The sequence below is a fragment of the Lactuca sativa genome, chromosome 2 (assembly GCF_002870075.4).
Source record: "Lactuca sativa cultivar Salinas chromosome 2, Lsat_Salinas_v11, whole genome shotgun sequence".
NCBI classification, from domain to species: domain Eukaryota; kingdom Viridiplantae; phylum Streptophyta; class Magnoliopsida; order Asterales; family Asteraceae; genus Lactuca; species Lactuca sativa.
Window position 1 is genome coordinate 188,377,049 of NC_056624.2, and position 72,089 is coordinate 188,449,137.

A 72,089-nucleotide genomic window follows, 5' to 3' on the forward strand; every position below is an offset into this window, starting at 1 on the left:
CATTTTTCTTGACACTTTAGTTTCAAAACTTGTAGAAAATGTATTTTTCAGCTCAAAGTTATTTGAAAAACAGTTTTAGTCCCTCAAATGAAATTTTTCTCGGCTGAAACCCTTATTTTCGCAATTTTTACACTTTTGGCCCAAAGTAGAAATTTTTTGCATCTTTGGTCCCTTTTAAATATGAAAAGCATTTTTTAACCCTTGGAATGGACTTGGAGCACTAGTAGTCCCCTGTTTTACAGAAAAATACAGTTTCAGCCCCTCTAATTTGAAAATCTCACAAATTGGGCTTTATTGGGCCGAAAAATTCATTTTTGGCCCATTATGCTTAAAATTTTCACATTTAATCCTTCAAAGAGAATATTTCAGAAAAATACATTGTTGAAACTGTTTTGACTCATTTCATCCATCAGAATTTGGATTTTGTCATTTTGGGCCCTTTAACCTTATATTTTTAACATTTTGAGTCCAAAAATAGGATTTTTAGCCCAAGGAGTTCATATTAACCAAATTGGTTATTTTTCTAGAAATGATTTGTGTGTAATAATATGTTTAATACTTGTTTCATACATCCTAATGCAAATCTCGATTTTAAGGACTTTTTGACTAGTTTCAACACCATAATCACATAAGAACATGTAAATAAACATAGAAATCATACAAAGCATACATATACTCATAGATCTACACATTTTCTTGTATCCCCCCCCCCACAAAACTTATAAAAACCAAAAAATAGGGGGTATGAAGCTCACCTTTGGGTGTGGTTTCGGTTGTGGAGAAGAGATGGAAGAAAATGAGATGATTTTCGGCCTAAGCAACCTTTCCTTGGAAGATCTCAAGTTTAAGGAGTTATAAGATACAAGATTATGATTTTATATGAGTTAAGAAGAGATTTTTGGATATAAGATACAAGTTGAGGGCACATGTCAGTTAGGTGCCCCACTTGAGTGCAAATACCACAAGGGCGGGGTGTGGGCTGCACACCCTTGTCATTAGCAAGCATCATCACTACTTTAGTCAACTCAGACAGTTGGCTCTCAATTCTTGGAGTAGAAATTTCCTTCACTCCTATTGGTGCATCACTGTACCATTCTTCTTCTTGAGTTGTATGCTTGGACTCTTCTGCTATGTTTTTGATAAGAGCTCTTATTTCTGTTGGAGTTTTATCAGCTATGGATCCACCACTTGATGCATTGAGTAATCTCCTATCCCAAGATGACATTCCCTCACAAAAATATTGCAACAAATGATACTCTAAAATCCCATGTTTTGGACATATTGAACACAACTTCTTGAACCGTTCCCAATAAGAATGCAAAACTTCTCTCTTTTGTTGCTTGATACCAATGATTTCCCTGCGTAAGGCCGAAGCTCTCATCTCTAGAAAATATTTGTCCAAAAACATCCTTGCAAGTTCATTCCATGTTGTGACTGACCCCGGTGGTAAGTCATGCAACCATTCCTTAGCTGAATCTTGTAATGCAAAGGGGAATGCCCTTAATTTGATTTGATCTTCTGTGACTTCATGTGGCTTCATACCCACACAGACAACATGAAATTCCTTAAGGAACTTATGTGGGTCTTCATTCTCAAGACCACGGAATGAGGGTAACAAATGGATGAGTCCAGACTTGAGTTCAAAGTTGATTGTTGCAGGGTAATTTATACACAAAGGTTGTTGGGTGACATCTTGAGTAGCCCAATGTCTAAAGGTTTGTTCAGGTGGTGGGTTTGGAGGATTTTGGTTTCCTCCATGGTTGTCTGCCATGGTAGGAGTAGGTGAAGATGGTGAGGTGATACTTTTAGATGTTGGAGAAGATGTGGTTGATGGATTTGATGAAGAAGCTCCGGATTGTTGTTTCTTTAAAAGTTTGGCTTGCTTCCTTCTTTGTTTTGCAGATTTATCTATCTCTAAATCAACTGGTAAAGGTGTACCTGTGCGAAAAGATCTTGGCATAAACAATTAGTACTACCGTATCCTCGGCAACGGCGCCAATTTGTTTGGCTGTCAAACCAACAAATAATGGAATAAAATAATAACAATAAAACTCAAATCACTGCTACTTCTTACACTAAAGATAGTATAGAATAAGCAGGATCGATCCACAGGGATACGGGACTTCTTATTTAGCCATATTCTCACACATCATAGAAATAATATTAAAGTGGGGGTGGGTTATGTTTGAACTAGAATTAAACTTCATAAGTAAATAAGATTAATACTAAAAATCAATAAAAGAAATACATTTCCGATTCGGATTCCTATACATGCATTATGTTGTAGGATGTAATATGACGGTGATTCATGTTCAATCTAGGTTGGTAATTTAGGTATTAACAAGCTCTAATACCCAAGTTGACAAAAGTGTTTTATTCAAAACATGTTCTTTAAATAAAGCTTCATCTAATTGATTCAATTAAAATATGCTCTTGCATCAAATAATAAATGACATTAAGATCTTGCAACAATATCCAACATTCCTCATAAGTTCGGGAATATGAACATCTAATCTTTGATTACACTAATTTTTGATCTAATTACAACCAATTAAGTGCATGTTACTAACATCAAATCATAAAACATATACAAATTTCGTAATTTGATTAACTAGACTGATAAGAACCCTAATTCATTGATCAAGTGAAAAGAGAACCAATTAAACATATAATTAAGATCAAATCAAAGATTACTAGATGATAAACATAAAATCAAGTGCAAATTACAACTTAACAACAAACACTTAGGAATCCAGAATCATAAATGATTGAGAAATTAGCCACACATGTCTAAGTTAACTACAAATCTAACAAGTATGATCTTCAAATCAACTTACAAAAAGCAAATTAAAGTGTTTACAAAGTGTTAGATGATGATATAAACTCCCCAAAATCTCCCCTTGAAGTTTCAAGTCGACGTTATGTTTGAATATGCCAAAAGAACATGATAAATCGGAAGTTAAGAATTCAAATTTTGATCAGATCACGTTACACAACCCGTGTAACGTATGCCATGCCATTACACGACCGTGTAATGACTCTGATGTGCTGAAATACTTCCAAAGCGCGGCCGCGTAACGTATGCCTTGCCAAAGCGCGGACCGTGTAATGAACTGTAAGATAGCCAATCTCCAATTTTCTTCATTTCTTCAATTTAGCTCCGAAAGTTCTGAAATTTCACCGAGAGCTTCCCTTGACCATCCTAAGCATGCTTCAAACTTCAAATCACCCTGAAACATCCACAAAAAATGGTGAAATATCGATAGATCCTTGATAATGTCCTTAAATGCAAAATGAATGAATATTACACTAAAAATGCAATGCAATGCTATAAATAAACATGAAATTAGCTTATGAAAAGGTGCAATTTATGCACCTAACAACATCGTATGCCCAACATATAAAGGTGTTTCCCCCATGTATAAATCAGGTGAGTACGTAACACATACCCACATTATGCCCATCGTACAAAGCCTTTTTCGTCTAAAAGAAATCAACACTTAACCAAAATTGCCAAGAAAATGATACCTCACAAAATGGATGTTACATATTCAATAAAGTTTACAACTTTATTGATCCTTGAGGTCCCAAAACGGTTAGGTGCTTTAGATCTGGATTATTATGAGGTTTTGAATTCATGCATGGGGTTATGACCCCATTTCTCCCATTTTAACCTATACAAGTGAATGGAATGCATTGGACGTGCATGTCCATAGAGTAATGATTTTTATGGTCCCTTATGAAGCAAGGATGCTTTCTAAGAGGTTTAATTAAAGAACTTTACATGTTTAGAGCTTAATCAATTAAGTTGTCTTCAGATAGAAACCAAGATATGGTGAAGGAAGGATTCGTGACTGTCTTGTTGGTTTGTTTATTATATATATATATATATATATATATATATATATATATATATATATATATATATTGTAACATCCGGATTCCCAGGTACATTATTTATTCATTTATTTTGGAGATTTTGGAGGGACTCGGTGAGTTGACGCTTAGACTCGCCGAGTAGGATCGTGAATTCTATCTGGGTTAATGACCGGACTCGGCGAGTCCGCGCTGTTTAATGAAACCCTAATTCTCGGGGTTTGGGACCTATTTAAAGGGGCTTATAGCCACCATTTGAGGCTACCAGACCCCTGAGCGAAACCCTAAGAGATCTAGAGCGTTTGTGAGGAAGAAGAGGCCATTTTTGATCCTTGTGTGGGTGTTTTTGCAAGAAGAAGGTGACCGAGGCAAAAGGGAACTGAAGAGGGTGCTATTTTGCGGATTTCAGAGCCTAGAGACTTCATATTGAGGTACATATTCAATCCTTCTTCAGTTTCTGTGTTAATCTTTGAGAGTTAGGGTTTCTAGCCCCTTTGGAGTACTGATTGTGAAACAATTGGTCCCTTCTTGTGTTGAGACTTTGGATCTGGATCCAAAGAGGTCCAGAGACCTTAACTCTTTGATCTTTATGGGTGTCATTGGGAGATATGAGCTTAAGGTGGCATATTGAGGCCATTTCTTGAAATAGAGCCATTAGGTCTTTGATTGGGCATCAAGATCCAAACTTTACGTGTTTATCTTCCTTAAGGAGGCCAGATCTATGGGTTAGAGGAACGGATCTGACCTCAGGAGGTCATTTGAGTTTGAGCATGGCATGAACTCGCCGAGTCCAAGAACAGACTCAGCGGGTGGGATAGTTTTCCCCCATGAATCACACAGTTGTTGACTCGCTGAATTGGGGAAGTGACTCGGTGAGTCATTGGGGATTTTGAGGACTTGAGTTCATGACTGAACTCGCCGAGTCACAATTGTGCACTCGGCGAGTCTGGTCAAAGAGTTGACCGTTGACTTTTGTTGACTTTTAGGGTATGGTCAACAATTGGACTTGTGAACTGTTTGAAGGGTAAAATGGTCTTTTAGCCTTCTTAGAGGACGTGTGACGATTTAGTCTAGCCTGGAGAGCCGTTATTAATTGGGATTATCGTTTATGTGTTTAGGAAGAGGCTAGATCAGTGTTACGCGAGCGAGATATTATCGAGACATCCGAGGTGAGTCTTCTCACTATACTTTACCTTGTGTAGCACCTAGTTCCTGGTATGAAAAATTTATCTAAGTATTTTGCATTTTTAGCCTTGGACTCGGCGAGTTGTAGGCCCGACTCGCCGAGTAGAGCCGGGATATGGAACACGTTTAAATTGGCGACTCGGCGAGGCCAGACATCTTGGTGTTATTTCAGAAATTCCGTGAGGTATAACTCAGTTTCCTTCTGTTTTCATGCTAAGAGTCCCTTAGAGCTCCATTAAAGTCCTTCTTGAGCCATTTCCAAGCTTGATTATGAATTAGGGTTTGTGATAAGTTGATTAACCTTTAGATCTAGGCATGATTGAGCTCCAGGAAGTCGGATCTTCTGCCTTTATGGAGACATATTGCATGAAAGCCCTAGATCTACTCTTTTAGTGCATTTTGAGCCCTAAAACCTTCATTGGTGCTTATTTACACGTAAAGTTAGAAACTTTACGAGCTAATCAAGCCCTAAGAACTCAGATCTATGTATGGCATGAGTTGGATGCAAGCAAAATCGAGTATATAATTATTGCATGTGAGAGACTCGGTGAGTTGTTCATTGGACTCGGTGAGTCGAGTCGCGAGTCCCAGAGTTTTCCCCCTTTTCGTGTTTGCTGAGAGGGTCGTGAGTCATGGGGGGGTGACTCAGTGAGTCGGAAGCCAGACTCACTCATGGAGGAACTCGGCGAGTCAATGCCCTGACCCGGCGAGTCCAAGGCAATCTTCTTGCCTCAAGAACAGACTCGGCGAGTTGTTCATACAACTCGGTGAGTCTCAGCATAGAATGTTCTTCGGATGAAGACGAACTCGACGAGTTGTTCATACAACTCGGCGAGTAGGATGAAGGACTATTGGACATTAGTTTAGAAGGAAAACTCATCGAGTCAACGCTTAACTCGACGAGTAGAGACAGGATTATGGTCAATCGAATGGATAGGGACTCGACGAGTTGGCGAGCCAACTCGGCGAGTCGGGTCAACTGGAAGTTGACTTTGACTTTGATTTTGGCTTGGTTAGGGGTAGATGGTCATTTTACCCTGAGGTCGGTTAGCAGTATTTGACTAAGTGTTTTGTGGGAATTATAGCTGGAGGATTTCCGGGGCAGCAGCAACAGCAAAAGGCAGTCAGTTCCCACGCAGATCAACATCTATTTTGAGGTGAGTTACCTTCCAGTAGCGGTGGGTCTACGGCCACAATGCCGACCCACCAGTAGGGGTGGTATGATAGATGATTGTCTCTATGATGTTCATCTATGGTTGTTACTACCTGTGATGTGTTTATGTGCTAGTATGATATGATGCTATGTGCTAGTGACAGTAGGGGGAGATAGTCCCCAGATTATCGGTCGATAGGGCCGAAGGGGCGGTCATGCCCAGCCATGCTAGATATATTATGTGATATGTGTTATGTGGTAGTAGTAGGGGGTGAAATAGTCCCCAAAATCCGGTCGAGAGGACCGAAGGGGAGACCAGCACCCAGATATGCTAGTCAACATCCGGTCGAGAGGACCGAAGGGGAGGCCAACACCCAAATATGCTAGTCAGTATCCGGTCGAGAGGACCGAAGGGGTAGGTCGGGCACCCAGTTATACCTGACAATATATGTATGTTATGTGGTTATATGGTATGTGGTACAGTGGGGGAACTCACTAAGCTTCGTGCTTACGGTTTACAGTTTTGGTTTCAGGTACCTCTTCTTCGAAGGGGAAGGAGCTGGCGCGGTAGCGGCACATCACATACATGCTTTGTATTCCGCACTATGAGATCTTCCTAGGGATTTGTACTCTGACATTATTATGTTTTATAAAATGGTTTCCAGACACGCGACATCTTTTATGAAATGATATGATCGGTGAATGTTTTATTTCTAATGTTTTGCAAAGTATATGTTTTAAAAATGAAATTTTTGGCTCGTATTTTTGGGATGTTATAAGTTGGTATTAGAGCCCTGGTTTGAGGGATTCGGACACACCTTCAGGGGGTGTTTGAACTCAAATCGAGGGATTAAAAGATTTTGAAAAAGAAAATGTTCTCTAAAAGGCTAAGTAAAAAGTTTTAAGAAAGAACAAAGTGTGTGATGTGCACGACCGACCTAGCTCAAGTAAGTATTCCCCAAAGTACCCATACAAGCTTATGTTATGTTTATCAATTTCATTAGCTCAGCATGCTAGAATAGGACTAAGGATCTAGGAGTGATGCCTTATGTGCTTTAGTGTATGAAAAACTACATGCTAGAATTGAGTAGACAAGAGTAGGATAGCCTATCTAGGTTATGCCTGATAGTATGAGTTTAGCATTGTATGCTAGTTCAGTTTCTCCCTATGAGGACGGATTTGCTTGACATTGTTTCCTTTTGTCTGAAAGTTGTTTGCATTGTGCTTCGAGGGACCCTGAGTGATGGGAGTTAGACATTAGGTGAATACGTCACGTCACATGTGATCAGGGTTGAATAATCTTAGAGTGCTGGATTTGGCCCTATGGCGCAGCTCTTGTCCGAGTCTAACCGTCGTAGAGCCGAGTCTGTTACTCGAAGGGTTATCTGAGCCTCACCGCATGTGATGGTATTCAGGTAATGGCTAATTGGCATTACAAGGAGGCCTTCAGCAGTTGAGGACCAGGTAGGGTGGAGTTAGAGATTTCCCTAGGGCAAGCCTAGGATGAGTATAGCAGTGATCAGCAGTTGTGAAAAGGATCTGGTGGAGTCAAGGCAGTCCTTGAAGAAGGTACGGATAGATGTGGAAGATAGTATGGGCCCGTACTACTGAAAGCAGAGGATATGTACCCGAACCGAGGAAGGCGAAGATAAGACCAGGAAACTTGTAGTAGGTGTGATCCCTCCATAGGTGTCAGTATCGCTAATGATTATTATTTACGTATTTCAGAATGGTGGTACTACGCTCGAGGCCAGCAGTTGGTAGTTTAGAAGAGGATCAGGTTCGGGATCAGGTTCCGAGCCAGTGGATGAGGGGCTACGCGAGTTCATCGCGTCAGAGATCACCAGAGGCATCCTTGAGTCGACCCCCATTATCTTCGGGTCGATCAAGGAAGGGATAGTTGAGTTGATGGAGGATCGCCTCCGGCCATTCAGGAGCGACATGGCATCTGGCCAGTCGGGATCTCGCACAATGTCATTTAAGGACTTCAGGGGCGGTGGTGCGCTGGATTTTCACGGGGCGAAGGAACCCATAGCTGCCAGGCGATGGATTACAAACATTGAATCTGCACAGTTGACTAGCTTCTGCCCTGAGGGGTCGAAGGTGAGATTTGCAGCGGGATGTTTGAGAGATCGAGCTAGGGATTGGTGGGAGTCCGTTGGTGAATCGTTGGGAGCCTCGGCTGTCGAGGCTATGACCTGGTCGGACTTCGTGACCAGGTTCAGGGCAGAGTTTGCACCGGCTGTCGAGCTTCAGCAGCTGGACAGTGAGTTCCTAGATATGAGACAGACGATGGAGACTGTGGCGGAGATCACCGTCAAGTTCCAGGAGAGGGCGTTGCTGGTGCCCCAGTACGTGGGTGACGAGGATATGAGGAGGACCCGCTATCATGACATGCTACGAGCTGATATTCGGGAGCATGTCAGTTTTTCAGCTTGCCCTACCTTGGACTCTATGATTGCCAGGGAAAGGGATAGGGAGATAAATCTGGAGCACATCCGGAAGAGGAAGGCAGAAGAGGGGCATGTTACTGGGGCTTTGGGGAAGAAGCCCAAGGGACCAGATGCGGGGCCGAAAGGCCAACAGGGGCGGGGCCGCTGCAGGAAATACGGCAAGACGCACGAGGGAGCGTGCAAGTTGGGATCGTCAGGCTGCTACAAGTGCGACAAGTTAGGGCACTTCATCAGGGATTATACCGCCCTTGCACCTGTGATACAGACGTCTGAGTTGTTGTGTTTCCACTGCAACCAGAGGGGCCACAAGAAGGCCAATTGCCCCCAGTTGTCAGCATCAGCGCCAGTAAAGGCGCCAACTCCAGCTACCATGCAGATTATTGATGGCTGGCAGGTCAAGGCAGAGGCTCCAGTGGTGAGGAGCCGGGAATTTCAGCTGACTACTGAGGAGGCACGCGCCGCACCTGATGTGGTGACAGGTATGATTCTTTCCCTCTATTTTATTTTTATGATGTTATGATATTGATATGTGCTCTGTGTATATGCGTTAGGATCGTTCCATGTGAACGGTATCCCTGTTCAGGTGTTGTTTGACTCGGGTGCCACCCGATCGTTTGTTTCTCTTGCGCTTAGCAAGAAGTTTACCGAGTCCTCAGGCATGTTGGATTGCCCTTTAGAAGTCGAGATTGCCGATGATCGATCGGTGTGGGCCTCATCGGTGCTCAGAGATTGTGTCCTGAGGTTATTTGAGGAGCGCTACTTGGTGGGTTTGGTTCCCATTCCGTTGCATGGGAACAAAGTGATTTTAGGCATGGATTGGTTGAGCCCTAAAGGGGCAGTGATAGATTGCGCACAACAACTAGTGCAGATCAGGACCCCGAGTGGGGGAGAGTTGGTGATCCACGACGAGAGCCCACAGCGTGGACCCACAGTATGTTCAGCAGCAAGGGCTAGGCGCTACCTTCAGCAGGGTTGCTCGAGATATGTCGCGTACGTTATGGACACTCGGGAGACGGGTAAGGCGACGATGAGCGAGGTTCCAGTGGTGTAAGACTACGCTGATGTGTTCCCGGAGGAGCTTCCTGGGATACCTCCGGAGCGTCAGGTAGAGTTCAGGATCGACCTAGTTCCTGGTGCGGCTCCGATAGCCAAGGCACCCTATAGGTTGGCTCATCCCGAGATGCAGGAGTTGTCTACGCAACTGCAGGAGCTGCTGGACAAGAGATTTATTCGACCGAGCAGTTCACCCTGGGGAGCCCTGATCTTGTTTGTAAAGAAGAAGTACGGGTCGCATCGGATGTGTATAGATTACCGGGAGCTGAATAAGGTAACGGTGAAGAACCGTTACCCACTCCCGAGGATTGATGACCTCTTTGATCAGTTGCAGAGAGCATCTTGGTTCTCCAAGATCGACTTGCGTTCAGGTTATCATCAGATGAGGGTCAGAGAGGTGGATGTGTAGAAGACCGCGTTTCGGACGCGTTATGGCCATTATGAGTTCATGGTGATGCCGTTTGGGCTCACCAATGCTCCTGCCGAGTTCATGGACCTCATGAACCGCGTGCGAAGACCGATGATGGATCGTTCTGTGATAGTTTTCATTGATGACATCTTGGTTTATTCCAAGACGCAGGAGGAGCACGAGGAGCATCTGAGAGAGGTTTTGGAGACCTTAAGCAGGGAGAGCTTGTACACCAAGTTCTCCAAATGTGAGTTTTGGTTGTGCGAGGTGCAGTTTCTTGGCCACCTCGTCAACCAGAACGGGATTTCAGTAGACCCGTCCAAGGTGGAGGCCGTGATGAGATGGGAGGTTCCGAAGTCTCCATCCGAGATTCGGAGTTTCCTAGGATTAGCAGGCTACTATCGGAGATTCATTCAGGATTTCTCCAAGATAGTCGTACCCCTGACCCGGTTGACTAGGAAAGTCGTGGTCTTTCGATGGGGGCCTGAGCAGCAGGCAACGTTCGAAATTCTGAGGCGGAGATTTTGCGAGGCGCCAATCTTAGCCCTGCTCGAGGGCGTAAAGGATTTTGTGGTATACTGTGATGCGTCTATCTCAGGCTTAGGCGCAATATTGATGCAGAGGGGGCATGTCATTGCTTATGCCTCGAGGTAGCTGAAGCCTCACGAGGCGAACTACCCGACACATGATTTAGAGTTGGGGGAGGTGGTCTTCGCCCTCAAGATTTGGCAGCATTACCTCTACGGGGTTCGATATACCATTTACACAGACCACAAGAGTTTGAGGTACCTCATGGATCAGCCGAATCTGAACATGAGGCAGTGTCGGTGGTTGGACGTGGTGAAGGATTATCATTGTGAGATCTTTTATCACCCGAGGAAGGCCAATGTGGTGGCCGATGCGCTTAGCCGTAAGGCGGCACCGATTAGGGATGTGTGTATGAGGATGACGGTGGTGACTCCACTGTTAGAGCAGATTCGGGAAGCTCAGCAGGAGGCTATGAAGGAGAAACATCGGAAGAGCGAGCGAATAGTGGGTCAAGTCACCTCCTTCGATTATGATAGCCGATGATTATTGACACTACACCGTAGGGTGTGGGTGCCGTATCACGGAGGCGTGCGCCAGATCTTGATAGAGGAGGCGCACAAATCCCGATTCTCTATTCATCCAGGGGCGACGAAGATATATACGGATCTTCGTCTAGACTATTGGTGGCCCTGCATTAAGCGGGATATGGCTTGGTACATCGAGCGATGTTTGACCTGCAGGAAGGTCAAGGCCGAGCATCAGAGACCGCACAGCAACATGCGACCATTGGATATCCCGTTGTGGAAATGGGAAGATATTACGATGGATTTTATCACAAAGCTTCCCAGGACTGCGCGTGGAGTAGATTCGATTTGGGTCGTCGTGGATCGATTGACCAAGAGCGCCCATTTTATTCCGATCCAGGAGAGTATCTCGGCCGAAAAGTTGGCCGATATCTATATCAGGGAGATAGTAGCGCGGCACGGGGTGCCGGTGTCAGTGATTTCAGATAGGATGTGCATTTCACTTCCAGGTTTTGGAGGAAGTTTCATGACGAGTTCGGCACTCGTTTGCATTTTAGCACCGCCTTTCACCCGCAGACGGATGGTCAGAGCGAGCGGACCATCCAGACTTTGGAGGATATGCTGCGGGCGTGTGTGCTAGACTTCGGTGGTAGCTGGGATAACTATCTTCCCTTGGTTGAGTTGTCGTACAAAAACAACTACCACGCAAGTATTGACTGTCCTCCATTCGAGATGTTGTACGGACGGAGGTGCAGGACCCCGATATGTTGGGGTGAAGTTGGCCAGAGGGTCATGGGGAGCACAGAGGTGGTGCTCAAGACGACCGAGAGAATCCAACAGGTTCGAAGCAGGCTTCAGACTACGCAGAGTCGGCAGAAAAGTTACGTCGACAAGCGTCGATCAAACCTGGAGTTCCAGGTCGGGGATATGGTTCTCCTGAAAGTGTCGCCTTGGAAGGGCGTTATTCGATTCAGAAAGCGGGGCAAGTTGGGTCCGAGATACATTGGTCCGTTCAGGGTTGTAGCCCGGGTGGGCAAGGTGGCATATAGGCTGGATCTGCCAGCCGAACTCAGTCAGATCCACAGCACCTTCCATGTCTCCCAGCTGCGGAAGTGCACGCCTAGTGGATGATTCAGTGGTGGTGCCGTAGAGGATATCCAGGTTGATGAAAGTCTGAATTACATTGAGCGCCCAGTCACAATCCTCGACCGGAAGTTGAAGGATCCGAGGAACAAGAGGGTGGAATTAGTGAAGGTGCAATGGCAGCACCGGAAGGGTTCGGAGTGGACTTGGGAGCCGGTGGAAGAAATGATGGAGCATTACCCCGAGCTGTTTCAGGATCGAGCAGCAGACTTCGAGGACGAAGTTTAAAATAAGTGGGGGAGATTTGTAGCACCTGGTTCCTGGTATGAAAATTTTATCTAAGTATTTTGCATTTTTAGCCTTGGACTCGGCGAGTTGTAGGCCCGACTCGCCGAGTAGAGCCGGGATATGGAACACGTTAAAGTTGGCGACTCGGCGAGTCCCCGATGTCTGATGAAACCCTAATTCCAAGGGTTTGCACCCTATTTAAACCATCATATGCGCCCCCAAGCTCGCCCCTTCACCCTCAGAGCTCCCTATATCGTCCTAACCTCGTTATTTGTGAGATTGAAGTACTTTGGTGTGATTTCTTGAAGATTTTGAGAGAAAAAGGAGAGTAGATCAAGACAAGAAGAAGGAGGCCAGACATCTTGGTGTTATTTTAGAGATTCTGTGAGGTATAACTCAGTTTCCTTCGGTTTTCATGCTAAGAGTCCCTTAGAGCTCCATTAAAGTCCTTCTTGAGCCATTTCCAAGCTTGATTATGAATTAGGGTTTGTGATAAGTTGATTAACCTTTAGATCTAGGCATGATTGAGCTCCAGGAGGTCGGATCTTCTGCCTTTATGGAGCCATATTGCATGAAAGCCCTAGATCTACTCTTTTAGTGCATTTTGAGCCCTAAAACCTTCATTGGTGTTTATTAACACGTAAAGTTGGAAACTTTACGTGTTAATCAAGCCCTAAGAACTCAGATCTATGTATGGCATGAGCTGGATGCAAGCAAAATCGAGTATATAATTATTGCATGTGAGAGACTCGGCGAGTCGAGTCACGAGTCCCCGAGTTTTCCCCCTTTTCGTGTTTGCTGAGTGGGTCGTGAGTCATGGGGAGGGTGACTCAGTGAGTCGGAAGCCAGACTCACTCATGGAGGAACTCGGCGAGTCAATGCCCTGACTCGGCAAGTCCAAGGCAATCTTCTTGTCTCAAGAACAGACTCGGTGAGTTGTTCATACAACTCGGCGAGTCTCAGCATAGAATGTTCTTCGGATGAAGATGAACTCGACGAGTTGTTCATACAACTCAGCGAGTAGGATGAATGACTATTGGACATCAGTTTAGAAGGAAAACTCGTCGATTCAACGCTTAACTCGACGAGTAGAGACATGATTATGGTCAATCGAATGGATAGGGACTCAACGAGTTGGCGAGCCAACTCGGCGAGTCGGGTCAACTGGAAGTTGACTTTGACTTTGACTCTTGGCTTGGTTAAGGGTAGATGGTCATTTTACCCTGAGGTCGGTTAGCAATATTTGACTAAGTGTTTTGTAGGAATTATAGTCGGAGGATTTTCGGGGCAGCAGCAGTAGAAGGCAGTCAGTTCCCACGCAAATCAGCAACTATTTTGAGGTGAGTTACCTTCCAGTAGCAGTGAGTCTACGGCCACAATGCCGGCCCACCAGTAGGGGTGGTATGATAGATGATTGTCTCTGTGATATTCATCTATGGTTGTTACTACTTGTGATGTGTTTATGTGCTAGTATGATATGATGCTATGTGCTAGTGACAGTAGGGGAGATAGTCCCCAGATTACCGGTCGATAGGGCCGAAGGGGCGGTCATGCCCAACCATGCTAGATAGATTATGTGATATGTGTTATGTGGTAGTAGTAGGGGTGAAATAGTCCCCAACATCCGGTCGAGAGGACCGAAGGGGAGACCAGCACCCAGATATGCTAGTCAGCATCCGGTCGAGAGGATCGAAGGGGAGGCCAACACCCAGATATGCTAGTCAGTATCCGGTCGAGAGGACTGAAGGGGTAGGCCGGGCACCCAGTTATGCCTGACAATATATGTATGTTATGTGGTTATATGGTATGTGGTACAGTGGGGGAACTCACTAAGCTTCGTGCTTACGGTTTACAGTTTTGGTTTCAGGTACCTCTTCTTCGAAGGGGAAGGAGCTGGCGCGATAGCGGCACATCGCATACATGCTTTGTATTCCGCACTATGAGATCTTCCTGTGGATTTGCACTCTGACATTATTATGTTTTATAAAATGGTTTCCAGACACGCGACATCTTTTATGAAATGATATGATCGGTGAATGTTTTGTTTCTAATGTTTTGCAAAGTATATGCTTTAAAAATGAAATTTTTGGCTCGTATTGTTGGGATGTTACACCTTGAGTGGTAATTAGAGTTATGTGACAAAGTTATTGTATGTTATTTATGTGATGTGTTGCACTGCATTATTTCTATGTGATTTATGACGTGTGTATATCAGAGTTAGAACCGGAAGGTTCACAGAGCTAGGAACAGAGGGTCCACAGAGTTAGGGCCCGCAGAGTTATAGCCTCGAGTGGCTAGTATGTGTTATGTGTGGTATTTTGGGGAACTCACTAAACTTCGTGCTTACAGTGTTTTGTGTTATGTGTTCCAGGTATTAGTGAGGATCGCGGGAAGGCGCCAACATGATCAGTACACACACGCGCGGAGTTTCATTGGTATGTTATGGTCTTGGGATTTGTAATAAGATAATGTTGATACATTGTTTTCTTGAAAGTGATTATGAATGAATTTACATGGTTTTTAAAAAGTGAAAAAAAATTGTTTGAATTTTTACGGCGTTACATGTGTATATATATATATATATATATATATATATATATATATATATATATATAAGCCAAAACTTCATAAATGACCCATGTGGTAGTGAAATGACGAAAATGTCCTTCACTTAACGGTAGAAAAGTTGACGGAGTGAGACATACTGATCAAACATCAAAAAAATTTAAACCACATGGACTATATGTGATGTTTTTTAAACTTAGGGACTAAACTTCAGATTTCGAAATACCACAAAGACCATTTATGAAGTTTTGTCTATAATTAAAAAAAAATAAAAAACAAGTTAATAAAAAGAAATATCGATTTTTTTTTTCAAATACGATAATTAAAATTTAAAAAGCTTGACGGTTGTTGTAACTAAATTTTCAAAAAAAAACATATAAAAAATAATTTAAATTAAAGTAAAAATGTCATTTATAATAAATATTAAAGTTAAAAAAATTAAAATAGATATTAATCCTCCATAATCATACATACTTATAAAGCTAGCATTTTTTCTTGAATCTCATGCATTTGAAACCCCCATTCTTTTTTCCTTTCACCATATTCATTTGAAACTCCCATGACTTTTCAATTTCTTTATAATAATAATTATAATTTGGTAATTAGGTTAAATAAATATCAAATCTAAAGTGTATTCATATATAAACTAAATTTCAATATTAAAATAATATCTTTAATTCTACTTATAAAATTATGTTTTTTAACTTTTAACATATTATACTTAATTTATTAGTTTTAATATATTGTTGGATGTAAACCATTATCATTTTAAAGGTATAATTTTTGAACAATTTGTATAAAATACTTAATATATTAATTAAAATATAACATTATAGGCTCAACTTAAATATAAATTTTATTTAACTTAAACAACCCAAAGATTATTTTATAAATAGTTAAAAGTGATAAATTGTAGTGCCTTTCTAATAATGATTATAAGTTGGTTAATAAGGTTAAATAAATATCAAACCTAAAGTGTAATCATAAATAGACTAAATTTCAATTTTAAAATAATATATTTACTTCTATTTATAAAGTTATGTCTTTAAATTTTAACATATTATACTTAATTTATTAGATTTAAAATGTTGTTGCATGTAAACCATTATCAGTTTAAAGTTATAATTTTTGAACAATTTGGACAAAATACTTAAATTGTTAATTTAAATATAACATTACAGTGTCAACTTAAATATAAATTTCAGTTCCACTAAAAAACCAAATAGTATTTTGTAAATAGTTAAAAGTGATAAATTATAGTGATAAATGCAAAAACTAAATTGTAATATTAGTTTAACTAAAATATTTCCTAAATATATTTACATAATCGTTAAAAAATTTCAAATAAGTGGCTTAAATAAAACTTATAATAACAATAGTTAAAAATAACTTTATATAAATGATTATATTGTTACATTTAAAATCAAAAAATAATGTTTGATATTTTAAATAATTATAATGATAGAAATTAAAACATTAAGCAAATAAATTTTAAAATATTAGTTAAAAATCACAACTATAAATAATATTAAACCATATATAATATTTAATTTTATTGATGTGTAACTCACGAGTAGAAGTCATTCAAACGACTGAGATTATGACGTTATAATAGATTTATATATTATTATATAATTCAAAGTAATCAATATATTATATCAAATTAATATACTAATTATTATATCAAATTTAACAACAAAGTTAGTGTTATATTTGAATATATATATATATATATATATATATATATATATATATATATATATATATATATATATATATATATATATATATATATATATATATATATATTTGTAAAGACTTCGACTATATAGGTGTTATTGCGCATTACAATGTCAACTCAAATATAAATTTCAGTTCCATTTAAAAAAACTAAAGAATATTTTGTAAATAGTTAAAAGTGATAATTGTAGTGATAAAAGCAAAAACTAAATTGTAATCTCAATTTAACTAAAATATTTCTTAAATATATTTTTATAATCGTTAAAAGTTTCCAAATAAGTAGCTTAAAATAACTTACAATAATAATAGTTAAAAACAACTCTATATAAATGATTATATTGTTAGCTTTAAAATAAAAAAACAATGTTTGATGTTTTAAATAATTATAATGATAGAAATTAAAACATTAAGCAGATAAATTTTAAAAAATTAATTAACAATAAAAATAACTATAAATAACATCAAATCATATATTATATTTAATATTATTCATGTCTAACTCACGTGTAGAAGTCATTCAAACCATTGAGATTATGAAGATATAATAAATGTATTTATTATCATATAATTCCAAATAATCAATATATTATATCAATTTAGTATATACAAATTATTATATCAAATTTAACAACAACATTATTGTTATATTTAAAAAATCATATATTTGTATAAACTTCAACTATATATGTGTTTTTGCGTAACGCGCGAGCATTCGCCTAGTAAATGAAAATAAGTTTGTCATATGTCACTTTCTCATTAACTTTGACACATGTCATTTTTTGGTATTTTTGAATAAATATTTTAATATTTGTCATTTTTTTTTTATCTTTTCTTATTAACACATCATATTTACAGTTCAATTAATAATCGTCTTAATTGAAAATAACCAATAAATTAAAATATTACAACTCATATAGTATTTAATATGTTTCTTTTTAAATTTAAATAAATTTTTATTTAAATCTTCACATCTAATTTTTTTTGTTGTATCCAACTCGTATAAAATACATATCTCACAACTAGTATTAAAATATATAAAATTTTATTAAAAACCTAATTGATTTGATAGATTTAAGCTTTTACACAAAACTAGACAATCAAATCAGTATTTGGTAGCACCACCATTTTTTTATTTGGTTTGCATTCAATAAAAAATATTAAAGACAAAGGAACAAATATGAAGGTTTAAATAACTCCACCTCCTATTCTAGTCTAGATTTAGGTATACGTACAAAAGGCTCGTTCCATCACAATAATATGGGTCACTGTGATAGTTAAGAGTTTACATGGTACATTAGTTTTGATAAAACTGATTGTTTAGCTGCCAAAATCGCTTGAGTATGACCTAGATTGGTATTCAATCGATGCCAGTAAAAAAAAAAAAAAACACCACCAAGTTATGGGGAAGAAAACCTTGAAAAAAAAAATGCAATCTGATTATCGATGTTGGCTCCAAACAGATTTAATTTGATGAAAGAAAAAAAAAATTACAAGTCAATTGTACATAGTTATTATGCCAATTGATGAAAGAAGCAAAAAAGTTTTCAGAATTTGGTTTCAAAACCGTACAGTGTCTACCTTCTAACTTGAATGTTGAGAGATGATTGTTTCAATCACCTGAATTTCATCGATGATTGTTGCTTAATCGAGTCGCCCCTTTGTAATTACCTGCGTAGTAGCCAAAATCCTAGGAATATTGAAGCAAATCCGATGAAAAGTAAGAGGAAGGATTTGAATGCCTGATGTTTAAGAGAGGTTGTGGCCTTGTATTCTCTGCTTTTCTTTTCCTTAATTCTCGAGGCTTAGATAATATCAATTTCTCACATTTTCTCCTTAAAAATAAGAGAATTAAAAGGATGGAATATGAATTCGTTTTTTTTTCTCATTCTTTTGGCATTTGACATAATGGTAAGGAATGACTTCTCAAATGAAAGGTTATGGGTTCAATTTTTTTACCAGACATAGACATAGATGATATTTAAAAATAGGTTAATTACTTTGTCGTTTCAAAAAAAAAAAAAAAAATTGGGAAAATTTTGCACCTAACTCTCTATATCAAAAAGTAATATGCTATGGACGAGTTCGGCAAAATTAGTTGATAACGGATAGGTTGTAGTCTTTTATTAAACGTTATATGAAAAAACATTTTTGTCAAACGTGAGAAATTAGAAGTTAGAAGTTTCCAAACACTCGTCATATAAATCTATAATATCCAACTGATTTATTTCACGAATATCCGTTGGCATATTGTGGCCCATTCAAAGCTTGAGCCCATTAAAGCTTGTTTTCAACCTTAGCTAATTAGTGTCCCAAATGATAAAAGTTAATAAAACCAGTAAAAAATCATTAATACATGTATTATTGAGAAAATAGTAATGCATACAAATTTAACATGGAGACTATAATAATATATTATAATTTTCATAGATTTGCGATTATTTAATCGTAAAGAATAATGGTAATATTTTGAAAAATATTATCATACTTAATAATTAAATATGAAATGTATTAATTATTAAAAATATTTTCTATAATTAATAAACTTTATATTTTTCGATTAGAAGTATTCATTATAATTAATACATTTTATATTTAATTAGGGAAAACTATAATAAAGTCCCTACATATTGACTTCATAATCGATTTAGCCATTTTTTATTTTTTTTATTCAATTAAGTCCCAAATATCGGTAATCGTATTCAATTTAACCTTTTGACCCGGTCAATAGGTCATCCAACTTTCAAAAATTACATTTTCGGCCCAGATTTCAAAATTTATTACAAATTTGGTCCAAAATTTACACTTTTAGCCCAGATTTTAATTTTTTTTTTACAAATTTGGTCAAAAATTTACCCTTTTTCCCCAAATTTTAGAATTTTATTATAAATTCATTCTAACTTTAGTTTTTTTACAATTTTTTTTTTCTCAAAAGTTTGTTTCTAATATGTTTTTTTCTTTAAAACTCATATTTATACAAACAAAATAACATATTTTCACATAAAAATCTTATTTTGTTCTATATAAAAACTTTTTGTATATGAAATATCTAATTATGAAAATAGGTTGTGATTATTTGTGTGGTTTCTCTTAAAAAATCGATTAAAAAACTAAAACTAACCATTATAGTTTGTCAAAAACTAGTTACACTCATTTTAATATTATTTATTTGTTCTTTAATCACATTTATAGGAAAAGTTTAAATAATAGAAGATGCTACATATTGAAAACTTCATATTTTTTATTTCTCGCTGAATACATGTTATACGTATAGTTCATCATCACTTTGGATTTCTTTATTTAAACTTATTTGTAAAATCGGATTCATGTGTCAATTTTGTTTGTTGTAATAACAAAAAATAACAATGTAGAATGGAGCAATTGTCATTTGTCGATAAGGAGGTTTTTGGTAGAAAATGACATTTAACAAATGTAAAAATTATTACAAACGTTGATAATTATAACTCATACTGAAATCCATAGGGATTGTCATATATGATATTAGAACAACTTTACATACTTTTTGTCATAACGAAGATGCAACAGGTTGAAAAATACATATAAACAACTATATTAAAATCTCATAGAAAAAAGAATACACACTAAATAGAGCACACATTAAAATTTCTATATTAATAGTATAATTTAGGGTTACTTTTAATTTAGGGTAACTAGTGTAACTAGTTTTTTACAAACTATAATTTAATAGTATAATTTAGAGTTACTTTTAATTTCTTAGTTGATTTTTTAAAAGAAATCACACAAATAATCCAAACCTATTTTTATAATTAGATATTTCATATACAAAAAAAAAATATTTTTTTTATATAGGAAAAATAAGATTTTTATGTGAAAATATGTTTTTTTTGTTTAAATATGAGTTTTAAAGAAAAAAACATATTAGAAACAAACTTTTGAGAAAAGAAGTTGTAAAAAAACTAAAGTTAGGATGAATTCATAATAAAATTCTAAAATTTGGGCAAAAAGGGTAAATTTTGGACCAAATTTGTAAAAAAATAAAATAAAATTTGGGCCAAAAGTGTAAATTTTGGACCAAATATGTAATAAATTTTGAAATCTGGGCCGAAAATATAATTTTTGAAAGTTGGATGACCTGTTGACCGGGTCAAAGGGTTAAATTAAATACAATTACCGGTATTTGAGATTTAATTGAATAAAAAAAATATATAAGGGCTAAATCGATTATGAGACCAATATGTAGAGACTTTTTTGCAGTTTTCCCTATTTAATTATGATAATATTATTTAGAATTAATATGTGTGCCTTTAACACAAATGTTAGAAATTTGGTTTGGATAAACAATACATTTAATTTTAAGTTCACAATAAATTTATATGAATTTGAGCTTATTAGGTTTGGGGGAGTGGTGCGGTAAGGGAGTGAAGTCTTGCCACCTTGGCAGCGGAACTACGAAACACCGCCCCTAAGTGCGGTCTACGCCGCAGTGCGGTAGAAATTCGATGTTCTCTCTCTCTCTCTCTCAACCAATTCCCTTTTTTTGCTCTCTCTCTCTCTCTCTCTCTCTCTCTCTCTCTCTCTCTCTTTACCTTGTTCCCACTTCCATCATACGGTTTGATAGTGTTAAAATGAGAAAAATTATGATTTGACGTCTACGTGGCATAGAAAAAAATGTAGTTTCTGCGACACTACTTTCTCCAGCCTTATAGCCTTATATCAAAAGAATGATTAATTTACCAACGAGAGTGGAATGATATGATCTGGTTACCAACTTGCCATAAATTCTTTTTCAAATTTAGGTGATTTTTGGACTCATATAGTCTCAATAAATTATGCTTATATTAAAAAGTTAGTGTATAAGCTTAAAAAAAAGTAATTTATATATATGCACGGTGCACCAAAGACAACCTTTTTAGAGTAAATTACATAAATGGTCCTTATGGTTTGGTTGAATTTTTAGTTTTGGTCCCTAAGTTTAAGATTTGATAGGTTACATCCCTATGGTTTTTTGAAAGTTGCACTGTAGGTCCTTGGTCCATATAAAAAGACCAAATTACCCTCCCTAATATATATATATATATATATATATATATATATATATATATATATATATATATATATATATTCCCTAATAAATAAAGATCTTTTTGTCACATGTCACATTTTATTTATTTTGCCACATTGAATTTTGTGGTTATTTTAAATTAATTTTTATTCCATAAGTCATTTTATGTTTTTTTTTTCATTTTATTAAATTCTAGAAAAAACATTGGGATCATTAAAATTGATCATTTAATGATCCATGATTCAATTTTAATGATCAAAAATTTTTTTCTAATTTTTTTTCTCTCCAATATAGTACTATGCTCGATTTTATGGTTTGTATTTTTTTTAGTTTTTTTTTTTCAATTTTTTAAGGTATCTTCATGAGTCCTCACATGATCCTGTTTCTCTCTCTCTCTCTCTCTCTATATATATATATATATATATATATATATATATATATATATATATATATATATATATATAACCCTAATAAATAAATATCTTTTTGCCACATGTCACATTCTCATTTATTTTGCCACATGTAATTTTGTGGTTATTTTAAATTAACTTTTATTTCACATGTCATTTTATGGTTATTTTCATTTTATTACATTCTTGATCGTATTTAAATGCAATAATATATGCTTATCAATTTCATTAATAAACTTTCCTTTTAATTTCAAATTTACTAAATTAAAGATTCATTAATTTTTTTTATTTATTTATCTAAATCATTTGTTTAAATTTACTAGAGAAAAGAACAATTTAATTTTTATAATTCAATAGTTTCTCACTTTTCTTATAAATTCATACTTCTCAAATATTTAGAATTTTATATTTAGTTTTTCTTTTAAATAAACTCAAGTAATACATATGTTTCACACCTAGTGTGTGTGTGTGTATATATATATATATATATATATATATATATATATATATATATATATATATCATTAAAATAAAGAGAAAAAAATATTAATTAATTTTATTGGAAGACTGATATTTATTCAGGTTATTGTTTTAATTTGTTTATTAGAAAAAAAGTAAAAAAATCATTATATAATTTAAACATACAAAACGTCAAAAAAAAAAAAAAAAACAACATTAAAAAATATATTTAAATAAAACGTCAAAAATATTAAAAGATTTTTAAACCACAAAAACAAAGATAAATAAATAAAACAAATAATAATAATAATAATAATAATAATAATAATAATAATAATTTATATAATTTTGATAATTGATTTAAAAAAATAAAAATAATTTTATAAATAATCTATATTAATTCTATTAAAAAAGATAAAAAACAATTATATATATATATATATATATATATATATATATATATATATATATATATATATATAATAAATTGTTAAAAGAAAAACAAAAAAGACAAAAATGGTTATTTGGTCATTTTATATGGATCATAGACCTCCAACTTGTAGTGCAATTTTCACAAATCATAAAGACATAACGTATCACATTTTAAACTTAAGGACTAAAAATAAGAATTCGATCAAACCACAAGGAGCATTTCTGTAATTTACTCATTTTTTTTATCCCAAAAAAATAATATAAGTGTGACATAATCTCCATGGAACTAAAATTCTGTGAATATTTTAGATTTGGGTGATTTAATGGATATTATAAAAGTATTATAAAAAATAAAATAATTAAAAAAATGTTGGATCAAATCCGATTTGAGAAAGAATTTAGGATTTCTTTTTTGTTGGAGGGATATGAATCTATGATAGTGTAGCGTTGGATTGAGATTGAATTTGAAAGAAAAGAGGATTGGACCAGGCCATCCTGCCTGAAACTGAAAGTACAGGGATCAAATCCTTGGATTGGGGGCGGCTATAATGGAGATAATTCAAGCACCTGCCGGTTGCTTCGACCTTCTTCACCAAAAGCCATTCCATTCTCCCTCGATTTCGATTCGCAACGGAATTTCATCACTCTCTCTCGCCTCCATTAAAACTTCACCTCTTTCTCTCAACAACTCTCGCAAACTCCTCACAGCCTCCTGCTCCCTTCTCGACGATGCTGTCTCAGGTGAACCGACACTCCTTTATCACCTGTCAGTTAGGTGGATTTACGTTCTTTTATAATTATCTTTCTATCTATATTGGATGCTAGTACTAACGGATGCCTTGCACGCCAACTGTTTGATTGAATTCCTTCATACAAATTATAGTTGTTCCTTTCAGCTCCACCATCCGAATTTGGTAAAGTTGACTCACTGGTTTCCGAAAGCTTATGCTAACCGGGGCTCTTGTTTAAACAAGAATAATTTTTATACTTGCAAAGGGGTTGTACAGTGTACGTGTACCCCTTTGATGTTTCCTTAGCTTCTGCAACTCTTTTACACACAACCTCAGTGCAAAAAGTTAGCTGATATCTATGAATTATCATGAACATGTCACCCGTGTTTTATTTTGCCCCTAACATCTTCTTGTACTCAAGGTTCTGCAGTTCAGACTTTTGAGGTCGATCCCATGTTAGATATCAAGGTGATTTCCCTCACCCACATGATAAAAAATTTCTTCAAAATCAGTGATTAAAACCATCATTATGATGGAAAATGACAATTACTTGAGAGAAAAACATAACATTATTCAATGTCTTGTTGTTTATAAGATATTGTTGTAACTGTGAATTTCTATATTCAGAAGAAGGCAATGGTTGTATCCCCTGGATTGAAAGGAACTTCCATATATCTTGTTGGTAAGTTTATTCTACTACCATGTTTCAAAAATCCCTTAAAAAATCGTGTTTTCTTATTCTTGAGAAAAAATACCAGGCATAAACAGCACAATGAAAACAAGATTGGGGAATCTTCTGGCAGAGGCACTCCGGTATTATTATTTTGACAGGTAACTTTTTATATATCTCCTCAGATTTTTATTTATACTTGAAGAGAAATGACTCTAAAGACATGGTAGCCCAAATGCAGCGATAATCTGGTTATGGAAGCAGCTGGTGGTGAAGCTGCAGTAAAACAACTTCTGGACATGGATAAAGTCGGACTCCGTGAATCAGAGGTGATTTTTGTCATTCTCATGAATGGAATGGAATGGTTCATTACAATTACATTGGAATGAATTTGTCTGATGGAATGGAATGGGGTAAACCACTTACAGACTGAAGTGTTGAGGCAATTATCATCAATGGGGCGCCTGGTTGTTTCTGCTGGAGATGGTGCTGTTCAAAGCTCAACCAATTTGTATGTGTTTCTTTCCTTAAACTTGCCAAATTTGGATTTTTTTTTTCTTCCATGATGTAGAAAATCATGTTACAGGTCACTTTTGAGACATGGTATCTCGATCTGGGTGGATGTTCCTTTGGATTTGGTAGCCAAGGAAATAGTTGAAGGTGGGGTTCGACTTTTTGGATCAGATATTTCACCTACTGCATCTCATTCCGAGGTATGCCTTAAATTTGACCTGATTCTTGATAATAAATGACGTATTTAACCTTTGTATGAGCAATACACAGGTGTTAAGTCAGGTAGCCATGCTATACAAACAAATGCAAGAAGGATATGCAATAGCAGATGTAACCATTTCACTTCAGAGTACGGCCCCACAAAACTCATCTTTAAGGACAGGACAGGACATGACATGACATAACAGACTGTATTGCTTTTGACATGCATTGGACTGGGACCGATGTCAATGTGCAAATGATCCTTATCCTCATTTTTGAAAATATGGTCTAACCATGGAGGTGTTATTAGTTGGTGAATGGGGTTGTAAACGGTTTGTTTCTGTTAGCAGAAGTTGCAGGTGGTTTGGGTTATGAAGATGTAGAGTCAGTTAGTGCTGAAGACATGGGAATGGAGGTGAAGCCATATGCACACAACTATAAAATTACCAACAAAGAAACTAAAAACGATGTATAATAATACGAATGCTGTCTGGTTCTTGGTGTTTTTGTAGGTGCTGTCGGAGATAGAAAAACTTATAAGAGTAAAGAAGATGATGGAAGATGCTGCGAGACCATTTTAAAGCTTGTTGTATTTATGGTGAGGAGTACAATGTAATTTAGCTTGTACACATGCCTGTTTATTATCTATATCAATTGTTTAAATTATATAAGTTTAGAAATTCGGATACATATACAGCTACACAAATATACAACAACAATACCCAAATCCCAAAGGAATATAGTAGGGGGAAGTTAGATGTAGCAAGCTATACATCCTAGTTATAGTCGTTGGTTGCCTCCTTTGGACCTATCGAAACCACCATAATCTTATTTCCCTTAATTTTTTGGTTATTGATGTCATTCTCAATATATTTTTGATCGACACATCTGGCATCTTGTCCAACATAATTATACTCCATGTCTATCGCAACATCTTAATTTCAATGTGACCTTATCAAAAAAAGCTTTTGTGGTCGCCCTACACTTTAACCAATCTGTCTTTACGTGATGACGAATGTCTACCTCAACACCCCTTTCTTTATGGATCATAGACCCTAAGTATTTGAAATTCTCATTTGGATGTAAAACTTCCTTCCCGACACAAATTTCTACTCTTTCAACTTTATGTTATCATTATAATTGCATCAAAAATATTGTTTTAACTGTGTTGCTTTATAGCCCCTTCTATTCCAACTAGACTTGACAATTTGTGTTTTCGTGTCGTGTATATGTGCCATACACGAATTTACACGACACGTATTGTAAAATGTGTTTTGGGTATCAAACACATAATTAATTTGTGTGACAAGTGAAACGACAAGGATAAACACGTTTTTAACCGTGTTACATGAAAACATGGATTTACACAAATTTATACAAGAATCTGTAAACGTATTGTCTAATACCATTTTTTAAGCTAAGAAAACATGCATTTAGTTCGTGTTTATAAGTGTATGTACATGTCGTGTGCCTATACTTGTATATACGTGTCATGTGCCACACAAATTTAATTCGTGTATTGTACGTGTTTAAACATGTAAATTCGTGTTTGACACATGTAAGACACGAAACACAGATTTAGAATTTGTGTCGACACGAATAGACACAAAACATGAATTTCTAAAACTCATACACATAAAACTCGTGTCATGTTCGGGTCGTGTATCAAATTGTCAGGTCCCCTTCCAACGTCGCCCATCAAGTATTTAGCATAACATTCAACTCACTCCCAGTCTTTGTTACCAACACAATGACATCGACAAAAACCATGCACCAAGGCACCCCTTCACGAATGTCACCAAACATTTCCTCCCAAATCAAACGAATATTAGGTCTAAGATTTGATAGTGGATGTAGACCGATTTCCATTGAGAAAGATTACATGTCACGTGCATAAGTAGTAGATTGCTAGTACATATCCTGAGGAGTCTCACATATCTCCATGTGACCCTTCTAACTTCTTAGACCCTTTAAATTCTCTCTTGTGGTACAATGTCATATGCCTTCTCCAAGTCTATAAACCCCATATCAAGATCCATATTTATTTCCATATATTTTTTCGTAAGGTGTGCAAGGACGTGAATTACCTCGGTTGTTGACAGATCAACCATAATGAGTTGTAGCAAAACGAAAGCAACACCAAAGAGAAAACTGATAATCTTCAGAAAATATAATCATGAGTCAAATGGAATTTAACTGTTTGTAACAATCAATCAAGTCAAAGCAAGAAAATAAGAAAAAGAGAAGAACACTAATAAATTGTACATGGAAACCTAATTGGGAAAAGCATGGTTAGGGGACGTCGAGAATGACTTCATTATGTCAATTGAGGTTCCAATGCTTCTGATTAGGAGATATCAAAATACAAGTGAGTTAAACCTCTATTTAAATGAGTCTTGATATCAAGATGTACATCATGACTAATACTTACGGTACAATGCATATCTGAAAGGAAACTTTACCTAAACTATGGGAAGTGATGACTTCAACAATCGGTTGAACTTTTGGAGACATATATTTAAAAGTTTTCGACCTCCCTAACATGAAGCTTTGATTTTGTAATAGAGTTGTTATAATTTACACGTTGTAACCATCTGTAACCATCCGACTGCTTTCAATAAGTAAGATTTCTTTCTATGTTAAAATGTAGAATGCATTTGTTAGAGAGATTTTTTGTTTGGTGAATATGAGACATAGATTATAGAAAATCTCAAACAATAGTACTAATTACTTAGGCGGTGTTTATTTTTTATAAAAAAATCTATTTTTCTTTTTTTATGTATGTAGGCGGGAAGACATTTCAGCAAAAGATCGTTTGTTGTTTAGAAGACAAAACACATAAAAAAATCTTTTTGACATCTTTTTTCATATGACAAAAAGGTAGCTTCTAACGTTTGAAGACATATTCTAACCTATTTTTTTTTCATGTGTCCTCTTATCTCTACCTCACCACCATCGTGGCACTTTGTACTTGACTCTCATCCATCACCACTTCACCACATGACCTATCCACAACATTATAAACACAATCTTATCGCCAACATCCTTTTCTCACCACTATTATGCCATTACCTTTCTGCTTCTTTTGCGGCTTGTATGTATCTCAATCTCTCATAATATCTTCTCTCGGTTCTATTGATTTGATGTTTTATCGGAATATAATTTATGGTAAAAGAACAAGTCATATATAGTTACATAAGTTCTCCAGAGTTATTTGTATTTAGTCTTTCTCATGTTTATTAGAATTGTATTCTCCGATTTGAGAAATTGAAATAATAGATTCAAACATTGCAAACATGTCTTGATTCTTGATTATTTATTTTGCTTCGGCTGTTAATATGTAATTGATGTTAGCTTATGTTAGATATCTCCTTAAATTATTGAAAATCTGAAAATCTGTGACTTTAATCTAAAGCGCGGGGTGCTTATGGCCCAACCCAATAATAGGATTTTAGGGTTTGTTGAGTATTTAATCACCCTTAGGTCTTGGGGTTAGATCATTTAACCTCTATCACTCTTAAACAAACCCTATAGAAACCCTAACACACACACACACTCTTTCTTTCTCTCTCTCTCTCTCTCTCTCTCTCTGGAGCTTGACATTTCTTTTGGAAGCTTACTCTTCATGTTTTGGTGTGAATCTTGAAGATCAAGTTGTTTACAAAGTGTTTGGGTGAAGAGCTCAAGTGTAGATCTACCAAAGCTACCTCATTTCTAGACCATTGTGAGTAAAAAGTTTCAATCTTGACTTTTAGTTTGGTAGGTGAGCTTGGAGTTGAGATGACTCCAACTCCTTCTAAGCGCATATGATTGTCATTTGAACAGTTTCTGGTTGTAAAGTTGTTATCTCGATCTTGTCCTTGGAGCCATGCATGTTTATGAAGTATTTATGTCATTTTGGACTTAGTAATCTTGATATGGTGAGTTTTGGTTGGTATTAAAGGATAAAGTTGGAAGCTTTGCTCCTTTAGACCTCATGAGAGTTCAGATCTAGAAGATGGGAATCGACTTAACTGATTAAGTCATTTTACCCTTTGTATTAAGCCAAAGTGTTGGCCGCTTTTCTTAAGCGTGGGGAACTTCCTGACTTTTCTCATATACGCCTGTTTTAAGCCTTAAGCCCGACTGTCTTATCTTCTAGCAAAGTGATGGATTGTAACGACCGAAAAATTCCAACCAATTTAAACTTTTCAAAACAACCTGATTTCATTAAATTATTACAAAAAAATGTTTTCAATACAATTTATTTAGAGTATTCCCAGAATCACATTACAACATAAACATGAGGAGCGGTACGATCACGCCTTCGCCTTGCCACGGTCTCATGAAGAACCTGAAAAACATTAAACCACAACTGTAAGCCCGAAAGCTTAGTGAAATATCCCCAAAATACCAACCACATATACCATACACGCATAACATGCCATATCATATCCGATCACAGAACAGCCATGCACTTCGGGTCTACTGTGTGACTGGTCTGCCGTACCGGCCAACAGTCCACCTGGTCCACCCTCCGAGTCTAGCAATATACATCGAGTCTGCAGTGTGATTGGTCCGCCCGCACCGGGCCTTCAATCCACCTGGTCCACTCTCTGAGTCTACAGTATGACTGGTCCGCCCGCACCGGGCCTTCAGTCGGCCTGGTCCACTCTCCGAGCCTCGGCACGTCTGGTCCGCCCTCTTGGGGCCTACAGCCTATCCGGACCGCTCGCTGGGCCTTCGGGACAACCGGTCCGCCCTGGGTATCTTGGCCTACAACACAAAGCATGACCCGCCTCAACCCAACTCCAGTCCAAACAACCATGTGCACATAAACATACAATCATATAACAATTCACAGTCAACAAGCCGATCAAACAGATCACATAACATATCATCATCCTAACCAGGATACCGACCTAATCGGTTACTAGCATAGCATCACCCTACATATCAGGGAACCGACCTTAACCAGATCTCTAACATATACCATCCTAGCTACCAGGATGCAAACATATCAAAGCAATAAAATAACAACAAATACCCGGATCTCAATCCGATAAAGGGCCGACCTTGGTGCCTTAGACCCTGTCGATATAGTGAGGATAACTCACCTCGCACTGCCGAAACTCTGAACTGAAGAGCAGATTCTCGAATCACCAACTCACCGCAAATCCCGAACTGGCCAACATAGCACAAATAAACATTAGGCCAAGCACAATACTCTTCTAAGGGTAAATTGACCATTTTACCCTTAACTCAATCCGACCCAACACTAGGTAAACTCCCAAGCCCACCAATGGCCCAAAGTCCAGAAGTCCAAAACAAATCCCATTATTGGCCCAATTTACTAAATTGGGCCCACCTCACCAAATGGGCCTAAACTCATGATCCTTAACAACCAATGGGCCCAAAATACTCTAACCATAATATCCAGTCACGGCCCAAAATCTAGCAGCCCAAATAATAGCCCAAACCCTAAGGCCCAAAATGAAAACCCAACAGAGGGAGTACGCTGGGCGTACCCTCCTTGATACGCTGGGCGTACACGCTGATTCGCAACAGGGGATCGGGGCACTGACTCGCTACGCGGGGCGTACTCATATGTTACGCGGGGCGTAACTTCGCTACTTATTAAGTCCTTATAACTTCTTAATGGCTTAAGCTCTTAAGCCCAAACTTCATATCCCTAGGCCAAACATGCCTAAGATTCATAAAGTCTCAACCTTTATCACTTGGGACGTCCAAAAGCTCTTAATCTAAGGTCTTAATCCATTAAGACCTATATATCGTACATATGGAACAACTACAGCCCTTGGGACCTCATTTTTCTCACTCAAGACCTCTCCAAAGGTCTGAAAGGACAGATAATCTCGGCCAACACCAAGCATGAATCAAGATGAGAACTTTGGGATAAGAAAGATGCTAAAACTTCACAACCCTTAGATCTATGCAAAATAAATGGCAAGCAAGAAGCTTTATACCTCAAATAAGCTCCAAAGGATGATATCTCTTCAGATCTACAAGCTCCAATCGATCCTTTCCTTCTTTGATAACTTCTCCTTTCTTCTTCTAGCTTTTCTTTTGCCAAAATGAGCTTCCAAGGCCAAACACATCCAACAATGGAAGGAATACGGGTTTCTAGGGTTTCTGAGGTTAAGGGTGAGCTTAAGGAGGCTAGGGTATGCACCAACATTTTCCTTATATAGTGGCTGACCCTAAATTTAGGGTTTTAGAACTCTGAGAGTACGCTGGGCGTACCTCTTGTAACGCCCCTAGATCAGGGCTAGTCAATTTAGAGACGATAAGCGTCAAAAATGACTTTTTGATAGAAGATTATTTAGAATGAATAATCTTAATTAAGTTGTAGCATATGTTACAAGGATTTCGTACATATAAAGAACGCCGAAATCCGAGTTATAACGAAGAAGTTATGACCTGTCGAAGTTTCGCGACGGAACCGGCACGACACAGCGCGACGTAAAAAGTGAATTTACGTTAGAGCGATATTTAGCCTTAGCAATCTAAACGAAAGTCGTAGAGTTCGTTAAACCATGAGCGTGCATAAAAAGAACGCCCAAATCTGACTTCGTATGAGGAAGTTATGATTTTTCGAAGTTTCGACTTAGCGGTATGCAGCCCGAATACTCGATTTGAGACCGAGCGGTTTTTAGCCGAAACAATCTAAATGAGAATCGAAGATCTCATTAATTTTAGTAAAACGATAAAAAGATAGGTGAAAACGGACGTCGGATGAAGAAGTTATGATTTTATAACGGAGTTTTCCGGGCCCGGCCTACTAAAAATAAATAATAAAAATAAAGTCAAAATTAGCCGACGGAGTCTAAACGAAAGTCGTAGAGCGTAGTCTCACCTACGCGGGGATATAAAGAACGTCGAAAACGGAGTTCGTATGAGGAAGATATGAATTTTTGAAGTTTATTAAATATTTTCGATATTTAATTTAAATATATATTAACCGATATTATCCTTGGGGGAGTCAGCGACCTTATCGTCGTTACGCCCAGCGTAATTTGAAGTTCCAGCCCTTATAAAAGGAGGTCGAGAGCAACTGAGTTCATTGCTCATTTCTTCCCTTTTCTCGCGTTTTTGCATCGTTTTTCGTGCAAGAATTATCCCGAAGCCCCGGTATCATTCCCGAGCCCCGAAGCAAGTCCCGAGGTCCCGAAGATCCCGAGAAGTGCGATTCCCGAGCCGAAGCTCTGCTCGCGAGAAGCCGATTTTTGTGAAGATCTTCCAGATCTACCGAAGAATACTACTTTTACAAGCCGTAGTGTTGTCCGATCATCTTCTGATCAAGTGAGTGTGTGGTTACTTTCTTCTAACGCATAAATACAAAGTATTTTATACGAAATACGTGTTATGTGTATATTTTGTTGTTATATGTGTGAATGTATATTCACTTTCTTCTACCGCATAGATATGAAGTATTTGTTATGAAGTACGTGCTAGGTGTTTATACAATGTTTATTTACTTGAGATAGGTGTTGAAATAATGTTTTATACATGTTTTAAAAGATTTAAATTGTATATGTGTTTGCATCTACAAATATGTTGGGTAGAACATGGGTAGATGGAATAGTTGATGTGAGACGAAATAATAAGTATTTTTGAACTCACTGTGTTCATTAGGTATTTTTGAACTCTACGTGTTCACTTGGTGTTTGAACTCAATGTGTTTATTAGTTATTTTTGAACTCTATGTGTTCACTTGGTGTTTGAACTCAATGTGTTCATTAGGTATTTTTGAACTCTATGTGTTCACTTGGTGTTTGAACTCAATGTATTCATTAGGTATTTCCGAAATCTATGTGTTCACTTGGTATTTTTGGACTCAATGTGTTCATTAAGTATTTTTAAACTAGATGTGTTCACTTGGTGTTGTTGAACTGAGTGTGTTCACTAAGTGTTTTAGAACTAAGTATTCACCAGGTGTTTTGAATTAATTGTTCACTAGGAGTGTTAGAACTAGGTGTTTGTTAAGTATGTTGAACTAAGTGTTTACCAATCGTAATTTGTGGACCTTGGCAGTGGTGGACTTTGTGTCAATTCCTTAGGTCAATCCTTAGGAATAAATGGATAAAGGATAGTTGATTCTTAGGGTAAATCCTTAAGAAATAAAGAAGATAATGGGAATGGGTATTTGGGTTGATTGTTTGATAATTCAATATAATAAATGTATTATTGTGGGTTAAAAACCCTACATGCTCACCAGGCTCCCAAGCCTGACCTACTCAGTTTTCTTTGCATTACAGGTAATGGCACAAGAGTATAAATGGGTGGACTTGACGAGAGATTTTGGATTATAGATCAGTAGTTATAAATAACTGTTGTAAGGTCTATTTTATACTATTTATGCTTTTGGTCTGTATCAGAACATGACATCCCGATGTTTTATTATTTAAAGAAAATACATTTTCTTTAATAGATGCGTTTGATAAATTCTTATCATATTTTATTTTGGGAACAAATTCCGCAACTCTTTTAATCAAAAAATTACTCTGATTTTATAAAACAAAGCATAAACAATTCGGTCTTTTCTGGCCGTGATTTTGGGGATGTCACACCTCTAGTACGTTGGGCGTACTCAGCCTTGCACCCGCGTCCATATACGCCTTACGCTGGGCGTAATCCCAGCTTACGCTGGGTGTACTCGGCGAGTCCCCAAATTTCATATTTGCCCCTCATTTTCCACTTCTCCCACAAGATGACCAAAATATCATTTCTCTTAAATCCCGGGGACTCACAATTAGGTATTCTTAGGAACGGGGCGTTACATGGATGCTTCTTAAATGCACGACACACTTTTTGACCTAATGTTGACTTTTTGGCTCGATTTGACTTTGGGTCAAATTTGAGGTTGAGTCATTGACTAAGATTAGACTTTGTGATATGGTTTAGGTGGTTAGTAGTACCAACCTTCCTGTTGTTGTAGCTGAGGTGATTGTTTGATCGATTGTGATATGAATTTTCTCACTATACTTTGTACTACAGTGTGTATCTTTTGTATGTTCGGATGTTGATATATTATAATGATTTGTTCGGCATGTACAATTGTTATGATTGCATGTTTTTTCTTGTTATTGTTATGTGTATATGTCAAATATTGTGGGTGGGTTCAGGCGGTCCAACTGTGTGCTGAAGGCCAAGAGGCTCGGGCGGTCAATTTTATATTGTAGGCCCAAGGAGAGCGGTCCAACATAATGTTGAAGGCTCTGGAGAGCGATCCAACCTTATTTTGTAGGCTCGGGAGAGCGGTCTAGTCACGTACTGTAGGCTCTAATGGCGGTCCATCCTTGGGTTGTAGGTCTGGTGTGCATGCATTGTATGTGTATGCATGTGTGGGGTATTATGGGTAACTCACTAAGATTTGGCTTACGGTTGTGGATTTAAATGTTTCAGGTACTTCACATGATCAGGAGAAGATAAAGGTTTGACTGTACAATTCATCTAGTGGTTGACATGTTTTGAGAGATACTATGTTTTAATACTCTGATTTTTATTATGTAGTTGTGAAACAATATTTTTATGACTTATGTTCTATGGAAAAATGGTTTATTCTTTTCTTGAAAATGAAAAAATTTACCATGGTTTTTTGGATGCTACAATATTGTTAATAGTTTTACATTTTCCTAGCTGAGATCTTTGAACCAAACTTGAAGACAATGTTTTTGATGAAATGCTTAAGTAAATGAATAAATATGGAGTAACCATATTATGTTATATGAATATAATTGTGAATATGTTTTAATCTGATCAGATTTCTTGCATTTATGGTTAGAGTGTTCGAAGTGGTGCAACAAGACATATAGGTTGCCTAAGGTGCCGACAATACCCGAATATCATTCCCAATCTTGTGGTACCATAAAAATTTATGGTTTCTATGAGTTACGTCTGAACCCTTCCAATCCTAAAATCTTATACATTGCTTAGTTGTAACTTGTACTTACATGGTTGTACTAAAGTGTATGAGTTGATAAGGATGGATTTACAAGTGTCTATGAGTAGAAGGCTTGGAAGTAAGGAGAGATAAATGTTGATATGACGCCTATGTGTCATGTGGGTTTGGAAGGGTGGGAGGGATGGGATCCATTAGATGAGAGAAGTCATTCAGTGCGTAAGACAAGAGGTAGACGACATGTTCGCTGTCGATAGTTCCATACGGAAATCTCATCAGAACCACCATGAGCTTCTTTAATGGCATTAATGTCATTATATGCTCATCAATCCAATTTAATTAATCAATCGAAATCATTCATTTTATTAGAGTCCCTCCATGCTTATGGTTTTGTATAAATTTGCGCCCAATTGTGATTATAATTGTGTTTTGAATTTATTATAGAAGATTTTATACAAATTTACACCAAACTTTAAAAAACATTTATGTTTCTTTTCATAGACCATAGACTTTTGGTTCATATATTCTTTTGCAAATATTTTATCTTTTCAAAAAAACAAACAACGTTTTAGTTATTGTTTTCAATATCCATTCTATCAAAATTCAAAACCATAATGACTTAAAACGTGCAACCTTTTATTTCTATCTTTGATTTCGTATGATTTATTAAAAATTTAAAAACTATGAATCGTTAATCTCAATTTTTAGCCATAAGTTAAAGGTGCAATTTTATCTACCTTCCTCGCTCACACAAAAAGTCAAACACACATACATAAAAGGAATACTAGTAGTAATTGGGAATATGGATATATTTTACACTTTTTTTTAATATTTAATTCGACACATGATTTAGTATTAAATCTATCTAATACAAAATCTTCCTTTTCGTAAGTTTAAGATCTTCCCGAAAATAATGTGTTTTTCCCGATAATAAAAAAAAAAAGATCACGACATCGATTATCCATTGTGCCTAGAAAGGTTTCATAATTGTTAATCACATTTTGTACGGTTTAAACATTTAAAGAAAGAAAAACCTAAAACCATTGTATTTCGTTTATTGCAAGTAAAGGTTATTGCCCTCCAATAAAATGCAAACCATTTTTATTTGTTCATCGATAATAGTTATAAAATATAAGTACTTAAAATTAAGGGATTTATTGTAATATAGTTATAATCTATTATTTTAATATGTTCAACCTACTTATCATATTCACCTAGAAATTAGAAAGATGAGCTTAAACTCGAGCACATCTCAGCTTGTTTTAAAAGAGCTGGAAAATTAATTGCATCTTTGAATTTGGTTGTGTCGAGCTGAGCCGATCCCACAAGACTTGAATATTTACCCCTGAACTTCCATTAAATTACGTTTACACCCTCACCTCCTCACGTATATACCCCCACCTCCACCCCGATTCTGCCACTTCTCTTTTCCCCTTTTCTTTTGTGCGTTTTGGTTCGTTTCTGCGGTGGTGCTGCTCCTCCAAACCTCGTTGAAGGCGGAGGCGGAGGAGGATACATACTGAGATAAACATAAGGAATTGAAAGATACAGAGCCCATGGGATTCCAATGAAGAAACAAGTGTATAAACAATAACGATAAAATACAAAGCCTACTGTTCAATTCATCTTTTACTTTCTTCTTTTTCATTCCACATTTTAATATTTTGATTTTTACTTTAGCTTGCTCTGTGTATACATCATTGCATTGCATCGGGTGATTATCGGAAGATGATTGGGTGATTATCGGAAGATGATTGTTGACGCTAACATGTAATTATCCTCAACGTAGTTGTATCCATCGTCGACCACCTATCATTTCGTATTATTCATCTCGGCTCCAATACTTTGCATAACCAAGTCAATTCAGATCCTTCCTCAAACCTTTTTCCATCATCAATCTCACTACACTTTGCTTCAAACCGGATGCCGATCTAATCCTTTATTGCCTTCCCGTTTATTTATTCATCTCTATCTGGATGTCCTATGTGTAATCATCTCCGTTTTCGTGGAATCGATTTTGATTGCAGCTACATTTGTTTATATTCATCGCCCTTTTGACTTTAAATGCCTTTCTCTTCTTCATTATCACTTTAATACCATCGCCGCATGATCTATAGATTTTGATTTCACCGTATTGTCTACATGTAGGCTGGAAAAACTTATAGATGCCTTTGCTTAATTTCAGGCATGGACATTGGTTAGGCTGCACCCTCTGAGTACGGATGCATATCCATTTTGTACTTAAAGGTCTTGACATTTCAATCCGTGTTTGAGAACCATCATGAGCTCAGCAGAAAAGAGAAAGGGATTCGTTGATTAATTGCAGAGGCTAGGTTTTGCTTTTGGTTTAATGTGTTGATCGAACCACTAATACTCATAGGATAGTTACTTAGTTGTATACAGTAGTTTGATAGAAGAACAAGGTATACAGCCCCCAAATAAGAGAAGAGATTGCTAAGAATAACTTGCTAGATACTATGGGATTGCCACAAGATCCTTACATTGGAACCTCTGAGGTTGCAGGGATATCAAGCACCTTGGAGCACAGTTTTCCTGTAATTGATGAGGAGAGTTGTAAGTTAAATGAGATGAAAGCAGAAAATACAAGAAGAGAAAGCGTTGGATGTTCCCTTGATTCTTTATTTGGTGATTGTGTTGTTAAAACCTCATTGGACAAATTTCAATTTCCAGATGCTGTAAGTAAAGAGTCCACTGATGTCAAAGGGACAAGAATTGGTTCAAAGAATAAGCTTGATTTGTCAACACCCAAATCTACAAAAACTGTTACAACTTCATTTTCAAGAATTGTGGGATTTGAATCTGGTAAAAAGGATTCATCCTCAGATGCATTTGATGGAGCTTCAACCAGACAGGTATATGAAAAAGTAACTGATGTGCCTATTGCCAGGAAAAGGATGTTGTCACCACTGAACAATATGCTTTCTTCTCAACCATCTGACAATGATGATATAGATATAGCCTCCTGCAACAATCACCAAGTTTCTGGTAATGTTAAAGCTGATGATCACAAGATCAAGCTTTACAAGAAAGCAAATACCTCTAATCTTGTGTGGCCTGTATCTGATGGGCCAGTTCTTGATGCAAATGAAGTGCCATTCTTTCCACCTGGATTTAAGGATTTTAAAGACTCAAGCAAGCAAAGATTGCAGACCAGGCCTATCCCAATATCCACAGATAAGTTGACCTTGTTGACCTGTTCTTCTTCATCTCCCCTTGGTCCAAGATCTTCCAATGAAAGAAAACATTCATCATCCAACAATGTGGAGAATCCAGATGGAGAAACAATAATCTCAGGTACCATATTTGCATCAAGCGAAGTGGATTACAGGATGCCAAGCAATTCACTTGAAGAAATCAGCTATTTATGTGAGGAAATTGGGTCATCATGTTCTCCTAAAAGTTACACAGGAAAGAGTTGGCCTTTCCACAAACACAAAGAGTTAGGATTTCGGAAGTTAAGGCAAAAATCAAGGGGTCTTCCTGTTAGGAGATCATTAGTTGGTTCTTTTGAAGAATCATTGTTATCTGGCAGACTCTCATCAGGAGACATTAACAAGGTTAGGATCATTTCTTCTCTTACAAAATAGGAAGTTTCTTTCATTCAGTTAGGGTTTATCTCTAACACATTCTGCACATCACATTCATGTGCAGAAAATCGATGGTTTTCTAGCTGTTCTAAGTGTAAACGGGGGAAACTTCTCACCAAAAGCACGCAAACTTCCCTTTGCAGTTACCAGTGTTGATGGAGATAGTTACTTACTATACCATGCTTCAATAGATCTTGCAGGAAACAACTTATCAAGTAGCATTCTTCACAATGATGATTCTCAAAATGCTAAAAGCCGTTTGCGAATTCCAATGAAAGGTCGCATACAACTGGTATATGATATGATATGATATGTTCTTTAAATTTTAATTCAATTTGAAATTAGACTCGTATGATTGGATTCGACTCTTGCAGGTTTTAAGCAATCCAGAGAAGACACCTCTTCATACTTTCTTCTGTAATTATGATTTGAGCGACATGCCAGCTGGCACAAAGGCAAGTTATTATATCTATTAATAACATGAAAATTAAATTCAAAATGGAATGGACTTTATGAAATATATTTTGTGGATTTTGAAAATGCAGACATTCCTACGACATAAGGTCACCCTTGCAACTTCCAGACAGGGCACAAAAGTGTGCAATGGTGCTGGTTGCCAGGTGGATGGTGACATGGCGTCCAGTGTATGTTCTTCAAGGGTGAATGGAAGTGCTGCCATTGTTGGTGCTCTACGCTATGCTCTTCATCTTCGTTTTCTATGTCCCCATAGAAAATGCTCAATATATGAAAAGAATAAGTTAGATAATGATCAATTGGAGCGTAAGTTTTTCTTGTGCAGTGATTTGAAGGTGGTGTTCCCACAACGCCATTCAGATGATGATGAAGGGAAGGTATGTATGTTCATATTGTCTGTATGGTTCTCATTGTTAATCGGGTGTAAATCAAGAAGTAATGTGGATTTATTGGATGTTGTTAATGACAGTTAATTGTAGAATATCATTTTCCAGAAGATCCAAAGTACTTTGATATCGGGTGATGACACGGTATGTTGTTGTGTAGGTTTGTTTTTATAGAGGATGTGTACATGGGGTTGGTGAATTTTGATATATATATATATATATATATATATATATATATATATATATATATATATATATATATATATATATATAAGGATGTTGATTACTTATGATGTGGTTGTCTCATTTGTGATGTAGGTGAGGCACCATATAATATATTATACACATATACATATATATAGGAGTTAGAAAATAAATGTGAAGGACTGTTTGTATATGCTATTTACCAGTAGATAGATAGATAGATATGGTAAATTAGAAATATGATTCCCTTGATTTTTGGTTTACTTTAATGTAAAAGCATTTGTGTTCTTTTGTTTTATGATGTTGAGTTTAGACATTACAATTCATGTAGAATGTTGTTTTTCACATGGTAATGTAAAAAAGAGGTATGGGAAGGTAAATCATATTTATGTGGGAACTACATAGAATATGTATGGTAAGTGCATACTAATTGATGGTTAGATTGTTATAAGTAGGTTAGTAGGTTTGGAAAGGAAGTGGATACACTTTAAAAAGAGTTAACTCACTTTTAGAATGATTGGTACGGGGTGGAAAATGGCAATGTAAATCGTGTCAATGTAGCATGAAGCGGGTTGTACTATTGAAAATGGTATGGTCTTGAAGGGGATATGATACAGCTATATCATTGATTGTATAGTGCAAACCGTAGTACACTCATACATGATGTGTACAGTTTGTAATATATCTATATAACCCATACGAGAGTAATGTAACTCTGGTTTATGTCAAAACACGGTACAAGACATGTCTTGATAGAGAGAGTTCAGAGCCCGGTTCTCCCATGGGTCGTATGATTGTAGCAGGAGTTATGTAGACTGTACACAGGGTAAAGTGTACGGTCTTGAGGAGGTAAAATGCGTATTAAAGTTGTCAAGATCGGGATCCTATGTAGGATCGTTTTTGGGTTTGCAAGATCGGGATCGGGATCCTAAGATCCCATAAAATAAAACATAATTTTAATTTATAATTTTTAATCATGAAAAATATTTCAAACATTTAATTTTTGTTCAAAAGTTATAAAAATTTCAAAATATTAGTCATAAGTCACAACATAAAAATTTCAGAGCCCGGTTCTCCCATGGGTCGTATGATTGTAGCAGGAGTTATGTAGACTGTACACAGGGTAAAGTGTACGGTCTTGAGGAGGTAAAATGCATATTAAAGTTGTCAAGATCGGGATCCTATGTAGGATCGTTTTTGGGTTTGCAAGATCGGGATCGGGATCCTAAGATCCCATAAAATAAAACATAATTTTAATTTATAATTTTTAATCATGAAAAATATTTCAAACATTTAATTTTTGTTCAAAAGTTATAAAAATTTCAAAATATTAGTCATAAGTCACAACATAAAATGATAAACGGTAAATTGGTAAAGGGTAAAAGACATAAAGTGGTAAAAAAATTCATTTACAAAAAAAATAAATAAGGGAAGATAGGATCGGATCGCGATCCTACGATCCTACCTACGATCTTATGATCCTACCTGCAATCCTACCCAAAATACGATTCGTTTACGATCCGAATCGTTTTTCATACCTATGATCGTAGGATCGTACGATCCTACGATCAGGATCGCGATTTTGACAACCACGATACTTATATATGGGTGTTCATATAGTATGCAAAGGAATTTATGGGTTTTCCGTTTGAAAATGGTACAATCATACAATAAAATGGTAAAGTGGTAAAAATATTGTTGGACTACTATTGATCAAGTGTTTGATTTATAAATTAAAAGAGGAAATAAATCATTATTCACCTATTTCAGTTCTAAAGATGTATGTGTTCAAGGTGCAATGTTGGAGTGTTTTGGGGTGCATAGAAGATCAAAGGAGGAGATTAAACAAAAGTTTGTAGGGAGAATCATCATCAAGGAAAGACCATCTTATCATCTTCTTAATTGTGTCATTCCTAAGATTTTGGCACATTTAGAGGAATTTAAGAAAAGAGCCAAATTTTGAGAAATCTTCCTTCTAACCTAAGATTACGAGTTATCAATCACTAGTAGTGAGAATAATAAAGTTAATAAGACCATTAAAATCCTTTGCATTATGTGTATATGGGGTGGAAGCCTAGGAGACCTCAAGGTTAATTACACTTACCTATTGTGAGATTCAACTTAATATGATAAGTTGAAGGAGATAAGCTTATGTATAATCCAAAGATGAAAGTCATCATAGGATGAGAAGCTAATTTGTTAATATGATGACTTGAGTTAAGTCATCTAAAGGAAGAAATTGTGTCTAAATGGCATAATGGTAGATATATCATATTGGGCAATCGTATCATGTTTTTGTTTGATATAATACTTCACGATGTGACTTGATTTGTTTTTTACTAACATAAAAAAGACCCAATTAAAACACGACAAAGATAATATGAAATAACCATTAGTTTAATTCAATTATACAAAACACGACAAACATATGTTAAAATCGTGTTAATTTCTTGTCAAAATTTTCACATTAACACGACACAACACAACTTCGTGTTTTTTTAAGCTAGACATGAAACAAATTCGAATTTCAATTTCATCTTCTTATTGTATTTTTTCTGTGTCGTATCATCAATTGACACCCCTATATAATTATGTTGAATATGGTAAGTGAAGTATGTACTTGATGTTTTAAGGACAAATATATCAAACCATAATGTGCACAAGCAAAATCAACCTCCCTTACAAGGTGAATAACATGATAAAATGGCAAACATAAGTCTATATGAATCAGTGGCGGATCTAGGGGTTTGAGGGGTCCCGAACCACCACTTGATTTCAGCTTATAAGTGAGAAAAAAAATCTTTTTTTTTGTGTGTGTTAAGGTGCAATCACTAAAAAAAAATATGTGCAGCTATTAATATATGTTGAATGAAAAAAATGATGTTACTATTGCTATAAATTCTTGCGTCCACCCCAGATGGGAATCGTGAGTGAAGAGTTAGTTGTTAGTTTATAACGGAGACTTGAATGCAAGGCAAACTTGACTTAAGTTATTCCATCCGGAGACCAAGCTTGGGTGGAAGGCCAAAGATAAAGAGCAAAACTCAATTGGCCATGTGGGATCGAGATCAAAATCCCCTAATATCGAATTTAAAAATTGCTGCCAGGTTGCCAAGTTGAAATCAAATCCAAAAATCGGTGGCGATGTGTAAGTGGAGGAGCTTGTAATAGAGACAATCAAATGAAAAAGGTTTAATGGGTATCAACGGAGACTATGATCAGAAACTATGGCTCGACTCAGTGATGACATGGAAGAGGAGGGTGGCATGAGGGGCAATAGAGAAGGCGAAGGTAGGAGTGTGGCAACATGTGGGGGTTGGTATGGAAGAGGTTGGCGGCATGGCGGACAACAAAAGTCTCTGATGACAGTGTTGAATTTGAAATATGCACAATACAAAGCTTACGCCGATTAACATAAATTCTTGTAACATTTTTAGATCAAGGATTCTCTAATACTTATGTGTGTGTGTGTATTATGATCTTAACATGATTTGTTCTAAAAATTGGGCTCTGTCCTGTATTTAGGACCCATTGTTTAAGTTTTGTTGTGGGTTTGTGTTTTTAGTATGAATTGAATGTAGAGGTGCACAACCGGGTTGCCAAAAGAAACACGAAGTTGGACTTGAGGCGGTTTAGAATTGGGTCGAGATGGAAAGCCCAGGTTGCCTGGGCCAATGTGCATCTCTATCAACAGCCGTAGAGTACTAGTCTACTAGAGCATCAAATTTGAGAAATCGGGGAATCTGGTTTCGCTGGTCTCAATTAACTACATAACATTTGTTAACTGTTATGTAGTTATATTTAGATGGGTATTCAAACATATTACGACATTACTAATTTTTATGTAGTTATATTTAGATGGGTATTCAAACATATTACGACATTAGTAATCTCAAGTTTGGATGCAACCTATAAATCGTTTTTATTTAAAAAGTTTATCTTATTATTTTGATTATACTGCTTATATGTATATATCATATTTAATAGGTTAATTATTTATAATACGAAGGCCATGTTTGGGGTGCTAGCTTAATAAACTATATCAAGGTTAATAAAAAGCTAAGTTATAAGTTATTTTAGCAGTCTAACATGTCCGAATAAGATGCACCAAAAAAAAAGGACAGGTCCAGACTGCATGAACATGGCGTGTTCAGACAGCTGGGTTTGCTATATTAACAATGGAATCCGGTCCAAAAACTAATTCAAAATTAAATTTTTTTGAACTAATCTTAGGGACCTGTTTTTGGCCAAAAAAAAAGTTACCATTCTGCTCCCAAGTGATGTATACATATTGATTTGTTACATTTCGTTTCAATGCACTTAAAATGCCATCTTTTCTTCAATTCTTGTTAAATTATGTGTTCAACTTGCAGTTTTTCGTGATCTGGACTTTCATATTTTGTGCAGTATAGTTGCAAATAACAAGACTTGCAGTCCAATCTCCAATCAGTAGAACTATGCATATGCTTAACACTGGAGAGCCATGACAAGAAGATGGAAATCATGGAATACATATAAAATGAAAAACTTGAACAAGAAATAGCTCAAGCCACAAGTACAAAAGATGATGAAGATGACAATTAAAAAAACAAAACACTTATATTAAATGTAATACTTTTATTCAAATGCTTTGATTCAAATTGGATAGTTTGGCTCCTTAATTACCTATGTCCTATGTCATGTAGTCTTGTAGACAATATATCGATAGCCCACATCACAACATGTAATGTTATGAGTGTTTAAAACACATACACTACTACTCCTTAATGTTTATACTTTATAATAATAACATAAACTCTTCCTTCACTTCACTTCAATTACTAAAAACAAAACATACTATGGATTCAAAGACAATTCTTAACAAATCATAATGTTCATGCATGAAGATTTCCATGTAATGTATGGAGATCTTTTTCATGCCCAAGTGACTAGTGCTGAAGATGATAATTCATAACTCCAAACCAAAATCAAGATTTGACCATGAAAATGAACATTCCAAAGGACATGAAGAGTGAATGAGATTGGAAATCATGATGGTGAAGTGAAGTCATTCTGATTAACACTGTGTACAGTGTATTTGATTTCAATGGAGAGCTATCAATGAGCTAAATAAAGATAGCCAAATATGATCTTAAGAGTAGAAGTATAGAGCAAAACTACTGCAGCTTGATCCCATTTCAGTTTCTTTCGTTTGTGCATTTGGGAGCTCTGCCATAACTAGCCTTCTAATTGTGAGAGTAACTTAAAAGATTCCAGAAATCAAGTAAAGCAAGACTTATCAATGGCAGCTCAATTGATATTAATACGACAGCATATTCAAACCCTAGACGACCTTAATATTTCTTACACCACAGAAATGTGTTCACTCTTCAACAGTAGCAGCATTGCTTGTAAAACCTTAACGTCGGCAAATACGGTTCTAAGTTTAAAAAAAAAATAAGGTGGATTCTTGAAGCGGAAACTAAGCTAACCTCCTTGAAGCTTAGGCATCGTTGTCCTTATCGTTGGTGAACTTATCATTAGAAATGCGCAACCCCGGAGGAGCCGTACGACGCCGTGTCCTTGAAGGAAGAATGTTATCCAAATCGACCTCCGCCAACGGATCATCGGAGAGATCATCATCATCACCGTCTGATTCACTCGCGCCGTCATCATCGGAAGAGTCGTCTTCGGACTCTTCGATCAGCTTTCCTTTACCCTTATCATCCTTCATTATCCCTTTCCCCTTCCGATCAATTTCAGCTCCGCCGTTGGAATGTTCAACTTCGTCTTCGTCGTCGTCATCTTCTTCGTCTTCCGAATCGACATCGTCTTCTCCGTCATAGTCTTCCTCTTCCTCTTCCTCTTCCTCTCCATTGTCGTTGATAACTTTCTCTTCGGCGGCAGCGGAGGCGTCTTTAACGGCACAACTCTCTACTTGGTGCTTCTTTGTGGACTCGACATCTGCGTCCGTGGCAGTTTGCTTTCGCTTGGACGGCAATACATGTGGTTCTTCGTTGCTATTCAGCTCTGCCATGGCTTCTTCCAAAATCCAAACTCCCAACCCTTCTTCTTGTATTTAGGGCTTTTAGTAGTAGCAATGAAACTTGAAAACCTGCTCGCATATGGTCTCGATACGGGTTTCGACATAACTGGACCCGGGCCCAGCCCACGGACTCTTTTCTCTTTTTTCTAATTTTCAAAATGATTTACTATTTAACTCCAACAAAATGAAGATATTTTTACTGGTTATTAATTCATGTATTCTATTTTGTAACTATTTAACGTAACGGACTTATATGTGTTTTTTTCAAACACATTACATCAACGCTATGGTTTACTCAAAAATGTCGATTACAGCATTAAGCAAGCGTTACGGGATGATTTGTGAAGGTATTATATTGTCATGATCAGTAATATCGTTGTACTTATCGGACAAAAAGAAAATGGATATTGTCCCATCTAGTTCGGTTGTTCTTGGAATCTAAGGGGGCAACACGAGTGATAATGTGGTGTTTGTTTAATCGTTGGAGTTTGGATGAGTAGTAGTAAGTGGACTTAACTATGTAAATGGAATCACAACAAGTTAGGAGTAACTCATGGAGAGATATTGTTGCTTCATTTCTCATCATGACAAGCCCACCGCAAGACAAAACATGTTGGCATACATATATGGAAAGGCTAATCCCATTTTATATAAGGGTCGGTACGACACCATAAAATCCCGATGATGGGGTATTTTCAATTTTAGCCTTGAGTATGAAAGAACAATGCATTTTGGCCTTTAGGTTTGAAAAGATTGCAAGAATGGTCCATAGTGGCATTTTGGTAATTTTGGTTAGGAGGTAGTACCTTGAGCGTACATTGTGTATGCTAGGAGTATTGGGGCGGACCCTAGTACGTTGGGCGTACACCGTATATGCAGGGCGGACCCTAGTACGCAGGGCGGACCCTAGTACGCTGGGCGTACACCGCATACGCAGGGCGGACCCTAGTACGCTGGGTGTACACCGCAAACGCAGGGCGCACGTGGTGGAACTTCAAACCCTAATTTTTAGGGTTTTGTCCATATTTAAGCATCATTGTCTCTTATTTCTCATTCCCTTACTAGCCTCCATCTGGGAAAAGTGACTCCCAAGCTAACCCTAAGTGAGAAGGGTGCATCTTGAGCTTATCTTTGTGTTTTGTGACATTCTTGAATAATAATAAAAAGAAGAAGGTGGTGAGAAGAGCTTGAAGCTTGGAAGCAACTTGGATATGAGATTATCACCTTGCTAGCAACCTCCAGGAGATAAAAAGTTCATAACTTGATCATTGTATCTAGTAGATCTAACCATGTCTTCATTTAGGGCACTTTTGGTGCCAAATATGGTGATTCTTGAGCATGGCATGCTCTTAACCAAATAATTCATCCTTTCAGACATTGTGACGGCTCTTGAGTCATAAAAATGTGATCTTGGTGCTTAGTTTTACTCCATGCATGCTATAGAAGGTCTTAAGGCATTAAGATGTTGTGATTTTATGTATTAAGCACTTAATGAACATGCAAAGTCATAAAGTTGAAAACTTTATGACTCTTAGTGGCATTTTGCCTTGGATTTGTATTTGGATATATTAAGTCGGAGAAATAAGCTCATAATAGATTAAGAAGGGGACTATTGCGTACGATGGGCATACCGAAGGGTACGTTACGCGTACGCAGATTTGGCCCCGACGCCTCGGACAACAAGTACGCCCCGCATACATCCGGAGTACACCCCGTGTACAAGCCCTGTGTTGACTCGATTGAGTTGACTCGGTTGGGTTGACTCGTTGACTTGTTGATTTTGACCAATTATGACCAGGGGTATTTTGGCAAAATTTTATTAATTTAGAATGGGTAATGTTTTAACATTTAGGATTAGGGTGAGTCGGTATTTGGGAGCAGAGTATTGATCAACTATTCGTCAGACTGTGAGGTTAGTTTCCATATTGTTCTTGTGGCTCGAAGGCACCAATGCCGACCCTTTTGGTTATGTATCCTAGTATTTATGATGTTGTTATATAGTAGTAATATGTAGATCTGTATGTTATTCTATTAACTGGTTATATGATTATCTGTTGTTGGATATCTGTTATTTGTTATGTGCATGTCGACATGGTATGATGGGGTTGAGATTGTACTACTTGTTGTTGTAAGCCAATAGTCTGGGGTATTCCAACCGAAAGGTTGTGGGCCGAGGCATTCCAACCGGAAGGTTGTGGGTCAAGGGTAATCCATGCAACCAGGAGGTTATGGACCCGTTATGTATTGGAAATTCCAATTGTAAGGTTGTGGGACATGGGTAATCAAACCATAGGTTATGGACATATTATTAGTTTGATTATATGCTTGTGTGGTGGTACTTTAGGAGAACTCACTAAACTTTGACTTACAGTTTTAGTTTGTGGTTTCAAGTACTTCTGAGAATCGTGGGAAGGCGAAGGCATGATCGTACACAGCTTCCTGTTTTGTCAGTGGATCTTGGGGAAAAACTCTGATTTGAAATAATACTTTGAAAACAATGATTGTTTTGTAAACAATGTTGATGAATGGTTGAGTTTCAAAGATTTTAATTTTTTGTGATTTTTGAGTGTTACAAGTTGGTATCAGAGCTTTGGTTTGAGTGCATTGGATGATCATTCGTGTTAATCCAGACTCAGACTAAGGAACTGCAAAAGTTTTTTAAACTAATTTTCCAAAAATTGTTTTTAAAAGTAAATAAGGAAGGATGTGATGCGTACGATCATCCGGAGCAAGAAAGTATACCCCAAATTACCCACATTGTTATTTGCTATTATGTTTATGGTAGAACAGCATGCTAGTGATAGGCTAGGGATCTTCAGGAACTGCATGATAGAATTGCCTAATAGCCTTGGGTTTCTTCTTGTATTGAATTGACATCATTACTGTAGTTGCTTAGTGTATACATCATAGTTGTACATAACTAAGATTTTATAGCATGAGAATGTTTGTTTTAGCCTTATTTCTTATTCTTATCTGATGAAAGGCTTAGGTTTGAATTAGGTATTCGACTGTCTATAGGATCCAATGTTATGTATGATTAACATACACGAGTGTTGCAGGGTTGGTGGAAGTTTCATGGATAAGTACCATTAGGTGCGGAAGGTAGTATGGGCATGTAATCTTGTAAGCACAGAACCCGTATGCGTAGCAGGGAAGTCACAACCCCTAGGGTTTTGTTGTGGAATGGGTTATATGGTATGATATGCGCCTCATCTAATATTTTATGGTTTATTTTCAGTATGGTGGTTACGAGGCGATTTGAGTTAGGATCCGTATCAGGAGTCGGAACGAGTGGCTAGGATAGGCTAGGGTTGTTTGAGGATCAGGTTAAGGAGATGATTCACGCTGAGGTTGTTTCTATTTTTCGGGGGCAGATATCGGAGTTGTCTGGGTCTATCAAGACCTCCATGATGGAGTTCTTTGACGACCGATACGCGACACTTTCTGAGGTTGTTGCTGATGCAGCTACCGCAGATGTCGTTGGTGCGGGGATTAGCGCGGGGATAGCCTTTCAGTATAGTGAGGAAAACTCACCTGAAGCAGCAAGACATATAATAAAACCTTTGAAATGTATAAGATGGGTTGTCCAACTCTCCGAACACCTATATCCCAACAAAATCTCTACTTAGCTCACATATCAAGTATTAATGAATAACTTATATTATACTTAATCGTTACCCCCCCCCCCCCCTCACTTTGTGTGTGTATATATATATATATATATATACACACACACACACACACACAACAACAACAACAACAACAACAACTGATCCAAGGATTGATTTACCCCCCCCCCCCCCCCAAGAAGGTTAATGCCTACTAATAAATGTCATCCTTTAATTTTAATACATAGGCTCCTATATTAAATTAAGTTTCAAAAACTCTTGTTTTTAAGTGCAAATAATGTTTACAAGCAAATATACTAATATGTTTATACAAACCTCTTTTTATTTAGAATATGAGCAATATGTGGATTAATTATAAAATAATACATTTAAGTATTTGATAAGTAAATGATTTGACAATTATATACAAAATATGGAATTTTAATTAAAAGAAAACAATTATTAATTGGGCTAATAAAACACTTCATCGAGTCCAATCTCAATTCATTGAATCCATCAGAGAAGTCCAAGGCCAAACTACTTACTAATACCTACTAGGTTAACTAAGTTAAAAATATTAAAGGCGGCCAAAAGAAGTTACGTGTGAAGGAAGATGCACAAAACGCATGCTGACAGGCATCAAGACTGGTCGACGGGGCACAACACCTTCGATACAGCTATCTCTGGTGGATCCTTCTTCTCTGGGGGCAAAACCAACCCCAATCTTGGCTCCCTCATTGGTGACCCCATTCCAACGATCTTCTCATTCCAGTAATAGCGCCTAAATCCATTAAAAGACCACATGCACCTCGTCGGAGCTGAAGCAGATCCCATCACTGATGCTTTAAATTCGCCTAACTCTGACGTCTCCCCTTACTCCGGTGTCGATGGTCCTACTCCATCTCTCGTTCTCTCTGTCAAGGTTCCTACTCGACAGGTGGCTCGAGAGAGATTCACTGCGAATCTGACGCCTTCATCATCACCGGATGTTGAGTCCCCCAGAAAAACTAAAACCCATGGGAGGGTGTATATCTCGCCACATATGCACACCAGAGACCAAAATCCGAGATCTCCATCATGTGCCATGCTCCACGGAGATTCGAAACAACCACAAAAAAATGCCAAGAGGAATGAAGACCACACACACACACACTTGGTTGTCAATGCGGTTCACTCTCTTCTTCTCCTTCAACCCTACATTCTCGATACATATCTCATATATATGGGTTATGGTAGTTGGCTCTGTTCTTAGAAGGAGAATTATAACACCCATAAAAATCAAGCCAATTTAAAACTTTTTCAACCATTCAAAACCATTAAGTTATTACAAAGTGTTTTCAAAATAGTTTAAACATCAGAGTATCCTAGAAATCCATATCATAAAAATGTGAGTAGGTGTACGATCACGCGTTCGCCTTTCCGCGATCATCTGAAGTGCCTGAAACAAAATCCAAAACTGTAAGCTCAAAGCTTAGTGAGTTCCCCCAAAATACCCATACACACAACAATATACATATAATCACAAACAACATACTATAGGCCCAATCAACCATCGGGTTGGAATGCCAACATACTATGGGTCCAGTCATCCTCAGGATGGAATACCCTCGGACCACAACCATCAGGTTGGAATGCCCACATACTATGAGTCCAATCATCCTCGGGATAGAATACTCATGGCCCACAACCATCGGGTTGGAATGCCTTGTCTGTTGGCTCTCGCATAAAGCCAATAAGCCTCAACCATAAATCAAAAATGTGCACATATATCAGATAATCACATAATAGTCTATAGACAGACAACCCAATCTAACATATCATAATAACATGATAACATCCTATCTACCAAGATACCGATCTAACAGATCATAATAGCATAATAACATCCTATCTACCATGACACCGATCTAACAGATCATAACAACATAATAACATCCTATCTACCAAGATACCAATCTAACAGATCATAAGATACTCGAGAATATAACATATCAGGATAACAATCCAAAAAGGGTCGATCTTGGTGCCTTAGACCCTTGAGTATAGTGAGGAAAACTCACCTCACAATGTCGAACTGCAGTGATAAGATCAACTCTCGAATCACAGCCATGAACTCCACCACCTACATTCACAATAGGACCACTTCCATAAATTCCCAATTTACTAAAATACCCCCAGAAGTCAAAATGGTCAACCCTTGGTCAAAGTCATAGTCAACGGTCAAGGTCAACAATCCGTGTTGACCCAACTCATCGAGTGTAGCTCACTGACTCTTCGAGTCCTTCCAGAACTCGAGAAATCGTGAAAACCCTAGTTGACTCGCCAAGTTTCCAAACAACTCGTCGAGTCCATAGGGTGTCCAAATGTCGGAAAAACCCTAACTGACTCGTCGATTCGTCTCACTGACTCGCCGAGTCCATGCAAAAACCAACAATAGACAATCTTCACTGGACTCGTCGATTTGACCATGCAACTCGTCGAGTCCCTTCAGTTTATTTATCATTCAGAGGTTTTTAAGTTATCCCAAAGCTCCAACTTGTTGATCTAGCTTCCTAAGGCACAAACTTCATGTAAAGTTGCAAACTTTACGTGCATGCAAGGTCTTACAGGCTTAGAACACCAAAAACCAAGTCTAGAATGAGATTGAGGGCATGGTGAAAGGTCAATACAAGATAAATTTGATAACTTTATGAAGTTGGGACCTAGAGGAGTCCAGATCTGAAGTTACAACTTCAGATCATGACCAATACTCGAAATGGTTCACAAATATACTAAAAATGGCCTTAAACCCAAGAAAAATGGGATCTAATGCTAAAATGATCAAGGTAATAACTTGTTACCTTCAAATGGATGCCCAAATGTTGTAGATTTTGGATATACAAGCTCCTTCCCATTCCAAGCTTCTTAACCTTCCAACTTTTTCAACAAAATACACCAAAAACACTCTTTTAGTCTCACAAGCTCAAGGGAACAACAAATAACGGCTAGGGTTTCCTCTTTGGGTAATGAAGTGGTAAGGAAGGCCACAAGAGGTTGATTAAGTTCTTTATATAGGGGAAAAACCCTAAAAATTAGGGTTTCATTTCCCAGCTCCTACTCGTCGAATCGAGGTCCTCCAACTCGTTTAGTAGACCTCATAAATCACGCAGCCTGATCCACTTCTACACGACGAGTTGGGGGCAACCAACTCGACGAGTAGGTCTAAGAATATGACTTTAAGCTTTTAAATTTTATACCTGGAAGTCGGGATGTTACAAGAATATAACAAATCCAAAGCACATAACCAACACCCCCATACATAGTGTCATGTACTAGGAGGCGGGAAAAAGAAGCAATTGAAAACGGCACAAGTGGTCCCTCGATTTTACCAAGATGGCAACAATGGTCCCTTTGACTCATTACCTTAACATTTAAGTTTCTTATTTTGACATCATATAGTCCCTTGAAGAACAACTCTTATATATTCATTTTATTGTTATTATTATTATACCATACTTATTTGCTTCATTAATTAAATGGTCATTTGTTGGCATAAACTTATAAATACCCTTTTTAAATTAATTAAAATCCAACTGATTCCTTATTAAATATATTTAATTATTCTTATATTTATATTCTTATATATATATATATATATATATATATATATATATATATATATATATATATATATATATATATATATATATAAGTAGGTTAATGCGAAAACATAAATATCTTGCGAAAACGTGAAAACAGATTTTATCTTATGGAAATCAAACACATGTACTATAAAAAAATTATTAGCAATGAATTAAAGATAGTAAGTTTACATTTGGTGGTGTTATGGTAATATAGATTTAAAGAAGGTTTTAATAAATTTTTTTTCACGTCCTTAATAATTTTAAATTCATGTCTTCATAATAAAAATGTTAAAAAATCATACTTTGCTAATATGAAACAATTTCTCATCTATCATCGATTATCATCATGTATTTCAAAGTTTGAATGAATTATTTTCCAAAATATAATGTTAAGGTGACACAATATCATAGTTTTTTTTTTTGTTTTCGCGTTTTCGCAAATTATTTGCATTTTCGAATGAACTCTCCCCTATATATATATATATATATATATATATATATATATATATATATATATATATATATATATATGGTTAAATTCTTTCATTTTTTCATCTTTATAAAAATAAGATTGTCAACACAATTATTACAATATTCATTTATACACTTTACTAGGATAATAAAAACAATATGTAAATATATATTTATTAGAGATAGAAAGTACAAAGACTTGAGTAGTATAAAGATGACAAACTGAAAATGTATTGTGGTTTTTTTTTATGTTTGGCCATTAGTTTTTTTCTTTTGTTTTAATCCTTTGTATGTATGTCATAAATTTTGTGTATAAAAATCGAAAATAAAATCTTTTTAACATTCAAAATAATAAAATTATGCTTCATAGTGATGATGTTCGCTTGTGATCAAATTTGGTATATATTCTCTTTTGTGAGTGTTCTTTTAAAAACCTATATAACAACATAAGATTAATATTATAAAAGCCCTAAACTTTTAACGCGTAATTGGAAAAAACCCTAATAATTTTTTTTATTATTGCTACGGCCATAACTTTCATGCAGAATTATCACTCTAGCATACTTAACGAGTTTCATGGTTAACTTTGTTAACTTTTTTGCAAAATCAGTCCTAAAAAGTTCAAGTTTGGTCCTTGAGTTTGCAAAAAATTACACCACATGATTTTTTAACTTTATTATTTGTGTTTTGTATACTTTATTTATTTTCGGTTTTTTTTATTAATATATATACATTTTTTATTTTCTTTTTTTGTATATATTTTATTTATTTTCATTTTTTAATTTTATTTTTCACAAATTTGATTTTTTTTACCTTTTTACCTTTTGTTTTCTATTTATTTAGTGTATATATATAGAGTATACTAGAGTTTTTTTTGTTTTTTTCATATTTCTTTTCGTCTTATATTTTAATTTTTTCATCTTTTAATTTTTTTTTATTTTTTTTTATTTTTTTTCTTATTATTATTCCAATTCTTATTTTCATCTTTTATTTATATTTTAATTTTTTCAGCTTTTATAATATTAGTCCTAACAACGTATATTTATTTTAATATGAGACAACAATTCAAAGTAAAAAATATAAACTATTGGCAGCGGTGGTCATAAAATAAAATATTAAATTATAAATGGAACGGCTTTTACATATGAATTAACAAATATTGAAATATAAGTGGGTTTTATATAATGTAATATTTAGAAAAATAACAAAATGACAAAAGTTTGAAAGAAAAAAAAGGTTAGAAATTATATATGAAGTTTTGAGATAAAGGTTTGAAATGAAAATAGATAAAGTATGTACATTAAAACTCATAAAATAACTATAATAACTTTAAAAAGATGCTATTTCTTAAAAATGAATCGGCGTTTAGAAGCTGTCATTTCTTTTTTGTATTTATTACATATTTTACATATTAGTTAAAAAAAATTATATTATTTGAAGCCAAACAATGAAGGTCTCGAAATCAAGTTAAAAGAAAGTTTTTTTATACCAAAAAAGTTAACCAACGTATAAAACCATACAAATTTTTTATTTGCTTTGAGAGGTTTTGCCTCTTGTGTTTTTCCGGATGTCTAAAAAATACTTCTTTAGAAATTAAAAGTTTGAGAAAAATCATAGATATAAGTTTATAAGCCCATCTTACATTCAAACTTATAAACTCACTTGAGTATGTTCTTTCCATCAATGTGGGATTTATTTTCATACATACTTCTCTTGTTAACTTTTATTCTCAAATACTCAACTTTAAGTATTAATATCTCATTCATACATACTCAATTTTGCATATATGATATATCTTTTTGAAGCTCTCGCGGAGTAAAACACAAACCCACTTAAAATTAGTTATTTATACAACATATGTATATATTTATATCCGTCCAAAATCGTGGCACAACTTAATACATATTATACCTATAATTTCTTTTTTCTAAAAGGAGTTTAGTCCCTACACCAAATTAAATACCTTTTCTACCCTTTATATATGTCATTTATTTATTTTTTTAAAGGTAAAAGTAACTTTTCTTTTTTACCCCTTATATATCATTTATTTATTTTTTTAAGGGTAAAAGTCTAGGAAAAGCATGAAATAAATAAAGTAAAAGTTGTTGATGTGGCAGATGCAGAATAGATGCAGAATGCCTCTGTGACCATTCTGACATCACTGGTGTCTGATCTGAGTACAATATTTTACGTGGAGTAAAGTGCTCACAGAGAATACGAATAAGAATACTCCACCGCCAAAACACCTCCCTTCTTTTCCACACCCGTCCTCCATCTCTGAGATTACTCTCAGGCATACACTCTACGTGTATTAATGGTGGCAAAAGGGGTTTAATGAGCATAAATCCAAAGCCCCTAACAAACAATTTTTCGTCTCAGGTCATCGTTGCCTTTTTCCTCTTAAATTTCACTCCAATTAATTAACACCAGTACAAATTTGGCAACACCATGGATGCACCATGTACAATCCTTAACCTCTTCTTTCACCAAATCTTTGCTAAATATAGAGATAGCTTTGATCCACCCTACTACAACCAACAAACACCGCTCTCTATTCAAAATTTCCTAATACTAGAAAAAGAGCGAATGGAGAGAAACGGTTATGGTATGCTGGCGGAAAACCCCATCGCTGCGACGAAGGAAGGTGGCGACTTCACCGCTGCTCCTGCTGAAGTCAGCCGTCGGCGCAAGCCCGTGATGAAGAAGGATAAATGTTTTATTAAGAAGAAACGGGTGTCCGACAGTGACGATGCCTATGTTCCTCCTCCTCTCCCACCAAATGTATGATCTCTTCTTCTTAAACCAATCTTATTTTCCGGAATTTAAATTTCTAACAGTAATGGAATGGCTTATTATGATTTGATTATTTTTGTTATTTAAAAGTGTTTCACATTTTCTTGAATTACGATCGGACCTTTTCCGTGTTGGAGGGCGATTGATCAACAACCTAAGCATCAATTCTTGTAGTTAACCATTAATTCTAATCAATGGTTCTGTTTTCTTCTTTTGTTTGATTTTCAATCAACCATCATAGCTTACAATCGAATTGATCTTGAAACTGAAATTAAGTGATCCATGATCGTGGGAAATTTAGAAATATTAAACTTGACCAGAAATCCAGAAGAGAAGAGAATAGCCCGATGGTATTTTCGTTGTTTGATGCTAAAATTTGAGTCATTCAAAAAGGAAAAAACATGTTTTAAAAAACGAGTTATTACTTGAACTTTTTTGTTGACAATAATAAATTGTATTAAATACTTTATCCACGTGGCAAAAACAAAAAGGTTTTATTCTCTTTCTTTAATCTAAAATTGGAAATGAAAAATACTCCAGCAAACAAAATAATTTCCTTATTTATTTTTTTTTATTTTATTTCTGAAATCTGGTCCATGCAAATATATAGCTTATGTTTCATTCATGGAAGGAATTCCATCAAAACATTCCCAAATAATTGATTGTTTTCCATGTAAAAATCTCCACCAATCGATGAATTATTGTGTCAAAGGTCTCAAAAGTCAAACCCAAATGGATGTAGGTAAATAATTGATAACTTGTATCCTTTCGTATCTTTATTTACTCTTAGTTATTATACAACTTTCAATCTTTTTTTATTAGTGGGGTTTTTTGTTGTTGTTGAAGGCATATATACATGAACAATGACATGATATAAAAACTTGGTAACTTATGTTATTACATCATTAAATTTGAAATTAATGTGTTACTAATTGCTATAATAGATAGATATTTCAAAGTACAATGTCCTAACAAGAGCAGAAAATACAGTAAGTTGTTATTTCTTGCATTTAGCCCTATCTACAGAAGCTTAATCAGTAGTTTGTCATTACTAAGTCCATGTGTTGAAGCTTAATCAGTAGTTTGTCATTACTAAGTCCATGTGTTGTTACCATGAATGGAATGATGTTGTTCTTCCCACATCACATGATGATCTTGTTTTGTTTCAAGATAACTACTAGTTATACAGGTTTGGTTTGTCTATATTAGATTACAGAGCGTGGGAGGTTAGCATTTCTGTTCTACAAGAAGCTTCACAAAAGTGATGTCAACAGTATCGGCAGAATCGTATTGCCAAAGGTTGATTTTATTTAATTTTTCTATCTTGGAAACAATTAGTAAGTAATTGAGAGGTGGCAATTTCGACAGCTTCATCTGCATTTAACCATTTATTTAATTAATAATGTAGAAACCAGCAGAGGCTCACCTTCCTGTGCTCTTAAAAAACGACAGTGTCATTTTGCAAATGAATGACCTGAACACTGGGGATGAATGGTCATTCAAGTTTAGGTTGGTTTATGCTGCTTTATAAAACAAAAATAGACTTGCCAATTTTACTCATTATATTTTGGTTGGTTGGCTTCATTTTAGAATTTGAATTTTGACAGGTACTGGCCAAATAACCGCAGCCGCATGTACGTGCTTGAGGGCACAGGTAAGTTATTTTCAGTTTTGTTTCTATGTTGATGTGTGTGTGTGTGTGTGTGTTTTGATATTCATTCATCTTGATCTTGTTAGGGTCTTTCACCAAGAAGCATGGACTGGAAGCGGATGACTATATACTGCTATACCAGGATTTGGTGGATCAAAACTATGTAATAAGCATTTTATACAACCACCTACCTAAGCTTATTAAGATGGGTTGATTAATCCAATGCTGTTTTGGTTTGTTTCTAATCAGTTGATTCGGGCTATTAGAAATGGTTATGAAGAAGAATATGAAAAAGAAGCAACTGAAGTTGAGGGAAACAAGGCAATAGAGAAGGATGATGCTAATTTGATGAATCAAGCTGTGGCTGGTGGGCTCGAGTTTAATTATAATCTCCCTAACACTGACCAGCCTACCAACTTCCCAAACATGGATGGTTATGGTGGTGATGGTGGTTGGAGTTTGATGAATGATGATTGCGACATCTACTTTAACGAAATCATCAACTCATTCAGTAGTTCATGGGATGATGAATTCATGTACCCACCACCGATTCAACAGATTACTTCTTTTGAAAACCTGTCCAGTGAGGATCTCTCCCAGGTATAAATGCATCGTATGTCTGCAACCCAACCTACTAAAATAATCAATCAGCTTAAGACTCTTTTGTGTTGTGTGGTGTTGTTTTGGACAATAATATCTGTAAAGCACTAGTTTCTTCTTCGTTTATGATAACTAATAAAAGATGAAAACATCACATGAACAAAAACTTCTCCAAATGTATATTGTCCACCCATTATTCATTCTCCAATCCTGTGTCTTTTCATCATAACAAAAACTTCTCAACTCATGAAGCAGAGAACTACACAACCCAATCCTCAATGTTACCCAAAAAAAAAGTCAGAAATAAAATAACAACAATTAAAGTTGAAACGGGCACCACATTCTAGTGTCCCGAACAAAAAAACAAGAGATTACTCTCCAAATCTACTGTGGTGCCTGCCAATGCCATCAAGGAAGTAGTAGAATAATATATCCTATTGTTTATTGACTCATTTAAAATAAAGAAACGCAATTCTCAGGCTTCCCAGTAAACTTCTATTCCTTGGCAGCCTCAATAGCAACTGGTGCAGCACCACCTGTTGTTGGCCTGTATGTTGTAGTAAATGAAATGAAGTCAGAAATGAAGGAAATGGTGTTTGACAAGAGAAATAAAAGACTTGAGATGAGATAAAACTTACAGGCCAACAAACACTTTAAAAGCATCATAAATTCCCCATTGGGCACCAGTCAGAGTTCCAATCATCACTATACGTAGAGGAAGCCCTCGGGTGAACAAACCCAAAACTCCAAGCTTCTTCACAGCCTGATAAATAAATAAAAAAAAAGTTTAAGAAGAGTTCACTTTTGACTTTTGAGATGATAACTGATCAAAAACATATGAGTAGTACTACTCACATCTCCAACACTTGCTCCCTTGGCATTGTTAAGGAAGGAGACAAGATTGTCAGCAGGATGAGACACAATAGCACACAAAACACCAGCCACATATCCACCAGCAAAACTAACTCCAAGTTGAAGGGATTTGCTGCACTCGTTCTTTGGTGTAGGAATCGCATACTTGTACATCATCTCCACAATTGTCTCAAACGAAGCAAACTTCATCATTGTATCTGTTTGCACATATCAAACACTACTAAGTGTCCCACACACAAATCAAGCTAACTAAACTTGTAACCAAAAAAAAAAAAAAAAAGTTTCTTATCAACTTACATGGTATTTGGCGTCCCCAAAGTGGAACCAATCCCTTGTACAACCCAAGTACACCATCAGATCTCACGAATTTTGGAAGCCCATCACTCAAACCTCTGGCAAAACCAGGTTGTGTTTGGACACGGACCTTCACTGCTTCCATGGGGCAAAGGGCCACGTCAGCAATGATTTCTGCAGAGGCTGAACCAGCAAGGTAGATCAGGGTCTTGTATTTGGTTGCATACTCTGGTCCAGCAATGTCGGAGTAGTATTTCTTGAAGAATTCATAGAACCCAAACTTGCAGGCGCCCTGGGCACTGTACCCAAGTAGGGTAGGGACCCATCCCCTGAAGAACCCCCTTACACCTTGTTCCTTCAGCAATACCCCAAAACCAGACGATATGCTCTTGTATTTAACTGGATCGATCTGAGTAACCAAAACAACAAACCCATGAGATTAAGATCAACACGTGAGAAAACCATGGGATGGAATGAATTTCAAAACGGATGTCATGCCATAGGCTTTGATGATGTTCAATGGTATTTTATAGAGAACACTTGTATATCTAATTCAAGAAGAATTGTGCATCAAATTTGATAATCAGTCGTCGACTCTATTTCAAAAAGAATTGTGCATCAAATCTGATGTGATAGATGCATGATTTGAGAAAATAGAAATACCAAGTAACTAGAAACTACTCGAGCTCTCGGCTAAGCTCTACTTCATGAAACTTCAATCCAATAGGTTTCTGGTTGTCAGAATCCACAGTCACATGATGTAACCCAATTCGTTTTATTACTAAAACTAGCCAGAAAATGAGAACACGATAGAAATAAACTTGGAATGACAAACAAAAGGTTGGAAGAATAATTTTATGACAATTAAGAACCTTCACTGAACGGATCGACATCATAAAACATGAATTAGAAGGTGAACAGCAAGTACCAGATATAATATTAAAAACACTATCACACAGGTAATCGGATGCAATAAATTAAACACAGATCAAATCACCGACGTAGATGAGTAAAACCAAATTATCCCGAACTGAGTTTGACGTAACAGATCTACAGTGAGCTAGCAGTAAACTATTGCACATCCATAGAAAGAACATCATAAAAATACACGAACATAAAAAATGAAAATTATCTAGACAGAATAATATAAAACTAACCAGATCTAAAGAAAGAAATGATTGAAGGAATTACCTGCATGTTACATTTCACAAGATCAAGAGGAGTAACGGTCATGTGCGTGAGACCACAGCTGAGAATACCTCCAACAGTACAAGCAGCGTAGAATCGAGGAGAGTACATCTCGATCTTGCCTAGAGGCTCGTTGGGAGCAGGAATCACAAAGTTGTTGTTCTGTTTGGCGGGTGATGTAGAAGGAAACAAGGTAGGGTTTGAAGTGTTGCCCATGAGTAGGCTGCTAGGCGAAGCAGAAGAAGTGTAGAGGAAATTAGGGATGAGAGATTGACGAGAGTTGTCGGAAAACGCCATGGCCGAATATCAGAGAAAAGAACGGAGAAGATGATTGTGGGATGACTTGAGTCGACCCAGACCTCTCCGATTTCTCCTCCGTTCCGAGAATCTCAACGAAAATGGTTGGCTTTTATATACAAGTTGCTCAAGCCCTAGACACCAGCCAATAGCATGCCTGGTTGCGTTCCGACGTCGTATTGGTCTAATCGCCAATGGCATATTCTCGCAATTTGCTTGGGAATTGGAACAAAGAAAATGTTTTATTTTGGAGACATATTTAAAAAGTTTATAACATGATTTGATTGTTTATAATAAAAATTGATATATTAACTATAAAAATTTCATATTTTTTGAATCTTCTCTTTATTTATAAGAATATTGACACAAAAATCATATATATTTATAGTATATAGATTTTTTAGGTTTACTAGAAATAACCATTATGTTTGGAATAGATTAATTTGGTGTTGATCGGAAAATACTCTTGCATTATTGGGGTGTTGCAATTTTATAATGTGTGATTGGTCATCAAGACTGCATTGTCGTCTAGTCTTTTGCAATGGAGTTCGGTTGTTTGATGGGTAAACTACTAACTAATAAAAACAAATATGGTTAATATAAGTTTTTTTGATGTGGACGATGTTTCATAAAGGAAATGGTAAACCTCATCATCTAAGCGACTCACGTTCATCTGTCTCAAGGTCCACATAGGAGTGGGATGTCAATTGATGGATACTAGTGATTTTTTGATGTGTGTCAAGATTTAAACCTTATACCTCTTATGTGGAATTTCATTCATCAACCGACAGGCTCTCATCCCAGAGGCAAACGTCATTCCATAAGAACAAATGAACAAGGGCACATTAGGATTTCGTAATTGTTGTCCCTAATTTGTGTATGTTGTGAAAGAACTATTATGGGACCAAAACTCATCCATCTCCTTTTCCATACTCCAATTGACTTTACAAAGAATCGTAACCCTTTGAAACCCTAAGATCAAAACTTCATCGACATATATTTAGTTAGGGTAAATAAAAGGAAAACAATGAAGATGAAACATTGAAGTGGACAAGAAGATAAACCATATGGCACCCTTGCTCCCCCCTTAATTTGTTCATTTGTAGTAGACATGGTAACATTGTCGATGAGTATCGAGGACCTCAATTTTCATCCCTGAACTCTGACATATCTACATGAAACGCACATCACTATGATAATTTAAAACAACTTAAAAAATCATTTCATTTTTAAATAAAGTGTTTTAAAGTTTTGAAAGATTTAAACGTGTGGAGTAGAGGTCCCAGATACCAAGTAAATGTAACACCCATAAAAATCATTGGTAAATTTAAACTTTTTAAAACCAACCAAATTCATAAATTGTTTACAAACATAGTTTTCAAACATCAGAGTCTCCCAAAACCATAAGTCACAACAAGAGGATGTGTACGGTCACGCCTTCGCCTTCCCGCAGTCATCCAGAGTACCTGAAACATAACGCAAAATTGTAAGCCAACGCTTACTTAGATCCCCCAAAGTACCAACACATAACCAAATCACATATACAATAACAAAATGTAATGGGTCCACAACTAAAAGATTGGATTACCCCTGAGCCCACAAACATAAGTCTGGCATGCCCTCGGGTCCACGACTTATGTCTTGCTTGCTCCCCGACCAGGTCAGTCATCGGACTTAAATACCACCAAGCCCTCAGTACGATCCCGACATACCTCCCTGTCCTCAGCTCGTATCCGGAATGCTCATAAGCCCTTAGTATGAGTCTGGCATGTCGTACCCGACCCTTAGCTCATATCTGAAATGCACCGGAGTTTGTTGGCTACATCACAAAGCAGTACAACCTAAACAGAACATAACATGTCGACATATAACATATAATAAACATACACAATTAATCATGCAGACAGAATCACATGTAGTCCTCCAGATGTACCAGACTAGCATATCAGTGAATATCACGATGTCAAATCAGTGGGTCGGTATTGGTGCCTTCGACCCGCAAGTACAGTGAGGAAAACTCACCTCACAAACTGGACCAAAGCCGAGGAGGTCTCGACTCCAGATCTCAGCTCTCCCAGAAGTCCAAAAATCCAATAAGTGCTTAATGGTTAAAGCTCTTACTTCCATATCTCATATCCATGGCTAAAATACTCTTAGGAGTCATAAAGTCTCCGAATTTATGACTTAGCATGTCCAATAAGTGCTTAATTCAAAGTCTTAATCCATTAAGACCTTCTAAATGATGCATGGGGCAAAACTAATCACTTGGAATCCATTTGATGACTCAAGATCCTTCCACGGGTCTGAAAGGATAACTTAATGGGTCAAGAACTTGCTTTGTTCAAGAATCATCATTTTGGGAAAAAAAGACTTTAAAAGAGCAAAAACCTAGATCTACAAGATGACGTGGTAAAGATGCAAGCTTTATACCTTTTTGAAGTTGCAAACAAGCTAAAAATCCCAAATCTACAATGCATTCCACTCCAAGGTATTCACACCACCTTCCTCCTTCTTTTAAACCACGCCAAATCTCACTTAAGGCTTAAAGTTGCTTCCTTTTTCTCTAGGGTTGCTTGAGGGTCGATATTGCAGATGGAGGTTGAGTAAAAGCGGGTTTGTGTGACAACCCGAAATTTATTCCGTCACTATAACCCATTTCCGTTAATAAAATTTATTTTTATTAAAATTTTCCGTTAACTTTTGGATTAAGTTAATTAAATTGGGACTTTTATTTTGACTTCATAAGTGTCGGAACGCATTAGAAACACGTTGAAACACCCTCGATATTCATTTGGAAAAGTGTTAGTTACAACTAAGTCGGGTTACGACAATTTAATCGGGTAAAATTTTAAACCCCGTTTAACGTCGGTATTGGGTGGATTCCCACTTGGCCACAAACTCAAGCCTTATATAAAGGATGAGTGGCTTTCATTTAAGCTTTTTCCCACCTCCTCATAACTTTCTCTCTCTACTCTCTCTCTAAAACTTGAGTTTTGATCCAAAAACGCCCCTTCAAGCTCCAAAATCGTAAGTAATCTATCCTAGCTTGTTGTTTAACTTGTTAAGCATGCAAATTTGTGTTTAAATCATCCAAAATACTCAAGAACTTGTGTTTACGGTTTGGGAACATCTCCCAAAACCGTAAACTCCCTTAAAGGGGTTTTGAAGCCCCAAAACCCTTCCAAATCCCTTCTAGTGTTTAGCAAAGACTTAAGGACTTGCATGTATGAGCTTAGAACATCAAAATCATGTCATTTGGGTAGTAAACATGAGTTTACAGCCCAAGTGATGGGTTTTATACAAACAATCATATGTGTGCATGCAACCCTAGATTTGGATCTATGTTTTGCTATTAGATACACAACATTATGAACACAAGAATAAAACCCTAAAGTACAGTGCTATTTTCGAAATTAATATACAAGGTTAGATTACATACCTCTTGTTGTTATATTGCAATAACAACTTAAATCTTCAAACCCTAAGTCTTGAAAGCAAGCACCACAAGTGTAATGCCTCTAATGGCTCACAAACACCACAAGCAATTGGAGAGGCTATAGAGAGAGAAGGGAGGAGGTAGAAATCGTCCTTAGATGCTCTGGGGATCAAGTGGACGAAATTCTAAGGCCTTAGGGGTCTTTATATAGGGTTGGGATTAGGGTTTCAGTCCTTATCCTTATCCAGTTACTTGCCCACCAAGCAACCACAAGATAAGCCTTGAAAAACCCTTATTTCTTGGGCCTTGGACGATTTTAAGGATATCCCTATCCTTGAATTCGTCCATCCTTCAACAAGGATAATTATTTCCCTATCTTGCAACTATCTCATAATTACAATTCAGCCCCTTTATTTTAATTAATTACACTTGATCACAAAATTAATTCTTAATTAATTATTGACCAGTATTAATTAAACAAATATGATTTTTCCTTTAATATATTATTCTTATAACATATTAATAAATCACAATAACCTCTCTCCCTCTTTATTTAATTTCTCCAGTCAAGTTGCTTTGGTGAAGGCAACCCAAAAGGACCATGCACAACCGGGTCAAGTACTTACCAAATATGGTTACGGACTTACACACTAATCCAACAGTCTCCCACTTGGATAAGTCTAGTAACCACAAATGCAACGTACAACTCGATTGGCAATCGTAGCTCTCAAAGACGCTATTAAACTCTGATCTTATCAGTAACCTGTCCTTTAGATAAGGGATCGTATAGTCCTCTATTTAGATATTATGCGAACAATTCTATGGAATCTTTTGTCCAGCAGTTGGTTTCTCGATCTCAGATTTATTCGACATAGAACTTAGTCGAACACATCAATTTAGTTCTGACCGGGCCCGACACATAAGTCAAATCAAATCATCGAGCAGCCGAGATATCGCTTTTACCCTCTTAGGATAAAAGTAACAGATAAACTTCGACTTATATGCATTTACTTATTCATTAATCAAATATACACAACAATGCGTTTTATAACATCAAGTTACTGATGCGGTTTCGCATTGTCAATGTACAACCAATTAACAAATAACAAACCATATATCTAGGTTTTAAGACCATATGATATTATCGTCTTGCGATCACCCTTTTTATCGATCACATTCCATAAGGTGATCCCAGCAAGCGCGGGTTTGTTCCAATGCTCAAAACTAGTTCATAAGCACTCATGAACGTTGCAGCAAACCTTTGCTATGTCTAATACCATTTAGACAATCTACATACCAATTCATGACAATCTTCTTTCATATCTACTTCCAGCATATGAACGATTGTGGACAGCTTGAATAATTCGATTATTCTTAATAAACTCAATTATTTTATAAGTCAAAACATGCAAAGTGAAACAATAGCTAAACAATTAACATAAGACAGTAACAATACTCATAAATAATACTCCTTTATTTAATCATCAAATGTTAATTACATTTATCTATTACACGTTTCTAATACTATCTAATCTAAACTAATATCATCCTTCAGCCCAATACTCCTAGCATGCTGCAAGTGCTTAACCCTGCTCAGTCCCTTCGTAAGCGGATCTACTGGGTTATCTTCTAATGATATCCTCTTAACCACGATTTGTCCTTCTTCTACTCGATGTCTAATAAAGTGATATTTCCTGTCGATATGACGAGATCTACCATGATCCCTCGGTTCCTTGGACAAGGCAACCACTCCTTCATTATCACAGAAAATTTCCATAGGCTCATTTATGGCAGGTACAACTCCAAGATCACCGATGAAGTTCTTCAACCATATTGCCTCCTTCGACGCTTCGCTCGCTGCAATGTACTCTGATTCACACGTTGAATCAGCTACGGTTTCCTGCTTGGAACTTTTCCAAGTAACTGCTCCTCCATTCAGGGTAAAGACCCAGCCCGACTGCGAACAGTAGTTGTCTTTGTCGGTCTGGAAGCTGGCGTCACTATACCCTCGCACCTTCAAGTCATCACTCCCTCCGAGGACTAAAAACCATTCCTTCGTCCTCCGAAGGTACTTAAGGATATTCTTGACCGCAATCCAATGGGCTCTGCCAGGGTTCCCTTGATATCTACTAACCATGCTCAAAGCAAAGGCTACATCAGGGCGAGTACAAGTCATAGCATACATGATTGAGCCAACTGCGGAAGTGTATGGAACTCGGCTCATTTCTGCTATCTCAGCTTCGGTACTCAGACTTTGAGTCTTACTCAACTTGGCATTACTTTGTATCGGTAATTCTCCCTTCTTCGAATTTTCCATACTAAAACGTTTTAGTACTTTATCTAAGTAAGTGTTCTGACTAAGTCCTATTAGTCTCTTACTTCGTTCTCTCACTATCCTTATTCCCAAAATATAGGAAGCCTCTCCGAGATCCTTCATAGCGAAACACCTCCCGAGCCAGGACTTAACCTCCTGCAGTGACGGGACGTCGTTTCCTACGAGTAGTATGTCATCGACATACAAAACGAGGAAGCAAACTATACTCCCAATGGCTTTGACATATACACATGATTCATCTTCGCTTCGTACAAATCCAAACTCTTTGACTTTCTCATCAAAACAAAGATTCCATCTGCGAGACACTTGCTTAATCCCATAAATGGACTTCTCAAGCTTGCACACTCTATTCGGATGCTTCGTATCGACAAAACCCTCTGGCTGAGCCATGTAAACATCCTCAGCCAACTTCCCATTAAGAAAAGCGGTCTTGACATCCATCTGCCATATTTCATAATCATGAAATGCAGCAATGGCTAGCATCACCCTAATAGACTTTATTTTCGCAACTGGTGAGAAGGTCTCATCATAGTCAACTCCGGGAGTTTGAGTAAAGCCCTTCGTAACCAATCACACCTTATATGTGTGTACATTTCCATCCACGTCGTTCTTCTTCTTGAAGATCCATTTGCACCCAACGGTCTTACGTCCGGGCACATTATCAACCAAATTCCAAACTTGGTTATCATACATGGATTGAATCTCGTTGTCCATTGCCTCTTTCCATTTCGTAGACTCCGGGCCTGCCATGGATTCCTTATAGCTTTTAGGTTCATCTAGATTTATTAGTGTACCATCACCAATATACGTGTCCCCTTCGGTAGTAATATGAAAACCATATAACTAGGGTTGAGCTCTAACTCTTTCGAAACGTCTTAGAGGTAAGGATTTGTCAATTGGTTCAACCGGAGTTTCCTCCTCGGGTTGAGTGCCAGCGGTAGAGGTTCCTTCATCACTCGACTCTTGAATCTCTTCAAGATCGATCTGCCTCCCACTGTCTCCTTGGCTTATGAGTTCTCTCTCTCGGAAAACCCCTCTCCTTGCAACAAAGACAACATTGTCACTCGGTCTATAGAAGAGATATCCAAAGGATTTTTGCGGGTAGCCGATGAAAATACATCGCTCACTACGAGGTTCGAGCTTGTCGTGAGTATCTCGTATTACGAAAGCCTCACAACCCCAAACCTTGATATGTGCCAACGAGGGAGCTTTCCATGTCCACATCTCGTGAGGTGTTTTGGCAACCTTCTTTGTAGGGACTAGGTTAAGGATATGGGCGACAGTCTCTAAGGCATACCCCCAGAAAGAGATAGGTAGTGAAGCACGACTCATCATAGAACGAACCATGTCCAACAAGGTTCGATTACGCCTTTCTGTCACACCATTCAACTGCAGTGTCCTAGGTGGCGTCAATTGCGAAACGATTCCGCATTCTTTAAGATAATCGTGGAATTCAAGACTTAGTTACTCTCCTCCTCGTTCGGATCGAAGCATCTTGATTTTCCTGCCCAATTGATTCTCCACTTCATGTTTGAATTCTTTGAACTTTTCAAACGTTTCTGACTTTTGCTTGATTAAGTAAATATACCCATATCTACTATAATCATCGGTGAAAGTCACATAGAAGCGGTTCGCATCCTTTGTGGTGGATCTAAAGAGTCCACATACATCGGTATGTATGAGATCCAACAAACCCTCACCCCTTGCACAAGAACCAGTGAAGGGTGACTTGGTCATCTTTCCAAGTAAACAAGACTCACACGTGTCATCTTCCCTAAGGTCGAATGACTCCAACACTCCATCCTTTTGGAGTTGGGCTATGCGCTTCTTGTTGACATGTCCAAGACGACAATGCCACAAACATGCTTTATCCATACTATTGGACGAATCCATGCATAAAACATCATTTCCTAGGTTATCTACAATCATAACAGTTTCATAAATTCCATTACATGGCATTGCTTCAAAATATAAGACACCATTCAGATAAGCATAAATTGAACCATTCTCATTATTAAAAGAAAATCTAAATCCTTGTCTAAACAAACCATGAAACGAAATGATGTTTCTTGCCATTTCTGGCAAGTAGCAACAATTATTTAAATCTAAACATAAACCATTACTAAGTACTAAAGAATACACTCCAATCTTGGTCACATGCGACGATCTTCTGTTCCCCATGATTAGATTTATTCTTCCTTGCTCCACCTCCCTATTTCTTTTTAGTCCCTGCAATTCAGAACAAATGTGGTAACCACACCCGGTATCAAGAACCGAAGAAATAGCATGAGATGAATCATTAGATTTAATTATATAAATACCTACGAAAGATGGCTTGATCTTCCCTTCCTTGATAGCTTGCAGGTATTCTGGGCAGCTTCTCTTCCAATGCCCTATTTTGTGGCAATGGTGGCACTCTGCCTCCTTTGGGTTTGGACAGGGTTTAGCAGGATCAACTTTGGTCCCACTAGAAGAGGCACCATCTCGGGACTTAACCTTGTGATGGTTCTTAGACGAAGCCTTCCTCTTCTTTCCTCTTCCTTGCCCAATGGCCAAAACAGGAGCAGCGGGTGGATTGGGAGTTGGTGCAACAGATTTGTCCTTGAGGTTGCTCTCAGCAACCCTTAGGAGTTTTCTTAGGGTGACCTCTTCCTTGTTCATGTGGTAGGTCATCCTAAATTGGTTGTAACACAGAGGTAAGGAATGAAGCACCATGTCGATAGCCAAATCTTCCCCAAAGTCGACATTCAACTTGCGAAGACGATCGACATACCTTTGCATCTTTGCAGGTGCACGGTTAGAGATTCTCCATGACCCATCTTAGCGGATATCATGTTAGTGAAGATCTCATAACGTTCCTACCTCGCGTTTTGATGGTATCTCGCCAAGAAGTCTTGGTGCATTTCGTACGGATACATGTCCTCATAGGACTTTTGGAATTCGGAGTTCATTGTGGCTATCATGATGCAATGAACCTTCGTCGCATCACGCTCATGAGTCTCAAAAGCAGTCATTTCAGCCGGAGTAGCGATTTCTGGATTGATCTTCTCGAGCTTCTCATCAAGGACATACTCCTTGTCCTCGTAGCGAGCAATTGTGCGAATGTATCTTATCCATTCGCTAAAGTTCGTTCCATCGAAAGTCACCTTTTGGCAAAGGCTCATCAATGTGAATGAACTAGCAGCAGTGTTGTTTGCGTTCGACATCTACAAATAGAAATGACAAAGATATATTAGAATTTGAATCCCTAATTATCATCCAATAAGAAAATTAGGGCTAGGATCCAACAACAATATTTACATATTAGAAAAGGGATGCCGTAATCCAACATGCAAACAATTTGAAGGTAAGTGAATGACAATTCACTAATTCTCCACCATGAAAAACATAACATTAAGTTCTAAATGTATTGAGAATTCCTAGGTTTCGATGAGATTCATTGAATTTTTCAATGGCATGTTTGAATCTCGATATGCCCCTCTCGTTTGTGACTGGGATACCGAGGATCACAAAGTGGGTGTGAATAACCATCCAAATCTACATGGTGCCTTCATTGTAACAATCACCTATTCGATGTGCCGGTAAACCACACACGCTCCACCGAACTATGATAAACAATGAATCACCCTTTTTACCACCTTTTTTTAGAACCAATTAGTGTGCCGGTAAACCACGCACGCTCCACTAACTTCTTAGCAAGGGTGCAAAGTGTAATTTCATGGGATTGCATCAATTCACTTTTCCTAAAGTAACTAGGATTGGGAATTTTGAAAAACATGTAGTTACTTAGTATTCTTATATTATACTTTTAATGAGGAGAAGAGGTTGCCCTATCCTACCCGTTCGGCTAACGACCCTCCACCAGTCAAGCAAGCGGTTGGTGTGAGTGTACACCCATTAAGCGCCATTTTATAGGCAGCAACCTTGTACCCACCTTATAAACCAGCTTCGTGAATGAGGCCTGCTAACGGTAAGACTAACATTTTAATTATACATATATATTTATTAAGCTTGTAATAATATAATAGTATAGGGTGTATTTTAAACATTTTAAAATACTAGGGTTTTAATCTACAATTTAAAATTTTCAAAATTTAATATCATTTAAATTAAAATTTTAAATATTAAAACTTTTGATTTAATAATTATCTTAAATTAAACTATTAATTTAAATTATCAAATCATAATGGATTATCTAAATCATAAGGATAATTACCATTTAAACATTTAAGTTATCCTAATCCCTTAAATCCCTTTCTAAATTTCGAAAATAGGGATGAGATAATTCAAGATCTTTAATTACCATATTTAACTATTAAAGGATAATTACGAGATATGGGATTATCCAAATCCCTAAAATTTAGGATCTTATCTTGGGGAAGGAGGAAAATCTTGAAATCTTAGGGTTTGCAAACCCTAGATCTCGAAATCTCGGATTAAAGGAAAGGATTCAAAAAACCTTCCTATAATCTTCGCAAATTAGGGTTAGGAAACCCTAATCTCGAAATTTTGTGCCTCCTAGGGTTTATTGGCCATAAAACCTAATTTGTGAAGTTCATACAATTGTATAATGCTAATTGAAAACAAATTTAACCAAAGGCTCTGATCCCACTGATGGGTTTTATACAAACAATCAGATGTGTGCATGCAACCCTAGATTTGGATCTATGTTTTGCTATTAGATACACAACATTATGAACACAAGAATAAAACCCTAAAGTACAATGCTATTTTTGAAATTAATATACAAGGTTAGATTACATACCTCTTGTTGTTATATTGCAATAACAACTTAAATCTTCAAACCCTAAGTCTTGAAAGCAAGCACCACAAGTGTAATGCCTCTAATGGCTCACAAACACCACAAGCAATTGGAGAGGCTATAGAGAGAGAAGGGAGGAGGTAGAAATCGTCCTTAGATGCTCTGGGGATCAAGTGGACGAAATTCTAAGGCCTTAGGGGTCTTTATATAGGGTTGGGATTAGGGTTTCAGTCCTTATCCTTATCC

At 36.7% G+C, this 72,089-nt stretch overlaps 5 protein-coding genes across 8 annotated transcripts; 3 read left to right on the forward strand and 2 right to left on the reverse strand.

The window, feature by feature from the left end:
- Positions 1 to 23,599: 23,599 nt before the first annotated feature.
- Positions 23,600 to 25,985, forward strand: LOC111888814 (probable inactive shikimate kinase like 1, chloroplastic). 2 transcript variants are annotated; one of them, XM_023884936.3, is made up of 10 exons: positions 23,600 to 23,940; positions 24,361 to 24,398; positions 24,558 to 24,612; positions 24,689 to 24,761; positions 24,842 to 24,929; positions 25,029 to 25,111; positions 25,187 to 25,313; positions 25,384 to 25,462; positions 25,665 to 25,729; positions 25,827 to 25,985. In XM_023884936.3, exons 1-10 carry the CDS (start codon positions 23,748 to 23,750, stop codon positions 25,893 to 25,895), a joined length of 870 nt encoding a protein of 289 aa, XP_023740704.1. In that variant the 5' UTR covers positions 23,600 to 23,747; the 3' UTR covers positions 25,896 to 25,985. The 2 variants fall into 2 exon arrangements, with proteins under 2 accessions (XP_023740704.1, XP_023740696.1); XM_023884928.3 differs by having other exon boundaries at positions 23,603 to 23,940; positions 24,352 to 24,398.
- A 10,410-nt stretch (positions 25,986 to 36,395) lies between these two features.
- Positions 36,396 to 40,232, forward strand: LOC111888800 (uncharacterized). 3 transcript variants are annotated; one of them, XM_023884917.3, is made up of 7 exons: positions 36,397 to 36,796; positions 36,896 to 36,985; positions 37,401 to 38,793; positions 38,888 to 39,115; positions 39,198 to 39,278; positions 39,369 to 39,674; positions 39,767 to 39,943. In XM_023884917.3, the coding sequence occupies exons 3-7, from the start codon at positions 37,693 to 37,695 to the stop codon at positions 39,818 to 39,820; spliced, it is 1,770 nt and encodes a 589-aa protein (XP_023740685.1). In that variant the 5' UTR covers positions 36,397 to 36,796; positions 36,896 to 36,985; positions 37,401 to 37,692; the 3' UTR covers positions 39,821 to 39,943. The 3 variants fall into 3 exon arrangements, with proteins under 3 accessions (XP_052624537.1, XP_023740685.1, XP_052624536.1); XM_052768577.1 differs by adding an exon at positions 40,002 to 40,232 and having other exon boundaries at positions 36,396 to 38,793; positions 39,767 to 39,827; XM_052768576.1 differs by lacking the exon at positions 36,896 to 36,985.
- A 4,930-nt stretch (positions 40,233 to 45,162) lies between these two features.
- Positions 45,163 to 45,944, reverse strand: LOC111888792 (uncharacterized). The gene has a single exon (XM_023884902.3). It carries the CDS (start codon positions 45,901 to 45,903, stop codon positions 45,370 to 45,372), a length of 534 nt encoding a protein of 177 aa, XP_023740670.1. The 5' UTR covers positions 45,904 to 45,944; the 3' UTR covers positions 45,163 to 45,369.
- Positions 45,945 to 55,826: 9,882 nt separating this feature from the next.
- Positions 55,827 to 59,025, forward strand: LOC111888780 (B3 domain-containing transcription factor ABI3). Its single transcript, XM_023884892.3, has 6 exons — positions 55,827 to 56,395; positions 57,617 to 57,706; positions 57,816 to 57,916; positions 58,015 to 58,061; positions 58,145 to 58,221; positions 58,308 to 59,025. The coding sequence occupies exons 1-6, from the start codon at positions 56,063 to 56,065 to the stop codon at positions 58,662 to 58,664; spliced, it is 1,005 nt and encodes a 334-aa protein (XP_023740660.1). The 5' UTR covers positions 55,827 to 56,062; the 3' UTR covers positions 58,665 to 59,025.
- On the reverse strand, positions 58,815 to 61,410 carry LOC111888770 (mitochondrial phosphate carrier protein 3, mitochondrial). The gene is made up of 5 exons (XM_023884884.3): positions 61,017 to 61,410; positions 59,829 to 60,234; positions 59,514 to 59,728; positions 59,297 to 59,421; positions 58,815 to 59,205 (listed from the first exon to the last, which is right to left on the reverse strand). Exons 1-5 carry the CDS (start codon positions 61,308 to 61,310, stop codon positions 59,154 to 59,156), a joined length of 1,092 nt encoding a protein of 363 aa, XP_023740652.1. The 5' UTR covers positions 61,311 to 61,410; the 3' UTR covers positions 58,815 to 59,153.
- Positions 61,411 to 72,089: the final 10,679 nt, after the last annotated feature.

What these genes read in the sequence shown, in the direction of transcription:
- LOC111888814 (XM_023884928.3), top strand. Translation starts at nt 23,748, where the DNA reads ATGGAGATAATTCAAGCACCTGCCGGTTGCTTCGACCTTCTTCACCAA. An exon ending in CGGTATTATTATTTTGACAG is followed by an intron (nt 24,762 to 24,841) that starts GTAACTTTTTAT and finishes GCCCAAATGCAG; the next exon opens with CGATAATCTGGTTATGGAAG. An exon ending in CTACTGCATCTCATTCCGAG is followed by an intron (nt 25,314 to 25,383) that starts GTATGCCTTAAA and finishes AGCAATACACAG; the next exon opens with GTGTTAAGTCAGGTAGCCAT.
- LOC111888800 (XM_052768577.1), top strand. Translation starts at nt 37,693, where the DNA reads ATGGGATTGCCACAAGATCCTTACATTGGAACCTCTGAGGTTGCAGGG. An exon ending in CATCAGGAGACATTAACAAG is followed by an intron (nt 38,794 to 38,887) that starts GTTAGGATCATT and finishes ATTCATGTGCAG; the next exon opens with AAAATCGATGGTTTTCTAGC. An exon ending in TGAAAGGTCGCATACAACTG is followed by an intron (nt 39,116 to 39,197) that starts GTATATGATATG and finishes CGACTCTTGCAG; the next exon opens with GTTTTAAGCAATCCAGAGAA.
- LOC111888792 (XM_023884902.3), bottom strand. Translation starts at nt 45,903, where the DNA reads ATGGCAGAGCTGAATAGCAACGAAGAACCACATGTATTGCCGTCCAAG.
- LOC111888780 (XM_023884892.3), top strand. Translation starts at nt 56,063, where the DNA reads ATGGATGCACCATGTACAATCCTTAACCTCTTCTTTCACCAAATCTTT. An exon ending in CTCCTCCTCTCCCACCAAAT is followed by an intron (nt 56,396 to 57,616) that starts GTATGATCTCTT and finishes TGTCTATATTAG; the next exon opens with ATTACAGAGCGTGGGAGGTT. An exon ending in ATTTGGTGGATCAAAACTAT is followed by an intron (nt 58,222 to 58,307) that starts GTAATAAGCATT and finishes GTTTCTAATCAG; the next exon opens with TTGATTCGGGCTATTAGAAA.
- LOC111888770 (XM_023884884.3), bottom strand. Translation starts at nt 61,310, where the DNA reads ATGGCGTTTTCCGACAACTCTCGTCAATCTCTCATCCCTAATTTCCTC. An exon ending in TTGGGGACGCCAAATACCAT is followed by an intron (nt 59,729 to 59,828) that starts GTAAGTTGATAA and finishes ATGTGCAAACAG; the next exon opens with ATACAATGATGAAGTTTGCT. An exon ending in TTTAAAGTGTTTGTTGGCCT is followed by an intron (nt 59,206 to 59,296) that starts GTAAGTTTTATC and finishes TACAACATACAG; the next exon opens with GCCAACAACAGGTGGTGCTG.